The following is a 72,089-nucleotide window of genomic DNA, read 5'->3' on the forward strand; positions in this document are numbered from 1 at the left end:
GGTGTTTGAGTCATAATCTTACCCCAATTGCCTATCTACATTTCTTGAAAATATTCTCTCACCCCAATTCCTGGAATCCTTATCCTGCACCAGGTGTCATATCTGTCTACCATCCTTGTTGTACTTTCCCAAGGACTATCTCAGCCCTTGGCCAAGGACTGGTTTCAATGATATGACTTCATTCTTTGTGATCGGTACCTTTAAAAATCCTTAGATGCCTGCAATAAACTGTATTTTGTCTGCCACCAGTGGGCAAAAACCCTTCCAACCTCACACTGTGTCTGTTATTTTTTTTATTCTTATCTTTTCCCTTGCCCTTACAGACAAGTTCTCTATAATTTCTACCTTTGTTATTCCTTTATTATCCTGGAATCCTTATCCTGCACCAGGTGTCATATCTGTCTACCATCCTTGTTGTACTTTCCCAAGGACTATCTCAGCCCTTGGCCAAGGACTGGTTTCAATGATATGACTTCATTCTTTGTGATCGGTACCTTTAAAAATCCTTAGATGCCTGCAATAAACTGTATTTTGTCTGCCACCAGTGGGCAAAAACCCTTCCAACCTCACACTGTGTCTGTTATTTTTTTTATTCTTATCTTTTCCCTTGCCCTTACAGACAAGTTCTCTATAATTTCTACCTTTGTTATTCCTTTATTATTTTCCTCATTCCTTACCTGCAGAACCCTGGTCTCAGTCCGCCCCCCCCCCCCCAAGGAGCATTAACTCTCTGTCTCTGTCTCTCTCTCTCTGTCTCTGTCTCTCTCTCTGTCTCTCTGTCTCTGTCTCTGTCTCTGTCTCCCATTCCTCCATTTCTCTTTCCCTTCTTCTTCTTCCCCCTTCTTCTCTTTTTATCACTTTCTCTTCTACTTTCCTTTGCCTTTGCCTTTTTCTTCCTCTTCTACCAACTTTAGGGTATACATCCCCCCCCCCCAATATGCAAAGAGAAGGAACTGCCAAATGTGGCCAGAATAGCAAAGAAAGAAAGAAAAGATGCTTTTTGTCCACATACCGATGCCACTAGAAAGTATATGTACCTGGAGATCAAGGATATATAAGCGCTTTTAAAGAATCTTTGTTGGATGTAGTAAGGACCGTAAAAATCTGTGCCAGTCAATTTAAGAATGACTAAATAATGGTATATGAATGTAGCAGAGCATTGTGGCTTCATAACATATGGTGGATGTGATGAATTCAGAGAAACAAGGAGACATGAAATGATACAGAGTGAAACAAATAGAAACAGGAGAACAATTTATGCTCCGACAATAACAATAATATGAAGAGAAAGAAAGACCTCAGAACTGTGATTGAGAAGGCAAATAATGACCTTAAAAGAGTGATAATGAAATTTATTTCTCACTTCATGAAAGTGAGTTAGTTGATTTAAGATGTAGGAGGAGACACGTATTTTCCAGTAGGGTCAGTGTATTGATATGTTTTGTTTTTATTTTTAAGTCTTAGAATTAATACTAAATATTGGTTCTAAGGCAGAAGAGCAGTTAGGGCTGTGTGTCCGGGATTAAATGATTTGCAGAGGGTCACAAAGCTAGGAAATGTCTGAGATCAGACTTGAACCCAGGACTTCCCATCTCTAGGCCTGATTTTCTATCCACTGATGCCCTTCACCTGTCCCTTTGCATTAATTCAGACCATACATATTTCCTAAATGAAAGGCCTTCTTTTTAGGGAGGAGTAAGGGTGGTAGATTGGTAGATAACAATCGATATGCAAAAAAGTGTATTGATAAACTTTTCAAATACACAAAAGAAAAAGTGCAAATGGGGTCACAAATTAAAAGAGCTTACCTAGTACCCTATTAAATTATATATGTGTGTATATGTATTGGTGTGTGCTTTTTTAAATGGTTATACAACAGAAGTTTGTGGTTAACATAAACCTCTTGATTATTCTTTTTTGCATATTAAAATATTTGTATTTTTGATCATTGAGTTCACAATAAAAAAGAAAATTAAAGAAAAAAGGAGTCAAGAATGATCCTGAAGTGGCAGCTCTGGGCTGACGAAAGAATGGTGGTGTTTTTGACAGAAATAATAAAGTTCAGAAGAAGAATGAATTTAGAGGAAAAGATAATGAGTTCTATTGTGACGATATGGAACTTGAGATGCTTTGAGAAGCTTGAAATATTCAAACTTGACACTTTCCGCATCCTACAACAATCTCCCAGAACAACAAAGTATTATTTATTCTACATTTTTCAACCCACTCAGATGGACCACCTGCCACAAAGTAATCAGTCTATTATTTCAAAAAAATACTTTGTGAAACAAGAAACATCTGCATTGAATGTCTTTTCTCCTGCTTGTAGCAAATGTAGTTTCATAATGACAGTTTAAGAGGAGCAAAAGAAAAAAAACTAAATCTGGAAAAGGAGCAGAAACTGCCAAAGCCCCAAATCAAAAAGCTGGACAATAGTAGAAAATAGAGTAAGGCTCAAAGGCTGAGAGCTAACGTGAACATCATAAAAGTGTCTTCCTTAGGAGAGGGCTTCAAGTTGATGCAACTGAATCGAGTAATCAAAAAAGCGTTACGAAGTCTTCTATGGGCAGATACTAGTATGGAAATAGACATAGATTAATGTCAAGGTGGAGGAATTGGGAAAGGCCTCCTTTAAGGAAGTGATGCTTGAACTGAGCTTTAAAGGAAGTGAGGGATATTGTAGAGGCTAAAAATGAGGAGAAAGGGGGCAGCTGGGTAGCTCAGTGGATTGAGAGCTAGCCCTAGCGACAGGAGGTCCTAGGTTCAAATCTGGCCTCAGACACTTCCCAGCTGTGTGACCCTGGGCAAGTCACTTGACCCCCATTGCCTAGCCCTTACCACTCTTCTGCCTTGGAGCCAATATACAGTATTGACTCCAAGACAGAAGGTAAGGGTTTAAAAAAAATGAGGAGAAAGTGAATTCCAGGAAGGAGGATCGGATGGGAAGTAGAATACTGGGCATGAGAAATAGGAAGTGGACTAGTTTTGAAGGATTGTAGTGTGTGGAGAAGCAATGTATAGTAAGCCTAGAAAGGAATTATAGGCATCATAGTAAATTGAGCAAATGTACTGAAATTAGGGGCATTAATTCTAGTGTTAGTGCTGGGAAAGGAGATGTCCAGATAGTAAAAGGCTTCAGGTGCTAAAGGAGTGGGACACAGACATGTGGCGTGTGTTTTAAGAACACCATTTGGGCAGTTGTGCAGAGGAAAGATTAGAAAAAGTAGAGCGATAAGCCAGGAAGACCACTTTGGAGGGTCCCTCACTAGTCCCGCTGAAAACTGGTGTTCACAGTGAATGTCTGAGTGAATAGAAAGAGACAGATGCAAGAGATAGAAATGGCAAGATTCGATAATGGACTGGACATGTGGAGTGAGGGAGAATGAACACCAAGGCTGAGAATCCAGGGGACTGGAAAGGTTAGCAGAAATTGGGAGTTTAGGAAATACGGCATGTCGTCAGGAGAAGATAATGAGGACTGTTGTTTTGGGATGTCTATAGGATATCTATTTGGAAATGCACAAAAAGCACAGGATTGAAACGGAGAAGGGAGAGTAGGAGAGGAGAGACATAAGAAAGAAAAACGAAAACCACTGGAGTTAATGGGATCACTGAGGGAGAGAAGAGGAGGAGGAGGGAAGAGGACTCAGAAAACTGCCTTGGGGGTACATTTATGGTGAAGTGGTGAACTGTGGTTGATGACCCAGCAAAGGAAATGAAGAAATGTAATTAGATTCTAAATCTGCCTCATATTCCTCGTTATTGACATTTGACTTTTAAATTGTTTCTGGCTGATGGATTCACAAATGAATTCTACCAAATATTCAAAGAATAATTAATTCCAATATTACATAAATTATTTGGAAAAATAGCTGAAGAAGGTGTCCCACCCAATTCTTTTTTTTTAAATACACAACCATGATACTGATACCTAAACAAAGAAAAAGGAAACTATAACCAATTTTCCTAACAAATGTTGCTGCAAAAAATTTAAATAAATCACTATAAAGGAGATTATAGCAACATATCACAAGGATTATACACTGTGACCAGGTGCAGTTTTAACTAAGGAATGTAAGCCTTGTTCAACACATTAGGAAAACTATCAGCATTGTTGACCATATCAATAACAAAATCAACAAGAATAATATGATTATCTTAATAGATGCAAAAAAGCTTTTGACAAAATACAATTTATTCTTATTAAAATGCTAGAGAAAATTAAAATGTGTTTGTACAAAAAATCAATGTAAGTAAGATGAGAGGGGAAACAAGGCAAAATTTTATAACAAATTTCTCTAATAAAGATCTCATTTCTCAAATATATATAGAGAACAAATTTATAAGAAAGAAGCCATTCCTCAGTGGTCAAAGGATATGAGCAAGCAGGTTTCAGATGAAGACATCAAAGCTATCAATAATCAAATTTAAAAAAATGTTCTAAATCACTCCTGGTTAGAGAAATGCAAATTAAAACAATACTATGGTTCTACCTCACACCTATCAGATTGGCTGATATGACAACAAAGGAAAGTGAACAATGTTGGAAGGGATGTGGCAAAATTGGAACACTAATGCATTGTTGGTGGAGTTGTGTACTGATCCAACCATTCCAGGGGGTAATTTGGAAGTATGCCCAAAGGACTATAAAACTATGCATATCCTTTGATCCAGTAATATCACTATTAGGTCTGTATCTCAATGAGATTTTAAAAAGGTGGGGAGGACGTATTCATACAAAAATATTTATAACAACTCTTTTTGTGTTGGCAAAAATTTGGAAACTGAGGGGATGCCCATCAATTGGGAAATGGCTGAACAAATTGTGATATATGTTTTTGATGAAATACTACTGTGCTACAAGAAATGATAAGCAGGATGATTTCAGAAAAATTTGGAAAGATCTATATGAAGTGATGCAGAGTGAAATCAGTAGAACTGGGAGAACACTGTATACAGTAACAGCAATATTGCATGATGATCAACTGAACCATGAAAGACTTAGCTACTCTTAGCAGTACAATGATCTGGGATAATCCTGAAGGACAAAGTATGCTATCCACCTCCAGGGAGAAAAATTTTGGGAGTCAGATGCAGATCAAAGCATATTGTCTTCCACATTCATTTATTTGTGGCTTTATTTGTGGGTTTTGTTTTTATGTGAGTGTTCTCTTACAACAATGAACAAAATGGAAATATGTTTAACATGATGATACATCAACTGGAGAATGACTAAACAAGTTGTCACATATAATTATGAGGGAATTCTACTGCACTGTAAGAAATGACAGATAGATTAATTTTGGAAAAACATTGAAAGATCTACCTGAAAGATTTGAACTGATGCAAAGTGAAGGGAGCAGAACCAAGAGAACATTGGACCTAGTAACAGCAATATTATATGATGGTCAATTCTGAATAACAGATATTCTCAGCAATACATGATCCAAGAGTTCCAAAGAACTAATGACTAAAAATGCTATCCACCCCAAAAGAAAGAGCTAATGTAGTCTGAATGCAGATCAAAGCATACTATTTTTCACTTCACTTTCTTCATTTTTTAATATGAATTTTTTTTCAACATAACCAATGTGAAATTATGTTTTGCATGATTTCATAAGTATAACCTATATTAAATTGTTTACTGTCTAATAGAGGTGAAAGAAAAGGGGAAAAGGAGAGAGGAAGAGAATTTGGAACTCAACACTTTAGAAATAAATGTAAAATTAATTTTTACATGTAATTGGGAAAATAATTAAATTTATTTGAAGAAAAATATTGTTTCTGGCCTATAAAGTGGGGAATGAGAAGAGCACTTTGATCTCTCTTTCTCTCCATTTCCCACCAGCAGGTAGTACCATGAGATCTTCATCCTACCTCAGGTGAATTGCCCTAATTTTTTCACTTGTTCTTTCTAGCTCTGACATCATGTTTCCCCCATTTGCTTCTGGAGTAGTACCTCTAAAGGTGTGGTAAGATCTACTATTCATTTATTTTTTTGGTTGGAGAAGCCATTTAGCTCTATTCTGCTTTGCGCTCACCAATACCTTGTGGTAGATACATCATTCCAGAAGAAAGGGCATTCCTTGCCACACCATTATATTCATGATCAAAATCTCTTGAGCAAAACTCTGAAGTCACTGTATAGTTGACTACAGTAGAAAGCTCTCTAGCCCCACAAACTGAATGTCATTCATTAGAGTGAAGTCTCAATCCTCTGTTAAAATACAAGGTATCCCAGAAAGGACAAGTTGTATATCTCAGTGTTTAAATGAATTAATGTATAATGGATTTTCTAGATCTCTTTGTTGAAAGCAGGTTAGGTGGGGGCAAAAGTAGAGAGATGTGAATAGAAGACAGACTGCCTAATTGCAAAGCTGTGTGAGTGGATTTGCACTAACAAATACCCAGAAATAGTTTAGGTTGTCTTGTAACTGAAATAAGGAGTCTTCCAACTGGGCGTCCCTAAATGGAATATTGACCCAAATACACTCAATTAACTCTCTGAAAGAAAAAAAAGGCATTGGGGCTAACACTGAATCGAACTTTCTTTCTATTTTTATAGTAGTCGTCTGAGTGCATTAATAATCACTTGAGTATTCATATGCATGTAAAATTTCGTAATATTGAAAATGACTGTGCCAGGCAGTATTAGCGATAGTTAATAGAGGACTACCCTCTCCCCAAAGAGTCTTTAGCATAAATGTCTCAAGTTTAAGAGGCTCTTTGGGTCCAGAGCCACTCAAAACAAGAGCTCCATCCATTTCTGCCTTTTTCTAGGAAACCAAATAACACAACTGAAAAGAGGATGAAAAGAGGATATTGCCCCAATCGTCCTAGGACACCCTCCCCAAATAAACACAGCACTACTGGAGAGCAGTTCATTATTAGTAATTAATGTAATTCTTAATTACCCACGAAAGAACCCTATGTGGGGACTATATGTGGAGAGGAAGTTTATGCCTCCAATATCGCCAACTCTCCAATATCTTCTAGTGATGTCTCTGTCTGGTTTTTTGCCAGGCATGGCTTCGCTGCTGGGCTTCTCTGGATTCACTGAACCTTTTCTATCCTGGAAATGGCCTCTCTGCTGGTCACTGCTGGGTGCTGCTTGGCTGTACTGCCATAATATTTGTTTCAAAAAATGTGAATCTATTTAGTTGATATGTTAGAGGACATTTTGAGTATAATGAGAATTTTTAGTTTGTTTCTGCAACATTTCTTCCATGAGAAATAGCAAGAATGCAAAAAACGACAACACTTCACAATAATTCACCTTCCAGCTCCCACTTCCACAGGCAAACTGTAGGGCTTTTTCAAGGTAAAGTGCCCCGTTTATTGTATATCTTCTGGTGCAGTGGGAGCTGTCAATTGGGAAGGGCTAGTCTGCACCATCAGGCCCTCAGCCCTGTCTGCCGTGGCCCCATGGCAGCGTGCCCAACTTGTTGGTGCCCTCACCACAGGCTTAGCAGAATCCCAGGGTCAAGGACGAGGCCACTTTTGATTGCGGTATTTATGCATTTATCCATGTAACATTGGGGCAATATTTAATAATCGTGTGTTATATTAGTATATTATAATATTAGTATAAAACCGTGCTGCTCTTTTCATTGGGTTCCCATCTTTTCCCCCTATGTGTCACTGATTAAGTTTCAGTGTCGTGTCCCAACCCCATGTCCCCCATATGCTCTGTGATGCTTAATTGCTTAATTTTGCAGAGGGCTCTTTGGGAATGCACGGATCCCATTACAGGAGAGCGGACTAGCTTCTGCTGCCTCCAGCTTCTGGTTCAGTGAGAAACGTTTCCCCAGGACCAAGAGACAAGCACAAAGCTTCCCTAGTACTATTCCACTGTTCCCTCCGTCTCATTGGTCTTCAGAAGAGCAGATTCTAAGGCGTAGGCAGCAAACCCAGCAAGTGAATGCCCTTGGCTTTGGCCCTTCTCTGGATAGTCAGCCCTTCCTGGAGCTAGACCGGGTTCCCTCAGTCAGAGACCCCATCCTTGCTTATGATGAAGTCCGAATTGTTCACTTCCCAATTGCTCATCTCTGAATAATAGCCTATAAGCCAGATAATGGGGTTTGGCGCCTGATGATTACAGAATAGCTCTACGATTTGTCATTCTCCAGTTTAAAAAAAGTCTCTCCTATTTGCCTATGTAAGAGAGTAGGCAGAGAAAATAGATGGAAGCAATCGATGTACACGGGCAAGTTAATTGTCTCTGAAATGACTTCTCCTACGCAAATGTCTTCAAAAGATGAAGGCTGTGACATCATTTCTTCTCCTTTGCTTTCTTGAATACGCAGGAAGTGTAGCATTTTTATGTGGAGCAGGGGACTGGCCACTGACCCCAGTCTTTATGAGCAGGCAGAGCGGCACTGATGCACTTTTCCACACGAAAAAGGCTGGGGAGCCACAATGAGAGACCACGTGAGAGCCTGGAAGAAACTTTGAAGTGGAATTAACATAGCTATGATCTCCTAAAGATGTGGGGAGAAGAGGCCTCCTGACCAACGCTGGCTGAATGGCAGAATGGGCAAGGGGAACATTCACACTTGTGATACAAGTCGGTCCAGTCTGTCTCTGGTTTCACTCAATAGTAGGGAGAGAGAGAGAGAGAGAGAGAGAGAGAGAGAGAGAGAGAGAGAGAGAGAGAGAGAGAGAGAGAGAGAAACAGACAGACAGACAGACAGACAGACAGACAGACAGACAGAGACAGAGAGACAGAGAAAGAGAGACAGAGAGAGACACAGAGACACAGAGAGAGAGACAGAGAGACAGAGGCAGAGAGGCAGAGAGAGACACAGAGAGAGAGAGGAGAAAGGGAGAGACAGAGACAGAGAGAGACAGAGACAGAGAAAGGGAGAGAGAGACAGAGAGTCAGAGAGAGTGAGGAGAGAGACACAGAGACACAGAGAGAGAGACAGAGAGGCATAGAGAGACACAGAGAGAGACAGAGAGAGGAGAAAGGGAGAGACAGAGAGACAGAGACAGAGAGAGATCGAGAAAGAGAGAGAGACAGAGAGACAGAGACAGAGAAACAGAGAGAGACAGAGAGAGATGGGAGGGAGACAGAGAGACAGAGAGAGAGAGGAGAGAGAGAGAGAGAGAGACAGAGACAGAGACAGAGACAGAGACAGAGAGAGAGAGAAGAGAAAGGGAGAGACAGACAGAGACAGAGAGACAAAGAGAGAGACAGAGAGAGACAGAAAGAGAGAGAAAGAGAGACAGAGACAGACAGAGACAGAGAAAGCTCAGGCCCTCCTCCCATAAGTCCATAATTTGGTCTTGTGAGTATAATTTTTGGTTCTTTATCTCAGTGTTTGTTCTTTCATTTTAGATAAAGGAAGTTGGAGTCTCCAGCTTTGTGAGTTTGAAAAGGTCAAGAGAGTGAGCCATCAAAGTGTAGAAGTTTTGGAAATAAAGTTCATGCCAGGGTTTGCTAACATGCTGTGATAATTTGCTATGATAATAAAAATAATAACAACAGCAACAATTATGATATTGATAGCACCTGATATATCGGCTTTAAAGTTTGCAAAAACACTGTGTATGTGTGATCTTATTTGATCCTCACAGCAACCTGGTGAGGGAAGTTCTAATGTTGTCCCCATTTTACAAAGGAGGAAACAAGTCTGAAAGAGGTTAAATTACTTGCTTGGTATAATACTGCTAGTGATGTAAGCCTGGGTTTTATCTCAGAACATCCCAACTCCACATCTGTTGCTCCTGCCCATTGTGCCCTACATTCAGCTTGAGCCCACTCTCCCAAGGAATCATTGTGGTATAGAGGAGAGTATGCCTCTGAGGTATTCTGGGAGGGGAAATATGTGTACTTCTTGCCATATATTCAAAGTAATTATGCCTTTATAAAAGCCAATTGATATAATTTGGTTAAATGGAAATAGAATGCTAAGCTATTTACATTTTGAGAGTAATATTGTTTGGATACGTGGAGAGTCACTACAGAGTATGTCAGGCCACTTCATTATAACAGTGGAAGCTCCAAAGGGGAGTCCAGATGGCAGAGAAGTGGGAATCAATACAGTGAGCTCCCCACAAAAGCTCCTCTAAAATATTTAGAAGCATCAGACCAATCTTGATAGGAAAATCCAAGAAAAAGTCACTGGGTCATTTTTCCTGGTTAAGTCAGCATTGAGAGAGACTGAGAGATCTCTGGGCATTTAGGGCCAAGGTCTGGCTAGAAGCCTTTCACTTATAGAGCACTCAGCCCAAAAGGAAAGGCAAAAGGATGTCCTAGGCCCAAATTGGGATACCCTCAGACATATACCAGGGTACCAAGATAAGAAGAACAGGTTCTAACTGGCAGGTTTGTTGCCTACTACCTTGTTCCAGAGTAAACTGAGAAGAGGTGCACCCAGGGGTGGCTTTCCATGGTAGGAAGCAGTAGAAAGCACTCAGTAGAGAAGGAGAGAGTTGAGAAGCAAGCATCCATGGTGTGACTCCTACCCAAGGAGCAAGTGGAATGGGGTCTTAGTTACAACTAGCTCATTCTGAAGCCTACAGAGGAATGACCAGCTCTAAACCAGCAAAACTCTCCATCTGGCTGATGGGGACTGAGTACAGTAACAGACTATTTTTTTTATTTTTTATTTTTTAATATATTTTATTTGATCATTTCCAAGCATTATTCATTAAAGACATAGATCATTTTCTTTTCCTCCCCCCCACCCCCCATAGCCGACGCGTAAGTCCACTGGGCATTAGATGTTTTCTTGATTTGAACCCATTGCTTTGTTGATAGTATTTGCATTAGAGTGTTCATTTAGAGTCTATCCTCTATCATGTCCCCTCAACCTCTGTATTCAGGCAGTTGCTTTTTCTCGGTGTTTCCACTCCCATAGTTTATCCTTTGCTTATGAATGGTGTTAGTAACAGACTATTATAATTATTCAGACCCAGATCCAAGTAGTAACTTGCAGTGCTCAGACCAAAGGAGTAGCTATCAATTTTGCCTTGCTCATACCACTTTAGGAGCATAGAAAACTGGCAGATTCTCAGCCTGAGCTGTCCCTGAGAGCTCAAAATAACACAACTCAAAGCCCCAGGAAAGTAAGATTAGTCCAGGCTTTGCCTCCAAAAGTATAGTCTAGCCCTGTAATTCAAGTCTGCAGTGAGGGTAGAATGAGCAAACAAAAAAATACCACCATAAAAAATTATTATGGCGATAGACAGGAGCTTAGAAGAGGAAGAAGATAACAATGACTCTAAAACACATGCAAACAAATTGTAAAACAAACAAACAAAAAACCACAATTTAGGTGCGAATTCAACTAGAATTCCTGGAAGAGGTGAAGTAAGAGTTTAAAAAATTATCATTGAAATAAGAAATTTGGGGTGGGGGGAGGGAATTGGAAAATGAATAAAAGTTATGGAGGAAAGAATTGAAAAGAAAATCAACAACTTGATATTAAAAGCATAAAACCTTGTCCAACCTTGAAAAGTACAATCAATCAAATAAAAACCACACAAGGCAATAAGAGTATTAAAACAATGTCAAAAGTTTGATGGGGAAATAGAAGAAAATGTGAGGTATCTCATAGCAAAAACAATTGACATGTAAAACAGATTGAAGAGGAAAAAAATTAAGAATTATTGAATGCTATGACAAAAATTAAAGTCTTTTAAAGAAATATTCAAAGAAAACTGCCCAGATCTCTTAGAACCAGAGGACAAAGTAGAAATAGAAGCCACCATTCACTTCCTGAAAGAAATCCCTGAATGAAAATTCCCAGGAACTTTATAGTCAAAATCTAGAACTTCTGGGTCAAGTAATAAGCAATGTAAACAGTCATATAGAAAGACTTCAAATACTAAGGAGTCATAGTCAGAAGTAATACAATTTAGCATCTACCATTATAAGAGAATGGAGATCTTGGAATGTGAAATTCCATAAAAATGAAGGAAAGAAGTTTACAGCCAAGAATAACTTACCAAGAAAAATTGAGTATAATCCTGCAGGGGAAAAATGGATCTTTAATGAAATAGAGGACTTCTGAATATTCTTGATGAAAAGACCAGAAATTCAAAGATAGGAGTTCAAAAACATAAAAAGATAAATAGGAAAGAAAAATCCTAGGGAACTAAACAAGGACAACTATAAAAAATAAGGACTTCCAATGAGTATAATGACTAGCCATAAATCCAAAGGACTAATGATGATGTAAACTCCTGAAAGAGAGGTGAATGACTGAATAGAGAAGGTCATTTTTCCTGACATATCTATATAATATAAATTTAATATACATTAAATATGTAATACATAAAACATGATATAATTTAATAATAATATATGTAACATTTAAAATGAATAATAGGAGAAGGCATATATAGAAGACAGAGTTTGCACATTGGAGAAAAGCCACTCCAATCCTTAAAAAATAAATCCTTAGTAACCTAAGGGAAAGATATTCAGCCTCATTCAGGGAAGAGAAAGACCAGAGAATACTTGGTGAATATAATTTGTTTGCTAAAATATGACATCTTCTCCATCTCATTCCATAGTGACCCATTACTATACAAGCTAGATGGTGGAGTGAAGAGCATATTAGTCATCTTCCTGAGTTCAAATCTGGCATCAGAACTTAACCCACATGACTCTGGGCAAGTCACTTAACCCTGTTTGATCAAGTTTCCTCATCTGTAAAATGAGCTGGACAAGGAAATGGCAAATCATTTCAGTATCCTTGCCAAGAAAACCCCAAAGTGGAGCACAAAGAGTCAGAAGCAACTGAAAATGCAAACTATGCAAAGCAAAAAGCTGACAGAAGTTAGAATATAGTCAAAACTCTATTAAGAGTCAATCCACCTACTCTATGAATGTTGCTTGTCATATATTGCATAATGTGATGCTTGCAATTATCTTCAGAAGATTGCTTCACACATAAACTAGCATCCACAGGATATAGGGATTTTAAGCATTTAATCTCACCCTTAATCTTTTTTGTTGCCCCTTTGGAGTTCTTATTATAGCTGACCCTAATCCAGTCCAATTTCCTAGCAATTTAGGTTCAATATTAGAAAAATAGACACTTGCAAATCATTTAGCAGTTAATGAAAGGAGATTTACTTAGTAATATCAGGGAAAGTCTTTTCAACAAAGAGAGCCATAGAGTTTACCTTGAGTTAATTCAGCTGAGCAAAGCACCCAGTGATCCCCCAGCCAAGCCTCTGAGCTCCCCTCCAGGTCCTCATCCAGCATTCTGAGTCCCTAAGCTAATCAGATCTCAAGGGAGGTCTCAGCATCTTATCTTTTAAGGAAAAAAGAGTTGCACTTGCATGGTGGTAGAGATTAGGATATTGCTCCTACCATGCTCAATCTGAAAACCAAACTGACTCAGTTCAGAGATGCACATTACCAGGCAATTGTCTATCTGGTGATGAATGTCTTTTTGTTTTTCTTTGGTTTTACCACTGTTCTTAATGAGGGATCATCTACTAAGTTTAGTAACTTAGGTGGTCAAGGAATGCTCATTGTGATGAAATTACAAGTCTTCTGAAATACCATGGCATGAAAGACAAAGCATGACAACCCTTTGGAGACGGTCACAAACCTCACTGATACTTACTAATGTTCATTATGTGATGCCTAGCAACTACAGATGTTTACAGTGACTAATAAGAAACTACAACCTATATCTTTGCACAAATGCACATCTCCAAAAGAACTGGTGTCTAGAGATTTGTGTTTGTTTTTGTTTATAATTTTAACATCTTTCAGCCCCAAACTGGAAAACAGATATTTTTACAGCATTTGGGCTTTATGTTAAATGAGTTCTTTCAACATATTGCCTCTCTGCAATTGTAGTTAAAGCAAGTAAGTGGAATTTACATAATTTAAACATTTATCCTTCCAATATAGGCCCACAGCTGCTCCAATCTTTTATCTCTAAGTGATGCCTCCAACACTGCATTTCTAATAACTCTTCTGTATTACACCTGGTGTCAACTCTGGGTCTTTGTAATTGCATATATCTTTTCAGCAAAATGTAGAGATGTGAAGAATGCCCAATCCAGACTTTCTTTCCTAGCTTCTGGATTTTTCTCCCTTCTACTTTAAATGTGCTCTAAATTCCAAATGTCTACAGCATGCAATACCAAAGAGAGTAGTTAAGCATGGTATGACTCAGACAGGCAAGCATTATTGGGTCTGTCATTACTATTTCAGGTAAATTAAGTGCACATCAAGAAGAACCTTATTTAGTAAATTCCTTAATTGTGCCTGTCTGGAATCCTATAAATATAGCCTTTTTAAAACATGGGCAAAAAGGAGGAGCAGGGAGAGGAAGAAAAATAGAGACAAAACAGAAATGGTGGCCAGGATAAGCTACAAATCAACAGCCTTCCCTTCCTGAGTAGGAAAACCTCCTGATTGGCTAATGACACCATAGAAATCAGCCTTTGAGGTCTCTGCTTGGTGATCCATTCCCATAATCTAATCTTAACAGATGCTAAAAAGGCTCATGAGAAGTCGACAAATTACCAGCCTGGCACCCTAAATAGTCAGTTCAGGTGAGATGTCACAGCATCTAAGGCAGTTCTGCTTCTCTTCTGAGTTATCATTAGTAAGCTCATTACTCATACCACTGTCCACACAGAGGAACTATATATTTCTAAAGACTGTAGACATTTGGAATTTAGAGAATATTAAAAGTAGAAGAAAGAAAAATTTGGAAGAGAAGAAAAAATGTCTGGATTGGGCACTCTCATTTTACATATACATGTATGTATAAATATATATTTGCCATGCATATGTATGTATCCATATCCATATCCATAGAGAGAATCAGTGCGGAAAGTACAGTAATATATAGATACATTTATACAAACACACACACACACACACACACACGATATACAAGCATAAAGTTGGACCATACATTCTAGTTACAATATATCTATCTAAATACACACACATATATACAGTTGGACTTATATCTTATATCTAACTATGCTGGACAACAGTCAACGTTCTTTAACACAAAACCTAGGACATAAGTGGAAGTTAATGTTAATTATCCTAGCAAGCTCTTACGTGTAGAGATAACAATACTAGCTAATAATGTGGTAACCATTTCAAAAGAAAGACCACTCATTACCCTGACCAGGATGGGGAAAAGGCTATTCAGTGGATCCTCCCTTATTCAGAAAGTGATTCTATATTCTGTACTGTTATATGATCAGAGCGAGTTTAAACGTTTTTTATACAAATAGTATTTTCATTCAACAAATGTTTCGATTCAACAAATCAGTTTCCTATTATCTGCAAAAGACGAGGTACCAGTGCTGCTGGGTATGTGAAGATGAATAGGGTGATATGTCTCAAGTAGCTTTTACTCTAGTTGGTGGTAGTGATGGGGGTGTTAGGAGTAAGACAAGTGCACAAAAGTAACTACAAGTGCCATTAGCAATTGTAGAAAGATTTAGGAAGATCATGCTACAGCTCCCACTAAAACCCAATTCCTTTCATAGATTTAAACTAAAAGTTGTTTTAAGGGCAGCTGGCATAGTAAGAACTTACTACTATCATGGAAACAAGAAAATATGGAAGAATATGGAAGAAAGCAGGAAAATATGGAAGAAACAGGTTTATAAAATAAGGTAAGAGAGAGAGAATCCAGAAGCATAAAGACCCAAGTCAATCAAATCCTCCTTTGGCAATTGTCCTAGCATTCTAGGGTTGAGGAGAGAGAACAGAATTGAGAATTCAACTATATACAGAAAATTAATTTGGAGTCTTGTGGTGGAAGAGCCAGTTTTTCCAAATGTGGGTTTTAAAATTAATAACCAATAACTAAATATTATATTTTACAAAGTTTTATTAATAATAACTAAAACAAAAGAAATGTCTGACTTCAGCTCGGTCACAGGTCCAAGAGAGAGGAAGAGGGAGGAGTTACTGCCACTCAAATACAATCATGCAAATGCAGGGACATAGAAAAAGAGAATTTTGGTAAATACTAAGGGACTTCTGGGGGATGAAGTCCAAAAGCTCAAAATCTCCATTTATACGGATCCTCCCCATGATCCTATTGGGAAACCAGTTTCCCCAAAAGGATCATGAAAACATAATCAACTTAAAAATTGCAATAATTTGTGGATAAGAGGAAAAGAGAACAAAACCAATGATTACTAGGTTGACAAAAAGCCAATTTGGGGGCAGTACCCTTTGGCATAAACAAAAAACAAAAAACAAAACAAAAGCATTTCACCCCCCCCCCAAGTTCAATTCACACCCCAAAGTTCACTCTGGATCTTCTGGTGCAGCATGTGGTCTCTGCAGGCATCTATCTTCATGGCTCATTCTGGATTCTGGGAGGTAACAAGTTTCTTATACTAAAATTGCTCAAATTTATATCAAAGTTCACAACAATAACTTGGCCCTTCTGAGGTGAATAATAACAAAGACAGGGATCACTCAGAGATGCATGGCTGAGTTATGAGGTATATGAATCAATTTACAAAAGAAAATAAAAAACATGAAAAAATCCAAATAAAAGAGAAAAATAACTTGTGGATGAAATACAAAATGTAAAAGTCTTCTGGCTAAAAAAATCTAAGTAAAGGAAAAACAAATCTATAACAAGTCCTTGAATCAGGGCCCAATTAAAATGATTTAAGCAATTATACATTTACCCAATCAGTAGCCAGGACTACAGAAAGTTTGCCACATTATGAAAGATAGAAAAGGGATTAGATTATGGGAGCCAGGTAGGAGTCAAATTTGAGATACTTGGTAGAATGTGGAACAAGGAAGATCTGCCTTTAACACATGTTAAGCAGCTGCAACTTCGAACCCCAAACAAGTTCAAGTCCTCTTGTCTTGGCTCAAAATTTTCATCAATCCCATCAAGATTGGTTGGTCTCTTTGACCTTGTGCTCAACTGGCACTATGCAGTTTAGCTTTCTGCTTCTTTGACACTGGGCAATGGCTCTTTTTGAATTCTCTTTTCCTGGAATCAGACAGAATCATTAAGCAAAGTCCCATACATTTTAAAAAAAATAATCAATGGCATCATTTTTATAGTCTAAAGTTTTTGGGGTTAATTATTATTAGCATTAATATTAGAACAAATGTATTTAAAATTTATATTACTGCAAAATTAAAAAAATGAAAGAAAAATCTTCTCAATACTGCTAACATGTGCTTCAAATACAAAAAAGCAAGAAAAATAAAACTCAGATACTATATTGCACATGCAAGGAAAAACAATAATAAAAAAGTTTTAAAAATCAAAAATATATAGCTTAAAATCAGTGACACACTGTGTCAGCCATGGGTGAGTACAAGTGATTTTCAGAATAAAACAGTAACACAGTAGATAATGCACATTCAAAGAAGTACCAAAGTCCCCCAAATTCACAATAGCCCAGGAGCAAACATATTTCATATTTCACATAAGTTGCTGTATGAAATTAAAAAAAACCCTATGAACTGATGGATATTTGCCACAATTTTTACAGATGTAGCAAATATTTCAACCTTATCAAACATATTTTTAAACAAAGTAAAACTTATTTGGGTCTAGAACATCATCAAGAAGTCTAGATTGTTGTGGTGGAAGTAAATTAAAATGAAGAGTTTTTCAGGAGCTCTTTTTTTCGGCTTCCTGATTCAAAGAACACCTTGGTAGGAACATTTCTTTGTTTCTCTACCTTTAATACAACATTCTTTATAATATATATGTGTGTGTGTGTGTGTGTGTGTGTATGTGTACATATATATATATATATCATCCATTTATAAACTACTAGTTACTAAAATTATTTCTGAAGACCCCTTAAAATTACAATTAAATTCTTAGCTATTTAAATTTTCTAAAGGTTGTATATAGCTTTTGATGAAGCCCATCCATCATCATCTATGTGACAATACATAAAGGTAACAAGTGATCTTCAATGGATCTAGTGACAAGGGTTATTAGGCAAGATGTTCATGGGCTTATACAGTGATATTTTGTTCTTAAGCAGAGGTAAAGGTACAAATTAAAGACCAATATAGGCAAAACATAGTAGCTTAAAATGTTTTAGTATAACAGAAATATATTGATTAAATTAAAACAGATAAATTTAAAAAGATGTAAACCTTAAAGCAATCAGTAAATACAATAATATAAACCAATGAGAAGGTGCAGACAGGCAGTGCAGTCAAAATCCTTTTCACCAATCCCAATAGACTTGTTCACTATTATAGGAGGAGAATAAACTCAAAATAGTTTTCAAGAAACTTCCAGATCTATTTAAAGTTTCCTTCCCCTCCCCCCATATTTATTATTCATTTAGATTTCATTTGTCAGAGGTCTGAATTTCTTCATAGAAGCACAGGGCAGAATCTCCACTCTGTATGTTGAGAGCAGTTAGGACTTTTAGAACTTTGTCGAAATATTTCAGGTTGGTTTATAGCATAAGCAGCCTAGCTTGTGGCATATTCTTGAGGAGAAGGAAATAAAGCGGGAAAGCTCCAAAGAAAATAAAAAGTCCCAGTATAAGAATTAAGCAGATCCAAACTGCACTTTTTAGCTCTGCCAACTCAAACTGTTGTTTCAGAGTTTCAAGCATGCTTTGCAATAGCATTTTTCCTGAAAGATGCTGAATGGGGTTTGTTTAAAGAGTAAACAGGAAGAAGCAATTTAAGGGAAAACAATAGCATATTTGCACATGAGAGAAAAAATACTTCTCCTTAGTGTTTTGGGTCAAGAGAAAGAAGGAAAAAAAGACAGGTTTATTGCCCAAAACTGACTTTAAATCTACTGATTTGGAACTAACTGCCCTCCCTGTGAAAGACCTTTAGTATCAGCCTTCTAAACTAGGAGTCCAGGATCCACTTGAAAAAAAAAATCTTCTTGAAAATTAGAAGGTGTGGGGTTCTTTTTTCCATGCTGAAAAATGGCTATGGCAGGCTAGAAACACACACGTGAAGTGTGGAAAGGAATTGGGGCAGAAAGATTTTTATACATCACCCTCTGCAGAAAAAAATGGCTGGGATTGGCAGGTTCTTCTGGTGGGTGTGGTCTTGGCAAGAGGAGGCTCCAAGCTGGGTGAAGAGTGGTGAGGAATGCTGGCCAAGCAGATGGACAGGAGAAATAGCAGGCAGCAGCAGGTGGCAGGGCAGGGCAAGAGCGCAGGCACACCCTACCACCAGACCCTTGTGGTGGGCAGCAACCAGGCAAACTTGCTATCTTTACTGTAAGGCTATCTGCTCAAAAATTTTTGAGAATTCATAATCACCTCATGGTTGCCAAAATGTGGGTTTTAAAATCAATAATAACTAAATATTATATTTTTATAAAGTTTTATTAATAATAACAAAAGAACTGCCTGACTTCAGCCCGATCATGGGTCCAAGAAAGAGGTAGAGGGAGGAGTTACTGCCACTTAAATGAAATCATGCAAATGTGGAGATGTGGGAAAAGAGAATTTGAGGAAATACTAAGGGACTTCTGGGGGATGAAGTCCAAAGGCTCAAAATCTCCATTTATACACATATCACCTTCTCCCAGCCCCAGATAGCAGTGAAAAGATAGGGACAAGAACAGGAAAATTTCTAAAGGAGTGATATGTGGCTCCAAAAGATGAGCAAATTATATGGATTAAGAAATCACTCCTCGCAAAAAGAAAGGAAACTACTCTTTCTCCTTGCCTGCCCACTACATTGTCACCCTAAAGAAATCTCCACCCCAAAGCCCCACATTGTTGACTCTTCCCCAAAGACCTTCATTTTAGAAAGGATCTCATCTTCGATATGCTTCACCTCATTCATACCTGGACTCTCTCCCTCAGACTCATCTTCCTCTTTGCCAGTTGTATTTTCTGTAGGAAAGATGAAGACCATGCCTCTCCACCCCTGCCTCTGCTTTCCCAATTCTCCCTGTGTTGTCTTCCCACATTAAAATGGAAACACCTTGACAGTAGAGTTCTCTTATTTGCTTGTATTTGTACCCTCAAAATAAGAAAACCAGACCAACACACGGTTCCTGGCACATAAAAATGCTCACTTTCTCCATCTATCTACCTACCTACCTACCTACCTACCTACCTACCTATCTATCTATCTATCTATCTATCTATCTATCTATCTATCTGTCTGTCTGTCTGTCTGTGTCTGTCTATCTATCTATCTGTCTGTCTGTCTGTCTGTCTGTCTGTCTGCTTATCTATCTATCTATCTATCACAACATCTAATTTTGAGGTACAAGCAATCAAAAAGAGAGGAATTATAGCTCTTCTAACCAGGAAAATTCCCTTATCTCATGTGAGCTGCTATTATCAAGACCTAAAATGAACCTGTCTGGTAGAGATACAGAGGTATAGAGAAAATGTTGACTTTATCTACTATTAGGTTTGATTTTTTAATTGTGCTTGGTTCCTTTATGTTTTCATAATTTTTAATAAATTTACTAACAATCATCTAAAGCCTTCTAACTAATCTCCCTGCCTTAAATGTCTCCTTACTCTAAGCCAGTAATGGCAAACTTATGGCACAGGTGCCAAAGATGGTGCACAGAGCTCTCTCTGTGGGCACATGGCAACCCCTCCCAGTTTGTTACTAGAAAGGCAGAGAGACTTGGGTGGAGCTGCTCCCCTTCCCCTCTCCACTGCACCTGATGACATTTTTTCACATTACCCACCTCTCTGCCCAGTAGCCCACAGCCTCTGCTCCACAACAACAACAATAATCTCAATACTTCAGAGAGCACAGAGGGTAAGTTGGGCAGCTCACAGGTAGCAGACCTAGAGGGGAGCAGAGTGCTCAAGCCACTTCCCCTACCCCTCTATACACTTGCTGAGAATATTCCTCACTTCACCCTCTGTCCAGCACCCAAATGGGAACACTTTCTCCCTCCCTTGTGAGGGGTAAGGGGGTATGTGGCACATGATCTTTAGAGGGGGTGGGCATGGCACTTGGTCTGTGGGGTGGAGTGGGGGTGAGGCCCAGCATTCCATCTGTAAAATGTTTGCCATTACTGCTCTAAGCCATCCTTCTAGCTGTAAAAATTAAATTAGTATCTAGTAATAATAAAAATATTATATTTGTGAGGTTTATTAAGGATTATTAGAAATCAAGGATACAAAATAAAAACCATGTGCCCATGGCTGATTAGCCCATTCAGAATCCCTGCACTTAGCTTACTTACTACCTCATTGCAATGGAATGGTAGACAGCATGGGAGGCATTACTGCCAGTTAAATACCAATTGTGATCTCGCCAACCTGGGGACTCAGGTGAGATTATAGGGAATTCTGGAAAACACCAAGGACTTCTGGGGATTGAAGTCTGGTGTTCAAAATCTCCATTTATACATACTCCCCTGTGATCCTATTGGGAAACCAGTTTCCCCAAAAGGATCATGGAAACATAATCAACTTAAAGATTGCAATAATTTGTGGATAAGAGGAAAAGAGAACAAAACCAATGATTGCTAGGCACATTGACAAAAAGCCACTTAAGGGGCAGCCCCCTTTGACATGAGTATACATACAAAACAAATGCATCCAAATCCCACATAGTTCAAATTACCACATCCCAAAATTCACTCTGAATCTTCTGGTGCGGCATGTGGTCTATGGAGCCATCTTCATGGTGTCTTCTCCAAACAGTTCACTTTCTGGATTTGGAGAGGTAGCATGTTTCTTAACCTAAAATTACCTCAAAAGGAATTTAAACTCTGCAATTTAAAATAATAATATTTTATACATAACCCTCCTAAAGAGGGTGATTGAAAAAACACAGGGATCACTTAGGGATGCATGGCTGAGTTATGAGGTATATGAATCAATTAAAAAATCCAAATAAAAAAGATAATTTCTGGATGAAATATAGACTATCAAAGTCTTACATGTAAAAATTCCAAGTAAAGGAAAAATAAATCTATAATAGGTCCTTGAATCAGGGCCCAATTAAAATGACATAAGCATTTATACATTTACCCAATCAGTAGACAGGGCTACAGAAAGTTGCCACATTATGAAAGACAGAAAAGGGACTAGATTATAGGAGCCAGGTAGAAGCCAAATTTGAGATACTTGGTAGAATGTGGAACAAGGAAGATCTGCCTTTAACACATGTTAAAAACCCGCAACCTTGAACCCCAAACATGTTCAAGTCCTCTTTTTATGGCTCAAAATTTTAATCAACCCCACCAGGATTGGTTGGTCTCTTTGACCTTGTGCTCGATTGGCACTATGCAGTTCAGCTTTGTGCTTTTTTGGCACTGTGCAATGGCTCTTTTTGAATTCTCTTGTCCTGGAATCAGACAGAATCATTAAGCAAAGTCCCATAATTTTTTAAACAATCAATGGCATCATTTTTATAGTCTTAAGCTTTTGGGGTATGTATTGACATTATAGCAAATGTATTTTAAACTTCTATTACTGCAAAATCAAAAAAGTTAAAGAAAATATTAACACTGGTGACATGTACTTCATATATAACAAGGAGAGAAAAAAAACCTGAAATATTATATTTCACATGCAAGAAAAATATAATAATAAAAGAGTTTAAAAATAAAAAATATAGCTTATAGTAATTGACACACTGTGTCAGCTAAGGAAATGTAGAATACAAGGTTTCTCACCAAAAATGAGATCCATTTCCTCTTCAAACCTGGGCATGACAAGCAAATGATTTTCACAAGGTAACTGTTTTTTTTTTAATAAAGAACAGTAGTACAACAGGTAATGCACATTCAAAAAGTCTCAAAATCCCTAAAATTCACAATAGCCCAGTTAATTACAATAGAAAAAAAACTATCATATTTCACACAAGTTATTGTATGACATAAAAAAAAATGGATACTTGTCACAAGTTTTTCAGGTGTAGCAATGTTTCAACCTTGGCTGAGATATTTAAAAACAAAGTAAAACTTATTTGGGTCTAGAGCATCATCAAGAAATCTAGGTATAATTCTGGTGAAATGGTAAAGTGAGCTGAAAAGTTATAAATGAGAGATGCTCCTCTTTTGGGAGCCATCCAGGGGTACCATGCCCTGGGATTAACTTCCCAGCTCCTTTGGTATGAGATTGTGATATCCCATCCATTCACATTTTTATAAATGTGGGAGGTGGAGATTATAATTGTATTTCATGTCAGCTACTAAAATGGACCTCACTTCCTGTTAGAGGCAGGAAAAATGATCAGAGTTGTTGAAAAAAAATCTAAAAATCATATTTGAAGACCCCTTAAAATCAATTTGAGATATTTAGCTTATTAAATTTTCCAAAGATTTTTATACAATTGTAAACAGTTTTTATGAAGTCCATCCATCCTCTATGTGACAATTTACAAAGTCGAAATGGAAAAAAAAGGCTGTTTTTTTTTATGGGCTTATACAATAATGTTTGTTCAGTATAGTTTTAGGGGGAAAGCAACAGAATATAACAGCAGTTAAAACCTAGTACATTAAAATGAGTCAGTGTAACAGAATAGCATTGAATACATTAATATATTAACTTAAAACAACAAAATTAAATCTTAAACAAAACAATCAGCAGAATTCAATAAAATACAGAGCTGTTTATAAAACATTGGAGTCTGAAAAGTCTTAAAAATATAACCTCCAGTCTCTTTAAAGTTCATTTGTTTTTTTTTTTTTTAATCCATTGAGATACCTTTTGTCAGTACTGACAAATATCCCACAGCAAGGGTGAACATGGGTTTTAGGAATCTCAAATTGGACAGGTCCAAATGGCAAAGAGTTGCAGGGAGATGAATTTCTCTCCTGAATCTCAGGTGAGATAAATAAAAGGATCAATGCACTCAAAAAATATCCTTTGAAATAGGAAATGAACTGCTCTCCCATAGAATACGCTGTACCTGTAATCAACTTCCTGTTTGGAAAAGTCTCTTCCTTCTCCTCTTTCACCCTCCTGAGGTCCCCTGCCATGTGGAGGCTAATTGTTGCCAAAGGAAAGAACACCCCAGTTTTTACCAGTTGGTTTGTGATTTTGAAGACACAGAGGCAGCTACCAGCAGCCTGGGTCCTGGAGCTGGCCTGGGGTGATCTGGCTTGGAGGCAGGAGAGTTGCTGGGGCCTGTGCCAGGCTGGGAGAGTGATCTGGGTCAAGCAGGTCTGGAGTAGATGATTGGAGGCAGGAGCAGATGGCTGGAGTGAGCTGAATCACATTCAACTTTGCTGAAAAGCCTTGGCAGGAGAAACATGGCTTAAAAAAAATTATCTAGGCTATCTTTAAAAAAACCCTGAGAAGTTCTTGTCCAATCTTGTGGTTGCCATTAACTGTAAAAATTACATTTTATGTCTCTAATAACAAAATATTATATTTTGTGAGGTTTATTAAGGATTATTAGAAATCAAGGAATAAAGAAGAAACAAAATAATAACCATGTGCCCATGGCTGATTAGCCCATTCTGAATCCCTGCTCTTAACTTCCTGACTACATCATTGCAATGGAATGGAAGACAGCATTACTGCCAGTTAAATACCAATTGTGATCTCTCCAACCTGGGGATTCAGGTGAGATTATAGGGAATTCTGGGAAATACCAAGGTCTTCTGGGGATTGAAGTCTGGGGTTCAAAATCTCCATTTATACATAGCTGCCAAGGCAATTTTTCAAAAAAGTAAGCCTGACCATGTTATCTTCCTGCTCAAGGAGCACTAGTGGCTACCATTATTTTCAAGAATAAATATAAATACTTGTTTGGCATTTAAACCTTTTCATAACTTGGTTCCTTCCCATTTTCCCAATCTTCTAAGATTTCACCCTCTTCCACAACATTGGCCTATTTGCGATCCCTTGAACATGATACTCCATTTCCAATGTCTGTGCCTTCATACTAGCTGTCCCCTATGACAAGAATGCTCTTTCCCTCTTACCTCTGCATCTTAAGTTTCCTGACTTCTTTCAACACTCAGCTCAAATTCTATCTATTCCAGGAGGCATCACCCCAACCACAGCTGATAATGCCTTCACTTCTTTTCATATATTAGCTATATATCTCGAATCCGTCTGGGTGTTAAATATTGTCATACATTAGAATGTGAGCTTCCTAGGGGCCAAACTATGTTTTTACATTTCTTTGTGTTCCTCGCATGGAGCACAGTGCCTAGAACATTATTATATAATTATTATATAAATTATTATATATTATTATATAAATCTTCTTGACTTCACTTCCTCTAAGATCCATCTCAGATACTTTGTGACCATGAAATAGCAGTTATTTCCCCCCTTTTAATTTCTCATAGCATTTAGTATCTCTCATAGTATGTTTTCTGTTATGGTAGTCGGGGCTGGCCTGCTTCTGTCCACTCTCCTGGTAGTTTAAATTTAGTGTCAGAAAAAAATGACCCACCAAGATCATTTAACAGTTAAGAGAAAACTTCCTTAGTCATAGCAGGAGAAAGCGATGCCTCTGGTTGATTCTACTAAACAAAGCTCCTTTGCCTGGACTCTTGGTGGTTATTTGTATTCAGGTGACGAAGAGTGATGTCCATCCCCTGAGCCTTTAGTCTTCCGAGTCCACTAAGATTCAAGGAGGGTCTTAATCTTTTTAAAGTAAAAATTAGCCTAACTTATTTGGGAGGAAGGGTTGAGATTTTGCTCTTTTCTTACCACTTAAAGTTCATCTGCACATTTTAAATCCTTTTTATCAAATGATAAACTACTTCAGGGAAGTGATAACATTTTTTCTTCACTAGCACTCAGTGGATACTTGCACATTTGATAAACATTGAATTGAATCGAAATCATGTATTCAGATGTCATTTCTTAGATTCAATCATCTATTCAACACACTATTTAATCATGAAATGCAGTGATCTGGGCACTCGGAGAAAAGGTACAATTTATGCCCTCCAGGAGCTCAGCAACTAGTTGGAGATACAGATATAAATATTTGAAAATATGTATATAAAATATAAAATATCCATATAATAAAAATCATAATGTCATAAGTGCTTAGGAAAGATACTAATGACAGATAAAAGGATATTCCTTCATTAAGCTAAGTCCCACTCAGAAGGGAAATAAATTGATAATAAAGAAGCCAAGTGATATCTGAAACATGATCAGGTTTTGTGGTTCCTCCATATGAAACACTGCATTCTGCTGACAAATGAATTACACAGGGGAAACTGCTTAATCTCATGACTGGTCTTGTCCAGTCATTAGCCTGTTTTTCATGTGTCCAGGAGGTGGCACTGCTTGATACGGTTTGCTAAATAGGTAAACTAATAGCCTTTAACTTTGAAATATGGGGGTTTGGCCACTCATCTCTAACCACACCTTCCTCTTCCCAAAAGGTAGATAAAAGCTATGATAGTCCCTATGTCCATAATTCTATTTCTCCTTATTCAGGAGGCCAGAAACTTCATGGAACTGTCAAAAACTTCCTCATGACTTAATAGCCCAGGCATAAATGGACCCAAATCACACAGTTCTTTTATCTTTTATCTTTAGGAATGAATAAGAGTTATTGAGTATAAAGACCAAAAACAACCAAAAAAACAAACCTGTCATAATTCCCACTCATAATTACATTACAAAGCCAGGAGAAAACTCTAGTTATTTTAGACTACGGTTAAAACCTCTATCCTGTTTAGTTCTGTAAAATCCAAGTTATTTGCTGGCTTCCTCCATTGCAAATCCTTCTATACAGAATTAATGAATGCATCATGAAACATTCATGCTTTTACAAGAGGCAAAACTAGGAGTTAGAAGCAGCTTAAAGATTGTGGGAAGATGGTGAAGTAGGGTATGAAGCCTTCTTACCCAGCTAATATCCTTCACAAACAACCAAAAAACAACTCCACAGAATCAGTGCTGATAGCAGCAAAAACAGGCAGGAATCAGAAATGAAGATGAACAGCCTGGGACTATGAGGGAGGGAGGTTTCTGATTTCCCTGGCTTCAGTCCCACTCCCATAGGACCTGGGGGCAGGATCAGAGCAGACAAGTAGAATCAACAAAGTAACCCTGGGGCCAGGATTGGCAACCTCCCCTTATTTACTGAGTCTGAGAGTTTGTATACCTGAGGAAACCACTGGAATCCTCAGGCACAGGACCCTGGGAGTGTGATTACTGAGGGATTAGGATCTCTTTAGCTGTGGTCACTCCCAGGAGAGTGGTAGCTGGTTGCTGAAACTGTGGAGGTGGATTGGCTGTTTAGAGTACCAATGGCAGAACTGCCCACTGGCTCTGGCTTGAACACCTGAGGTCAATCACAGACTGAGGTTTGAGCACGGGCCTGGTAGTACATCCAACCCTGGATAACAAAAACGGAAATAACTAAATAAAATCCAGAAAAAAACAAAACAAAACAAAACCTCAGGTAACATAGCCCAATACTTTAGGAACCTTTTCTAAATAAATAAATGATTGAATAAGAACAGAAAATAAGAAAGAACCCAACTATTGATAGCTACTATGGGGCAAGAGAAGACCTCAGAGTTCAAACTCAGAGGACAGTGAAGTAAAAACGTTTATTTCAAAAACAAAAAAGAAATGCAATAAATGGCCACAATCTTAAAAAGGTCCTTTCAGAAGAGCTTTAAAAAGACCTCAAAAGCTAAATGAGAGAGGTGGAGGAAAAGTAAGAAAAAAAATAAGAGCAATGCAAGAAAATTACAAAAGAAAGATCACTCAAATAGAAAAAAGAGATCCAGAAACTCATGGATCCAGAAAACAATGGATTAAACTAGAATTGGAGAAGGGAGAGCTAATGATCACATAAGACAACAACAACAAAAAAACATAGGCAAAATCAAAAGAATGAAATAATAGAAGAGAATATGAAAACATCTAATCATAGAAACAACTGACCTAGAAATAGATTGAGGAAAGAAATATAAAAACAGTCCCAGAAAGTTAGTTTAAAAAAGAATTTAGACACCATACTCCAAGAAATCATCAAGGAAAAATGCCCAGAAATTCTAGAATTAGAGAGTAAAATAGAAATTGAAAGAATCCACCAATAACTACCTCAAAGAGATCTGAAGATGAAAATGCACAGAAACATTATTTCTAAGTTCCATAGTCCCCAGGTTAAGGAGAAAATATTACAAGCAACAAGAAAAAAGAAATTCAAATACTGTGAAGCTACAGTCAGAAATAACACAAGACTTATTAGCCACAACATTAAAAGAATGAAGGACATGGAACACAGCATTTCACAGAGCAAAAGAACTAGGCTTACAACCATTTTTTTAAAGTCTTCAATGGTTTATTAGAAAGAATGCTGACATTAAAAACCCCATGTTGATTATACATGTAAAACCCACTGGAATTGTGGAGACTCTTTGGAGACTGTATATTGGCTATGGGAGGGAGGTGGGGGAAAGGGACAGAAAGAACAAGAATCTTGTAACCATGGAAAAATATTCTAAATTAATTAATTAAATGAACATCCCCCTAAATAAATAAAAATAAAAACCCCATGCTGTTATGAAAGCAAATTGAGGTTCTTTTTTTCAGTCTTATAATAAGCTGAGTAAAAAAAAATACCCATAATGTATTAAACATCTTGTCATTCATTTTCCATATTGACAGTGCAAATACATATCCAGCAAAAATGAACATAATTATATGAGGTAAAAAAATGGACATTTAATGAACCAAAGGAATTTCAACTATTCCTGGGAAAGACCCAGGACTTAGCAGAGCATACAAAGATAATAAAAGACTAATAATAAGCAATACAAAATATTTTATTCTGGTATAGGAAAATGGCATCTCAGGCCCCTGAAACTTGCATCATTGTCTGGGTAATTTGAAGGGGCATGTATAGATGGAAGACTCAAGGTTGAGGTGGGTATAATGGAATGAGCTGAAATGGTAATAAAATAGACCAGAAGGTGGCAGGGTGGAATGGCTATTCCATATGGAGGAGGAGTAAGTAGAGGAACAGCCATGGAGAAAGGAAGGAGGGAATGGCTGTCTGGTAGTACTAGAACACTACTTTTATCAGACCCGGGGTAAAGAGAGAACAACATATACAATTCATTAAAAGGGTAAAAATATTCTTAATGTTTAGAGAAATAAGAGGGAAGCAGGATAGGATAAGAAAGGGACTGGGGAGACTGAGGGAATAAAAGAAGGAAGGGTGGGTTAAGAGAAAGGAGCAAAGGAGATAAGAAAAGGGAGAGAAGGGAAGGATAGCTAGAGGGCAGTACATAGCAAGAGGTAGGGGGGTAAGGGAATCAAGAAGTAGGGCACAGTTTGGGGGATAAGGAAGGGATTTTGGGAAAGGTATATAGAATAAGACTTAAAAGGTAAGGTGGAAGAGATAAGGGAATGCCCTTTGGAGAGAGAGGCCAATTTGAAACTAGAAGGGCAAAGAGAGAGGATTAGAGAGGACTTGGGGGAAGAGGTATTGAATTGGAGAGGTCAAAAGAAATTGGGCAGTTGAAGAGGAATACAGAAGAAAGAAAAGAAGAGGGGGGCAAACAGTGGTGAGGAATGGAACAGATGGAAATGCATAGCTAGCAATTTGACACTGAGTGTAAATGGGATGAATTTACCCATGGGAAGAAAATGAATAACAGAAAGGATAAAAAAAAAAACAAAACAAAACAGAAGACCTGACAAATGTGTTGTTTATAGGAAGCATACTGAAAATGAGAGATGCACATAGAGTAAAAGTCAGGGGCTGGAGCAGAATATATCATGCCTCAGCTGATACAAAGAAGGCAGGGTAGCACTCACAATTTCTGACAAATTTGAGGCTAAAATGGTTATAACTGGAAGGGATAAATAGGTATTATGATTAAAACTCTTTGGAGACTGTATATTAAGTTATAATTATTTATTGGTAAAAGTTAGAGAGAGAGAGAAAAAACACGTGACAATCTGACTGCTCTTAATTAATCTGTTTGTCATACTACCCCACTTTGTTCACAGATCTCTAGACAAAAAAAGACTGAGTGCTTCTTCCATCTCCTTTCTTATAAGCCCAATGACATCCCTCCTTCTGTGTCTCTCTGGTTGGACAGACAGAGCCAAGTCTTCCAGATGGCAGGAGTCTCATGGGTTTTGGGGTCAGATTCTTCTGAGAGCCCAGGAGCCACAAGACCTCTCGCATCCTCCCATAATATGTGTGTGTGCCCATTGAAAGGGTGGGGCTGATACTAATCAAAATGGTTTTCAAATAGAATAAGGGGGTACAATTTATAATAAATTTACACACAGTGCAACTATATTATATTGGTAGGGTATTGTTATGGATAATGAAATATTATCAATGTTGGACCTGTCTGCACCAAGTATTATAGCATCTAGATTTTTAAGGGCAAAACTCAATGAAACATGGAAATAGGCAACAAAATAATAATAGTGGGGGCGTTAGTTTTCTCCTCTCAGAACTAAATAAATCTAACCAAAAAATAAATAAGAAAGAAGTTAAGGAGAATATTAAAACCTTAGATAAGTTAAATATGTCAGATATCTGCATTAGGTTAGTAGGAGATCTAAGCTTGAGCACACACATAATCCTGAGTTTCTGATGGGACAACAATGGCTTAGAGAACATAAATATCCTGCGAGTCTTACTTTAATACTCATTATACTATGGAAGTAATCTTGCATTCCTGAGAGGCTGTGACACTGGAAAAAAATGTCCCATTTCATATGACCAAACTCAAAAGACTTGGTTTGGGAGAAAGTATGGTCCTTGCAATAGATGGTACCTTCTGCCTAAGGACCAATCTAGCTAAACATGATCCTGGTAATGCATGTTAACTGAGATCAAGATGGACTAAAGTGATCAAATTAAATGCTGATAGGAACATGGAGAAACAGACCTAATATTAGATTGCTAGAACAGCTGAGAAATTTTTTTTAGTAAGCAAGATGGATATATACATTAAGAGCTGTTAAGCTGTTCGTGCTCATTGACCTAGGTCGCATTACTAGGATTAGGAAGGGCATTATTGAGAGGGTAAAAAATCCAGTATTTATAAAAATATTCATGGAAGCTTTGTTTGTAATGACAAAATAACTGGAAACACCACCAATGCAATAACTGGGGGAAGTGGTTGAATAGATTGTAATATCTGAATGTAATGAATTATAAATTTTGGAAACATAAAGAAAAAAGGAAGTAAATAAAGAGATGAAACGAAATGAAAAAAGAATAAGAATACTATGATTACATTAAAAATAACAGTCACAAAATCAAGAGAATAAAGTATAAAAGTAAAACAAATCTAAAGGGAACTTGGTATACATATATAATTTAAATATTTTAAACAAATTGTCAAAAATCTGAAGTTTGTGGTTTTGAACATAATTTTTAAAATACATTTATTTATTTAATTTTTTGCTGGTGATGTTGGTTACTAAATATATAATTTTAAAAAGTGGGAAAAAAAGGGAAAGAGAAAAATTGTGGTAATCCTCTCACAGGTTCAAGTGAAGAGGAAGATTTATTTGCTTTCTGCTAATCTCAAGGAGAGAAAGTGCCCAATAGCTTTAGTCTATTCTAATCTCACTCAGAAGAATGGCTGTGTCTTTTTCTTTTAATAAGTGGAGGTCATGCTCTACTGGAACCAACCCTGCAATGCCCAGACTCCAATCTTTGAATTTGATTTGCAAAACACTTACAAGAGATTCTCCCCTTTTCTCTCTTTAAGGGGCATTTTCCTGTCACATTTGAATCTGAACTGAGTTTTGAACTCAGATGATGTAGTTCAGCATACCCAATGTGGGGTATCATGAGTCTTTCAGCTTCGGATGGAGGAGAGTATCATGAATTTTAAACTGAAATGTCCTTTCCATTTAGGTCAAGCACCACAATTTTATTTGAAAGAAAACTCACATCGTTTGATGAAGTTGTCTTTATAGTATGGAATTTCATTGACATTTTTAATAATTAACTCAAAATAATTAACTGGTTTGGGATAAAAGAATTTCCAACTCTGCTTTAAGATTGCCATTTAATTAGCCTAACATGACTCCTTTCTGCCATTTTTGAAATGGGAATCTTACAAGCCTGTTTGGCAACCACATTCTAATTATATCTTCATTCTTTCTTTCTTTTTTGGATATATCTCAAAACTATATAAGCCTTAGGAAATATTTGTCTAGCATTCAGAGGTAAAAGTTTGACTTAGGGTCTATGCGGAGCATAATAAAGACCCATTCTTAAAATGCTTCTCCATTATAATAACTATGATTGACAGTAACATCTATCAATGAAACCTTATGAAAAGGGAAATTCATTCCATCAGAATTAAGTTTCCAGGGCACCTAGGTGGATCAGTTGATAGAAACAAGGCCAGCAGTCTGGAGAAGTTGGGTTCAAATCTGTCCTCAAACACTTTCTAGCTGTGTGACCCTGGGCAAGTCACTTAACCTCAATTGCCTAACTTTTACCACTCTTCTCTCTTGGAACCAATACTTATACTGATTCTAAGACAAAAGGTAAATGTTAAAAAAAAAAAAAGAATTAAGTTACGTATGAATTCATGCCATCAGGTGTCAGAACCTTTCCATGCTTTCAGGGGAAATCTGAATACCTTCTTACACATGAAATATTGCACCTAAGAAGTAAATATGAGTCACACAAATTATGGTACATCAACTGCTAGAGATCAGGGCTTCGAAAAAGCACAATACATTGGCTATAGAAAACTCACACATACATACTCACACACACACACATACACAAGTTATTACAAGTATATAGCAGAAACTATAAAATCAGGCCATGAACAAATGTTTGATGAAAATAGGGGAAATTGTTTTGTTTAACTATATATTTTGGTCAGCGTTTTCTTTTTCTTTTTTGGTAGGGTAAATTAGGAGTGAGAAAAAATGTATGCATTTTAATCAAAAATAAGATCTACACTACAGGTTCAGAACTTGTGGAAATCCATATCCCTGGATATCATATTACTATGTTTTAAATGTTTTTCATTTTCCTTTTCTTTCATATTAGCCAATCCGATAGATGTGAGATAGTACCTCAGAGCTGTTTTAATTTACCTTTCTCTAATCAATAATGATTTAGAGCATTTTTTCATATGACTATAGATAACTTTGATTGTTTTGCCCCCAAAACTGCCTGTTCATATTCTTTGACCATTTTTAAACTGGGGAACAACTCATATTTTTATAAATTTGACTCAGTTCTCTATATATTTGAGTCATCTTTTCATCAAGAATGCTTGAAAGTATTTTATTTCATTGAATATTCATTGAAGGATTATAATCAGTTTTTTTTTCTGGGTAGGTGATTCTTCTTTGTTATCCTAGCTCCTTTGCCCTCCAGAATATCATATTCTAAACTCTTTAATCCTTTATGTAAAAGTTGCTAAATCTTGTGTTATCTTGACTATGGCCCAACAATTTTTGAATTGTTTCTTTCTGACTACTTGCAATATTTTCTCTTTGACTTCTGAGCATTGGAATTTGATTATAATATTCCTGGGAGTTTTCATTTTGGGTTCTCTTTCAGGAGGTGGCTGGTGGATACATTCATCTTAGAATCAATACTGTGTATTAGTTCCAAGGCAAAAGAGTGGTAAAGGCTAAGTAATGAGGGTTAAGTGAGTTACCCAGGTTCATACAACTAGAAAGTGTCTGTGGCTAAATTTGAAACCAGGACATCCCATTTTGAGGCTCTTAGTCCACTGAGTCACCTACCTACTTCCTGGTAGATTCTTTAAATTTCTACTTTGCCCATTATTAAGAAAACAACAGGGTAATTTTCCTTGACAAGTTCTTGAAAGATGATGTCTAGGCTCTTTTTAAAAAAATCATGGCCTTAAGGTAGTCCAATAATTCTTAAATTAGCTCTCCTGGACCTATTTTACAGATGTTGGTTTTCCAATGAGATATTTTAGATTTTTTTCTTTTGTTCATTCTTTTTATTTGATTTTATTGTTTCTTGGTGTCTCATGGAATCATTAGTTTCTACTTGCCCAACTCTAATTTTTAAAAAAAATTCTTTTCTTAAGTAAGCTTTTATATATTTTCCATTTGTCCAACTTTGCTTTTTAGAAGGTTCTTTACTTTAATGAATTTTTGTACATCTTTTCCTATGTGTCCAATTCTGCTTTTTAAGTTCTTCTCTTCAGTGAATTATTATCTATCTTTTCCCTTTTGTCTAATTCTGATTTTTAAGTAGCATTTCTTCATCTATGGATTTTTGTGCCTCTTTTACCATTTGACCAGTAGTATTTTTTCATGGTTCCTTTACCAACCTGTTGAATATTTTTTCATAATTTTCTTGCATCACTCTCATTTCTTTCCCCATTTTTCCTCTACTTCTTACTTGATTTTTAAAATCCTTATTGAACTTTTTCAGGAATTCTTTTGGAATCCGAGACACGTTTTTCTTTGAGGTTTTGGATGTAGCAGTTCTGACTTTCTTGGCTTCTTCTGAGTTTGTGTTTTGATCTTTCCTGTTACCATAGTAAACATATATGATGGTTAAGTTCTTTTTATTGCTGTTTGCTCATTTTCCTAGCCTTTCTCTTTTCTCTCTTCCTCTCTCTTTACTAATAAATGCTAATAAATCTAGTAGTAAGCCTCAGATTAATTTTTATTTATAACAGGTGTGCTTGCTATGAGTAACTACAACCACTCTTCTATCCTGGAACTGTGACCAGGGTCTCTATTCTTCTGTGGCCACAAACTCTGGTGAACTTTTGCTCCTCCTTGCCTTGGAAATGCAACCCAGAACTGTGACTCAGACATGACTATGGGCAAAGAAATAGAGTCTGTCTCCCAGTGCCAGCAAAGGGATATTGTCCACCCCCCTTACTCTCTGTGGACTCAGAGCTCCAGAAACTGCTATTATCATTGATTCAAGCCTGCCACTGGCTTCCCCAAGTGTTGCCTGTATTAGACTAGGTTCTATTCTCACTCTGGAGTGATAGACCTTTCCTGCTGGCTTTCTCGGTTGGTTTTAGGGTAGAACATTGTTTTACTCCATCCTTTTTTGAGTTCTTCCACTCCAGAATTCACTTTGAGGGGTTATTTTAAGGTTATTTGGAGGGAATTTGGGGAGAGCTAAGGCAAGACTGTGCCTTTTCTCTGCCATCTTGGCTGTGCCCCATGTCCCAAAAATTGTAACTAATGAATGTGTTTTTATAAATCACTTTCCATCCTTACAGTTTGAGAGGAACTGGGATGGTATCCTTACCCTTTAGTATAATTTTAAAATGTTAGTAATTAAAAAAAACAATTTAAACTCCTTTTTAGGACTTTTCAGTGAATTCTTATAGTTCTTAGCCATGAAAACATGGTGGCATTGATATATCTCTCTGAAAATAAAAAAGCTAATTTGGAGGGAGGGTCTGCTTTAAAAATATGGTCAACATGTCATTTATTTGGTACTAGAACAATAGTAATTATGTGCTGAGAATTATAAATTATAAACTCTAGGTGCTTTACTTCTTTAAGTATAATTAACAGTTGAAAGAATTAAAACATTTCTTTAAAAATGTATAGCAATTTGTTGTTATAGCAATTATACTTGACAAAAAGAAACACTAAAGTTTTAGCCAAGAGTAATTAGAATTCTGGTGCTTACTAATGTTTACACATTTTATTTCATTTAGTTGAAATTATCATATACAAGAAATTTTTAAAAATCACTTTGAACTCTAACTAAACTGCATACTCTAAGAACACAAGTTTTATAATATAAAAATGTCTGCACACAGTAGTTAGTTGAGAAAAGTTGTTCAGTCATCTCTTGGCATTTTCCAGAATAAATGATTGACAACCTTTAAGTTATTATAACAAGTTATCTTGCTTTCCCCTTGCAATTTTTCCTCCCTTGCTTGAGTCATAAAGTCAGTAATGTTTTTACCCAGATCATCAATGAATTTGCTCTTGTCATCAATTCAGTCAATTACCTAATCTGTCATGTTCTGAAACTTGTCCTATATCTTCTGGGAAAGTGTCTGAAGCATGGCAGTCTGGTCTTATACAATTTTATAATCAGTCTCCATCAGCTACAGCTCCTGAATTCAATTGGTGTCCCAATTTGTCTCCAAGTTCTCCAGATGTATCATTATATGATGCAAGAAAAATTCATAGACAATTTACAAGTCAAATTAGATTTTTTTGTTTGGTTAACCTATTTCACATTTGCTAAGCTATGAAATAGGAAACAAATTAGGGTGCATACTGCCTTGTCCAACCAGGAAAAGAAAAATTTCCAATTTAGGTTCCTAGGGAAAACATCAAATAGTACGGATTAAACCCACAGAAGTGAATGGTTTATTTATCCAAATAAATATCTCTTGGTACAAATGCTTAACCTGTTGTTTATTTTAAATGAGTTGTTGACCATAGAATTGTCCACAAACAAACAATTCAAATGTGATTCGTAATCTGCATCTAAGAGATTATTTAATGGTGTACTAGAGTTTTGACAAACAGATCTCTGAAAATGTACAACACACTTTTAAGTTTAACCTAAATTATTAGCATTTTCTAAATCACCTTTCGAAGTCCAGAAACCATCAAAACAATACTCCAAATCCTGGTTTATAGTGTTTGCTGATTTCTGGGGTTTAAAATCTTGCACAAAAATCAACTCTCATAATCTGGTACAAGCTAGCTCTGGCATATTCCTAAAACTTTCGGATTTGTGCAAAAACAACGCAGATGCTCAAAACCAGAAATATAACATTGTTTTTTCTCCAGTGCCTGGAGTCTGGAGTGGACTCATCCACACAAACAGGAACAATTTAAGGTTCATATTCTGAGCAAGATTCCATATATCTTCAGTTTTAAAAGATAAAGAGTTGGGGGAGCCATCCAGTGGCCTATGCTGGATCAAGGATGTGCCATGTGAATGACCAGATTCAAGGACACCTGATGAAATCCAGACAGGAGACAATGCCAGGAAATGAATTTGTAATCCTTCCTTAGTGGAGTGCTGTAAAAGAACTTCAGCAATATTGACTACGAGGGATTAAAGAGATCCATGTAAACATATAATACATGTGTGTATTCATATATGTTCGTATACACATATATGACACCAGCAGGAGGATGAGGGTCAAGGGTGGCAAGTCAAGTTCTATTGAACTACTAACAAAGGTCCTTTCCTGCCCTTTTTTTCTTCTTCCTCTCTTCTCTGGCAGAGCTCTATTGCAGCACAGAGCACTGGCATGTGGTTATTGTAGGCTGAGCAAAGCGTTGCCATTTAGATGTCTGTGACCCTGGGAAGGGTGAATGTGGTACAGAATTAAGTGAGGTTGGGGCTGCTTTTGTGGTCCTGCTGCCAGGCTCCTGTTAGGGCAGTGGGGAAGGGGGTACTCGGTGAGCACATGAAGAGTTAAGGATTATTGTTGTACACTTTTTACCTTCTTTGGGTTTTTGGTGCTCTAGACCATGGAAACAACTAAAGTGACTTCATCTCTAATAGGTAGTTTTAGAGAGGTTTGAGAGATCATGGCTAGTCCTCCATCTCTAGGTACATGATCAGGAATGTTCTCATGCTGTCATAATATTGATCCATGATACTAAAAGTTATCAGCATCAAAGAGCAAGTAACAATTTGGTCAAGCTCCAAGTAAAACAAGAACAGCTCTTACTAGTACATCAAAAGGAATATTATAGAATAGTATTCACTTTAACATCACGAAATAAGCATTTGTATATGGTAAAGGAGAGTCTTACTTCAGAGGAAAGGAACCTGATTGACAAATAACAATTGAGAAGCTGTTAAATTAATAATAAAAAATAAATGACATAATTAATTAAATAAAATTATTATCTATAACAATAAATTAATAATAAAATAGAATATAACAATAAAATAAATAAGATTATTATATATTATAATATTAACAATAAAGCAAAATAAAGGGAATCTATAAAGTATAATTAAAAACAAAAGACAATTCAAATGATAATTTCAATGAGACAAACAAAAAATAGAAAAGTATAAGAAGGAAAAATGTACTTCAAAAGGATATTACATATCAATATTGAAGAAAAAAATCCAGCATATTTCAAAATTAATTCAAAATTAAATAATGATTCAAAATTAACATAATTCAAAATTAAAATTAAAAGAAACTTCAGACAATTGTTAGAGATTAAGGTTTTGAAGTATCCCCAAAAACACTAAAGATGGAAAAATTAAAAAGAGATAAAGCAGATAGACCCCATCAGCATTTTTTGGGAACAGACCTGGCTTTGCTCCCCCAGGAGGTAAAGCTGTTTATGCAGATAACAAACTAGTCTCTACTCAGCTTGGGGGGGGGGCAGGAGACAAAAAGGAATTTCAGGAATATCAAAGGGTCAGCAAACTAACATTTGGCTAAGTGAAGATAAATACTCCTTAGATAAATCTAAAGGATGGTCTCCTCATCTCCGACCCCCAGATTTCTGTATTAAGGTTTGTTTTATTGTCAGATAAGAACCTGTAAAGTATATAAGCTATCCTGTAATGTCAGTCTGATGCAGTCTTCCCTTAGGGAATTCTGTCCCAGCTGGTAGATTCTTTATTTCTCCCTTTTATTAATAAATTAAGGTTCCAATAATTGAAATTCTAGGTGTTTGAACTCATTTGTGAAGTGTACCATTTCAGTTTCTTTTAATTTTAATTTTGAATTATATTAATTTTGAATTATATTATTTAATTTTTAATATCTAACAATCGTCTTTAATGTCTACTGTTAGAGACAATTGTTAGATATTGGGGTTTATTTTAATTTTAAATTATATTATTTAATTTTAACATCTAACAATTGTCTTTAATGGCTACTGTTAGAGACAATTGTTAGAGATTGAGGTTTCTTTTAATTTTAATTTTGAATTGTGCTAATTATGAATCATATTATTCAATTTTGAATTAATTTTGAAATATGCTGGATTTTTTTCTTTGATATTGATATGTAATTTCCTTTTGAAAGGAAAATAACAGGTTTAAGTTCAATTTTAAACTATGGTTATAAAATTAAGAATGAATTAATATAAAATGTTCAAAATGAAAATTCTGAACATCTTCAAAAGAAGATTCCTGTGGTACAGGTATACTGAATACACGTACCAAGAATGAAGGAAATTTTGCTTTTAAGGAAGTAAAGGGAAGAAATGAAAAGGTACCTGAACCACTCACAGGTTCTCCTCACTCCCACCCTCCAAAAGATCCCAAGACGAGATTCCCATGAATAACCAGCAGATGTCACTGTGAACAAAGTCGCCTGGCGGGCAGTCTCTAGCTGGTTCCTCCCAGCTGAAACCTCTTCCCACTGGATAGTACCTTCCCTTACACTATTAAAATTCTCCTTCCCTTCTTTCATCCGTGAGGTTGGAGGTCTCACCTGTAGCCCCGTGATCTGTTCAGCCACATTTTGCCCAACTAGCTCACTTTAGCCTGGAGGCAAAAATCCCCATTCGCAAGTCCCTTTCTTCTATTTTAGGGAACATAGCCTTATAAAACAAAAACAATCCATCATAAAAAATCATCTTAAAAATCACCGTCCCGAGTAAAAATGAATATCCTGGTTATCTGGCCGGAGGAGTCCCATGTCTAATTAATTCTCTCTATAACTAATAACTAGTGGTGTCTCCTCATTTAGACTCTACTCCTAGATAACTTTATTAGAGAGGCCAGCTTTGAATTATTATTTAAATAACAAATAATATAAAATAACTGCATTTGCTTATCTGTCATTTGGGATCCAAAAGAGGGGCAGAAAGTGGGGGGAGGGGTGGGAAGGGGGAGAAAAGAGAACACTGCACTAGCCATCTGGATTCCGGAGTAGAATGACGTGTGCCCTGCCTGCTCTATTTCCAGCTGCTCCAGCTGACTCTTGTGGACACTGAGCACGTTGTGGGAGGACAGGTGCTCTGAACATTGCTCTCCCTTCTGGGTCACCCACCTGTCTACGCAGTTGTCTGTCCCTTCTTTTCCTCCCTATCTTTGTGGTTCGGTGACTTCACCATTCTACTGTGGCAGAAGCTCCTTTGTCCATCACAATCCTCAGTGGAGAGCCTTCGTTTCTCCCAACGCTTCAGTTTCCATGACCTTTAGTTAGACGGCGGATCCCTCCTCTCTTCCCAAAGATCCCTGGGCTCTAGAAGCACTGATCTCAAAGAACCTGCCCGGCTTCATCAAAAACTCAGCACACCGACAACTTGGCCAAATGGCATTTCTCGTTTTCTCTTTACCCAGGATTCATTCCATTTTCAAAGGAAATAAACTCTGTGGATTTCTTCATCATGGTTACATTTACTCAGTACGTTTACCATCTCCTGTGCGTTTCCAACAAAAGTATTTGTTTGGCGTGTTTTGCCCATATCAGTTATGTGTGTCTACAGGGGTCTGCCTAGTTTCCAGCATCTCCTCTCCCTAACAGAGACTCCTGTCAGGAGGGGAAACGGGAGGTTGTGACCAAGGACTGGGTTCTCAGCTCTCCTTGGAGAAAGGGAGCACCAGTCTAGAACTGCACCTCTTTTAGATTTGATTCCTATTCCTGATTACTATAACTTAACGGAAAAATAGTGCCAAGAAGTATATATGTGTGTATGAGTATATATATATATATATATGTATACATATATATATATGTATACATATATATATATATATATATAAAATCTTAACTCCTTTTCTATCAAATGACAGCTCCACAATGAGCACATATAATGAATAGCAAGCAAATTCGTTTATCTAAACTGGGAACAAATAGAAATCAGAGAAAGTGTACACAGGAGAACCGATATCAGACAAAACAGGGAGTCACTGAATATTCCCCTGGAGAGCAAGATTGCTCAGCTCAACCAAAAGAGTCTTAGATTGCAGCTAAAGGAAAAGTCCCCCAAGTTTCCAGTGTTGTCCATTAGGAGTCAGGATATTTGGCTTTTCAATACTAGACTTTTCCCCAGCCTTCCCTCCCTTCAAGGACTTGAGGAGTTTAGGACCACTGGAGGTGGGCATCAGAAGAACCACGATATCTCTGCTCTTTGGCTTTCATCGACTCTGCTGTTCAGCATGCATGGATCATGAGGTAATCAGGCACTGATGGGAACAGTCTTAACCAAACAGACCTTTGAGCTCAAAAAGGTCATTTATTCTTCAGTATCAGAAGATGATCATAATACACATTTTGCCATGTCTCTCTGAATCATTTTGTTGTTAAAAAAGGATGTTCTTTCTCCTGGAAGATTTTTAATAAATATAATTATAAACCAATTCACATGAAGGCATTTGCTTTATCTATACCATAAGTATGTAGATTATTTCCAACAAAACCCAGCAGGGAGAGCTAGAAAGAAAAAATTCACACATATACATACATACACATAAACACATCTAATACTGATGATTTATCTTGGATCATTTTATATTCCTCAAATTTGCTGAAATGATTATTTAATAAAATTACATTCATATAGCACTTACTGTGTGCCAGGCACATTACAAATTATCTCAGTTGTTCCTTACAACAGCCCTGCAAAGTAGGTGCTATTATTATAGCATTTTACAATTGACTTTTTCATAGTCACCCAGCTAGTTACATACATGAGGCCATATTTGAACTAAGGTGTCATTTACTCCAGGTTGAAGGCTCTATCTACCACATCTATCTACCTGCTTCTGATTTATATTATTATATTATTTTAAATTAATTTTAATTGACTAAATTTTTTTAAGTTCTCTAGGTTCTCTAAGAACCCAACCATAGCATCTTCAAAAAGGGATAATTTTATTTTCTCTCTCCCTATATTTATTTGCTTGATTTCTTTTTCTTGTCTTATTGCTATAGTACTATTTCTAGTACTATGTTAAATAGTAATGGTGAAGAGCTTTTGTATTGGTTCAAAGGCAGAATGGTAAGGGCTAGGAAATTGGGGTTAAGTGACTTGCCCAGGGTCACCTAGCTGGGGAATGTCTGAGGCCAAATTTGAACCTAGGACCTCCCAGCTCTAGACCTGACTCTCTATTTACTGAGACACTTAACTGAAAGTTTTACCCTAAGGACTTCTCTGGCTGCATCCCATGAATTTTGGCCTATGGTTTGCTGTAATCTTTTTTTGGTAATAAGCTTTTTATTAATTTTCCCACTTCTTACATCATCATAGTATCCTTTTCTCTATCTCTCCTCAAGAGCCCTCTCATATGACAAATAGTATTTTTTGGAAAGATAAAAAAAAGTGGGCACAACTGTTGAATATATTGAAAAAGCCTGAAAACATGTCATATGTAACATCTGTGAACTGCTCACCTCCATAGAGGAGTAGGTTGGGGTTGCCTTCTCATATATCTTCATTTGAAACCCATTTGATCTTTATAATTTTGTATTATTTATTTACTTTTGATTTTTTGGCATTTCATTTTTTCCATTCATATTGCTATAGTTACCATGCATATTGTTTTTTTGGCTCAGTTCATGTAGCTCTTTCCATGCTGCTCTGTATTCACACATAATTTTTTATACCACAATAATGTTCCCTAATATTCATGTACCACAATTTGTTTAGGTCTTTTCCAGTTGATAGATATCTTGTGTTTCCAATTCTTAGATATCACAAAGATTGTTGCTGTGAATATTTTGTTCTTTTTTCTTAATAATAACTTCCTTAGGATATAAGCTAATGAATGGAGTACCTGGTTCAAAGAGTGTGGATATTTTAGTCACTTTATTTTGTATATTTGCAAATTGCTTTCCAAAATTGTTGTACATTTCACAGCTCCACCAACCTGTAATTCCTATTTTGCTTTTTTTTTTAAATCATTTTTATCAATTGGCAGGATGTGAGGTGAAACCTCAGAATTGTTTTGTTTTGTGATTATTATTAGTGATTTGGAGCAGTTTCTTATACTTCTTTGCAATTCTTTTTGAGAATTATTTATTCAAATACCTTGACTTTTATATATTGTAGAAATACTATTAGTCAAATATTTATTAATTATATTTATACCTTGGATATAAAATCCTTACCAAAGATTTTTTTTGCATTCAACCACTTGGGTTCTTAGAGTAGGTGTATCACTTTTGTCTGCAGAAGCTTTGCAGTTTCAAGTTCCCTCTTCTGTTATAAATTCACTATTTTGTTCCTTTTTTTAAAAAACTGTTCCCAGGGGCTATCTTCCTCTCAGCCCTCATTTCCTCTTCTCTTTTGATATCCCTTTCCCTTTAGAGTTCTGTTTATTAGTTCCTTTCCCCTTCTTGCCTTTTTTCTGGTTTTATATATAATATACATACAGCTTGGGGTGTATGGGGTGCTCAGGGAGGGGTAGTATCTCTGGTATGGAGGGCTTGTCGTGCCCTCGTAGGGCAGCTCTCCAGCCACTGACCCCCACCTGACACCCAGCTCTCCCTTGTGGCTCCCAGTAGCTGCTAGCATGTGGCAGCGGCCATACCCCGGGCAACGGCTTCGACAGGCTGGCTAAACCTTGTGAGGGTAGCCATCGGGTCGTTGACCCCTGGTGAACCAGGGCTTTGCTCACCCAGCATGTGAAGACTGCTTCAGCTGAACAGACAGAAGAAACCAATAAGAAGGTTCAACGGCTGAGAGGGTGACGCAGTGAAGCACTGTGGAGTGCTCAGGGCATGTTGGAGCACAAAGGACAACACGGCCATCCAATGCAGCTGAGGAAGTCTCCAGACGTAACAATTTTTCGTGCCACTGGACCCAGGCTTCCAACGCCGAGAGAGTGGGACTGTCTCTGTGCATCAGCTTTTCCACTTAAATCTCCTTCATGCACAAGTGTCTTTGTGCACACTCATCTATCCTGACCCCGTCCACCCTCTTCAAGACCCGCGGCGATGGGGGAGTGGCGACGCAACAGGTGGAGATGACCACTGGCAGTTGTAGTCACGATCCTGCATGTAGGCGGCCCACAGACCAGTGGTCGCTCAGCCCTGTGGGCAGCAGGGACGTTCGGCAGCATCCTGGGCGACTGAGCAGCCCTCTCTAGGACAGCAGTGCTCACCCTAATCAAGGGAGGGGACTAGAAAAGGTGTCCCAAACATTGCCTGCCCTACAAACACCCAGTCAGCACACTGCGGCTGGCGGGTCATCCCTTTAAGCTGTCGAAATCAAAGAAAAAATACAAAGACACTCCTACTAGGAGCATGGAACATCAGGACATTACTTGACAGAGAGAATACCCCAAGACCTGAGAGAAGAACAGCTCTAATCGGTAAAGAACTGGCGCGATGTAACATCGACATCGCAGCCTTAAGTGAAACACGCTTACCAGAAGAGGGATCACTCGGCGAAGCCACCACTGGATACACCTTCTTCTGGAAAGGTAGAGCCTCAAATGAAGACATAATCCACGGTGTTGGCCTGGCCATCAAGACCAGTTTGCTCAAACAGCTGCCAGACTTGCCTGTGGGCATCAGCGAGAGGCTCATGAAGATCCGTTTGCCTCTCAGCAAAGACAGGTATGCCATAATCATCAGCGCATATGCCCCTACACTGACCAGCACAGAGGAGACCATCGAGCAGTTCTACTCTGACCTGAGTGCCGTCCTGCACTCAGTGCCCACAAATGACAAGCTGATACTACTGGGAGACTTCAACGCCCGCGTTGGCCAGGACCATGAAAGATGGAAAGGAGTGCTCGGCAAACACGGCGTGGGCAAAATGAACAACAAAGGCCTACTGCTACTCAGCAAGTTCTCAGAGTTCGAACTCACCATCATGAACACTGTTCAGAATGGCGAACAAATATAAAAGAACGTGGATGCACCCAAGATCAAAACAGTGGCATCTCATTGACTACATCATGGTACGCCGGCGAGACATCCAGGATGTAAAGATCACCAGAGCCATGAGAGGAGCTGAATGCTGGACAGACCACCGATTGGTTAGAGAGACTCTAGAAATGCGCATTGCGCCTCGCCATCCAAAACACGCCCAGACAGTTTGCACATTTTACAACGTGAGTCGTCTTAGAGATCCATCTTATTTGCAAACATTCCAGTCCTGCCTGGACGACAAGCTGTCTGCCAAGGTACCACTCACTGGAAGCTCAACCGAGAAATGGAACCAGTTCAGAGACGCGGTGAAGGAAATATCAAAGGCAGTCCTAGGCCCTAAACAACGAAACCACCAGGACTGGTTCGACGAGAACAACACTGCTATTGAAGACCTATTGAGCAAAAATAACAAAGCCTTTATGGAGTGGCAAAATAACCCAAACTCTGCTCCTAAAAAGGACAGATTCAAGTCTCTCCAAGCCATGGCGCAGCATGAGATCAGGAAGATGCAAGACCGATGGTGGGAAAAAAAGGCAGAAGAAATCCAGTGCTTTGCTGATATGAAAAACTACAAACAATTTTTCAGTGCCCTCAAGACTGTCTATGGGCCATTAAAACCCACCACCACTCCCTTGCTATCCTCTGATGGTGACACTCTCATAAAAGATAAAAAAGGCATCAGCAACAGGTGGAAAGAACACTTCAGTCAGTTTCTCAACCGACCTTCTTCAGTCGACCAAAGCGCCCTTGACCAGATCCCCCAAAACCACACCAATGAACAACTTGATGCCCCTCCTTCAAAAGAGGAAGTCCAAAAAGACATTAAACAAATGAGTACAGGAAAGGCACTTGGTAAAGACGGGATCCTAACCGAGATGTACAAGGCCTTAAAGGGAAAGGTGCTTCAGGCATTCCACATAGTGCTGACCAGCATATAGGAAGAGGAAGACATACCCCCAGAACTCAGAGATGCCTCCATTGTAGTCCTATACAAGAACAAAGGCGCACAAGCAGCCTGTGACAACTACAGAGGCATCTCACTACGCTCCACTGCTGGAAAGATCCTTGCCCGTGTTATACTCAACAGACTCCTGTCATCTGTTTCAGAGCAGAACCTGCCTGAATCACAGTGTGGCTTCCAACCAGATCGCAGTACCATCGACATGGTCTTCACGGTGAGGCAAATGCAGGAAAAATGCCTTGAGCAGAACCCAAGTCTCTACATTGTCTTCATAGACCTGATGAAGGCTTTCGACACAGTGAACAGGGACACATTGTGGGTGATCCTTAGCAAGCTCAGCTGCCCAGCAAAATTTGTCAAACTGATCCAGCTCTTTCATGTCGACATGACAGGGGAAGTCCTATCTGGTGGAGAAACTTCTGGTCTCTTCAACATCTCCAATGGCGTGAAACAAGGCTGTGTCCTCGCTCTGGTACTATTCAACCTATTTTTCACCCAAGTATTACGACATGCTGTGATGGATCTAGACCTGGGTGTCTACATCAAATACTGACTGGATGGCTCACTATTTGACCTTCGCTGCCTGACTGCAAAAACAAAGACAACAGAGAGACTCATCCTGGAAGCTCTCTTCGCAGATGACTGTGCTCTCATGGCCCACCAAGAAAATCATCTTCAAACCATTGTGGACAGGTTCTCCACCTCAACAAAACTGTTTGGCCTGCCTATCAGCCTCAGCAAAACAGAGGTGCTGTTCCAACCTGCACCAGGGAGGCCAACGAACCAGTCGTGCATTACAATCGACGGCACGCAGCTGTCTAAGGTCAACACATTCAAGTACCTGGGCAGCACCATCGCCAACGACGGGTCCCTAGACCACGAGATCAATGCCAGGATCCAAAAGGCCAGCCAGGCACTCGGGCGGCTGCACTGCAAAGTCCTCCAACATAGAGGTGTAAGCACTGCGACGAAGCTCAAAGTATACAACGCAGTGGTCCTCAGCTCGCTCCTGTACAGTGTGAGACATGGACACTGTACCGGAAGCACATGAAGCAGCTGGAGCAATTCCACCAATGCTCCCTCCGGTCAATCATGAGGATCCGATGGCAGGACCGAATCACCAACCAGGAAGTCCTCGTCAGAGCCAACTCCACCAGCATCGAAGTCCTGGTCCTCAAAAGCCCAGCTACAATGGTCTGGACACGTCATCCGCATGGACCCACAGCGAATACCAAGACAGGTATTCTTTGGTGAACTGTCAGCTGGACTCAGGAAACAAGGCTGACCAAATAAAAGATTCAAGGATCAGCTAAAGTCCAACTTGAAGTGGGCTGGCATGACACCAAAGCAACTAGAACTCGCTGCCTCTGACAGAAGCAGCTGGCGAACCTACATTCACCATGCCGCCACCACCTTTGAAGATGAGCGACGTCGACGTCTTGCCGCTGCGCGTGAACACCGACACCAGCCACAACCGCACCTCCCGTAACAACTGGCGTCCCATGCCCCATGTGCCACAAACTTTGCACCTCAGCCTTTGGACTTCAAAGCCACATGAGGGTACACCATAGATGAAACTGCACAAAGACAATTGTCATTCTTGGACACTGAGAGACTACTACTACTACTATACTATACATACATATAAAATTTTCCCCTTTTCCCCTCTATCAGTCAAATAGATTCCACTTTATCTCCTTGCCTTCAACTGGTCCTATTTCCTAGTTGTTAGAGATCTCTTTTTTGTACTCCTTTCCAAAAATTATTTATTTCATTCTCTTCATTATTCATCTCCTTGTTTACTCTGGACCTCCATTGTCTACTAAATGATCTCTGTAATTTATCTGATCTCTCTTTTTTTCCTCTATATTCTTTACACAATCAAAGTTTCCTGCCATTGTCTTGTAAGGCTTACCCAATGGATTCTTCTTTTTCATTGTACCCCACTTCCAGATTAATACAAGTATCAGAGAAGACACTACCCTATGGTATAGTCCCTCCCCACCATTATGCAACCCTACTTATTCAGCCTACCATTGATTTATACCCTCTCCTTATCTTTCTCCCCCCTATATCACTTAGAAATCTCCCTATGTTGATGCTTTCTCACTCCTACAAGTTTCAGTTGCCCCCAGTAATTCCAATTCACCTCCTCCCAGGCCAAGCCAACTTTTCAGGCCCATAATTCCTAAGGTCTCAACCATTTTCATCACCCATGGGAGTGGAATTTTCTCTCATCTTCAAGCCAGGTCTCCTCTCTTTTCCCTCCTCTTCAATCACCTCTTTCCCTCCCCATTTCCCTGGGGCTTTTATCTAAGACTATAGAGGCCATCTTCCTTTTATTGCTAACCCTTTATTTGACTCTAGGGTATTCCTGGGGGCACTCCACTAATACCCTGCTCCCCTCTCCCCCTTTGCATACCCTTGTTAAATGGTGTGAAGATGGGATTAACTCTCCCCTAAACACTTTTAGATTTAATCACCAATTTTCTTAATAATTTCCTTAAGTGTGGGGAGGTCCTCAACCCACAACTAGAGTGGGTGACAATTTAGAAATGACTGACTGCTCCCTGGGCAGTCCTAAGAAAATTCAAAAACTGCAATTGGTCCCATAAAGTAGAAGGAAGGCACAGGAAGTAACACAAAGAAGGGTCTTTAAAAGTAGTTGCAACTTCCTATGACCAGCTTTCTCCTTCAAACTTGGCCTTGGAGAAGCTCCAGCTTGAGACCTCAGACTGCTTCTGGTAAGATTGCTCTTGGATCTTCTCTTTGGACTACCATGTGGATGAATGAAAAGACAGACTCCTTTCCTGGCTCCTGAAGGGACTAGATTCCAGAGAGGACCCCTGTCTTTGAGGAGGTCTCATGGCTGGAACCCTTGCTTTATTCACCACTGGCCCCTCTGACCCATGGTCCTCAGGTAGAGAGATAATGAGCACTGCCTGGTTCTAACCAGGCCAAAGTAATTATCTAGTATGATAAGATAGATACCTTCTCTACCCTCTTTCTCATTTCTCTACTTTCACTCTCCCTCTATTTTATAAATAAATAGTTAAAAAGTAATTTGACTTGAGATATATTAATTTTGGTGACCACATTTCTCTTATATTTAGTTCAACCTTAATTTTTACCCCTTACAATGGGGTTTGAGAAAAGATCTTCTTTTTAATTTTTCTTTCTCCCTTAAGTATAATTTTTTAAAACTTCCATTTATGGAATTATAACTGATATTTGGAACTTAAGAACCAGTTTCTGATGTCTAACAGCTCTGACAACATGGCATACCTTATAGCTTATACCTGCCATTGGTGATGAAATCTTACAGAAATATAACTGATGTTTGTAAAAATTAAGTTAGTCTTTAGTAATAAAAGTATTATATTTTATGAAGTTTATTAAGGATCATTAGAAATCAAGGAATAAAGAAAATACAAAATAAGAAAACCATGTGCCTAGGGTTGATTAACCCATTCAAAGCTTACTTACTACATCTTGCACATGGTTGAGCAGAGAGAGCGAGAGCATAGAAGAGAGAGAGGTAGGCATTACTGCCAGTTAAATACTCATTGTGATCTCACCCCAGTGGAAAGTCAGGGGAGATTATAGGGAATTCTGGGAGATACCAAGGACTTCTGGGGATTGAAGTCTAGGGTTCAAATCTCCATTTTACATTCTGAATCTGACTCCATGAACACTGCAAAGGGACTGCTAACAAGTCACTTATTAGTGCTGATAAGCAGATGATCATGGATGTCAGCAACACAGGTGGGGGTGATAAATGCCAGTGTCAAAGTAGGGAGAGCTGGTTCAAGAGAGAATAGTAGAAATGGCTGTTCAGCAAAGATCTGAGGTTGTCTGTATCTGCTTTAGCCTATATAAGACATGAGAATATCCCTGTTGGGCTCCAGCTCTGCCTTGCTATCCCTATGATGGAGTAGAAATCAGACTAGTGAACCACATTCCCCTGTTGGATTGTGTTGTGTTTGGGGCTCTTGTTAGTGCAGCGTAGTTGCTATGGGTTATTGGGGAGGGGTGCTGAGTGAGTTCAAACTCAGTGAGAATTCTAGGCTTGGATTTTATTTTTTACCCTCTAAAGACTCTGAGAACATAAATAGCTGACATTGCTTTATTTTTGCTATACAAATTTCTGTTCTGGAAAGGTTGAGCCAGGCCATGGAGAAAAGAGAAAATTCCTCGCTGCCATCTTTTTGCTCATTGACCCAGAAGATCCTTCTCTTGTCATCTTTAGTTAAATTACTGATTATTTCTATTACTTGTTCTTTGATCCACCTATTATTTTGGACTTTGTTGAAGTTTTTAATTGATTTTTAACCGTTTCATCAGTGAACCATTCATTACTCCCAAAGGGCTGGGATCTGAAGCAAAATGGAATCTACTAATATGAGCTCAAGTAAGCTCTCCATCTGGGTTTGGCTACGGGATTACCACAGGTTGGAAATTCTCGTGAATTTTTGCTGGACTCAGCTACTATGAGTCCACAGAAAATGACAGAATTACTGGGATTCCCTCCCTTGTTATTTCACTGAAGACTTCAAACTAAAATGGTGGCTAGAGTTGCGACTTAGCTGAGTTTCTGGGTTCAAAGCCATATAGCCACTGTTTGGCTCTGACCTTGTTTCTAGCTCAATACATAGCCATCAATAAACATTTATTAAATGCCTATGATGAATCAAACATGGTGTTAAGTGCTGAGGGTACAAGGAAAGGAAAACAGTTCTTGCTGTCAAAGAGCTCCCTGTTTGATCGAAGGAAACAGTATGCAAACAACTAAGTTCAAACAAGTCCTATTTTAGGAAAAATTGGAAATAATCAACAGAGGAGAGGTGCCAGAATTGGGAAATAAAGGCTTCCTAATGAAAGCGATTAACCAGGAGGCAGAGATGAGGAGCAAGAAAATTCTGAGCATGTGAGATAGTTTTTGCAAAGTTCAGAGTTGAAAGATGGAGTGTCTCATGTGAGCAAGAGCAAGGAAGTCAACGTCACTGGATCACAGAATATGTTGGACGCAGTGAGGGGAAGACTAAAAGACTTTGGAAAAGGGAAAGTACAGGTTATGGATAGCTTTTAATATGAAATAGAGGATTTTATACTTTATCCTGGAAATAACAGGGAGCCAGGAGAGTTTCTTGGGGGCTGGCTCTTCATTCCGCCCTTGATCCATGGTGAAGAACTGGCTAGTCAATAGTCAATGAACACTTATTAAGCACCTACAATGGACTGCAGTATTGAGGAAGAGCTTACAATCTAATTGGGGAATATAATATACAAAGGAAAGCTGAAAAGTGGGGGTATCTGGCATAGGGACATAGTGAAGAAGTAAATGTACAAAATGAGTGCAGCCAGGTAGTAAACAAGATGTCTGGGGTAGTGAATGGCAGAGCTACCAACTGGCATCTGTAACTACATCCTGAACAAAGTCAGTCCTCCTTTTGGGGTCTGAAATCTTTTCTTGTCCTTGGTCCTCTTTTAGTTTCTGCATGCTGGAATATCCTGTGCCCATATATTCCTCGCAAACCTCATCCTCAATGTTCACAGATTCTCTGCCTCTCTCCCTATTCTTATCTGGGCTAGAAAAATGTGATCCCCCCCCCCTTGGATTTCCCAATTAGGACTCACTCTGTTGCATTTTCTAGTTCTTTGTAGAGGAGTTTTGTTGTAGTGCGAAGCTGTACTGCTTCCTGTTACTCTACCATCTTTATTCCACCACAAAGATAGTGTAGAGTTGAATTGGTTCTCCAAGGAGTCAAGACAAGGAAAGGAGAGAAGTGTATCCAGTCCAGGGGTGATGGTCTGGAAAAGATGACCTGAAGGGTGGAAGAATTAGAGCTCATGGTGTCAGTGAACAATAAGGTTAAGAGTTATAAAGCCAAGGGAAAGATGGAATGATTGAAAAATTTCATAAACCTAGAACTAGAACACTACTGGGTAATGCCAACATCAACACTATGACAATCTCTATATGTAGCTAAAATAGAATTAAGCATGAATAATTCACAGGAAATAAGTAAATTGAGTGCTTGGGAAGCTAGTTTCCCAATTTATTCATTTCTAATAAATTATTCTTCAGTCCCAAAATTTGTGCTTAGTTTTTGTTTGACTAATAGATAGGAATGGATAGGAAATCAGCTTCAGAGTCAGAAAGGCATAAATAGCATACTTCCCCAATTTTCAGACAACACAAAACTGAGAGGGATAGTGAATGCACTGGAAAATAGCCAACCAAGGGCCAGCCCCTACCCCCAAAGAGTATCTCAATAGACTAGAACTTTGAGTCAAGTATATAAGATGAAATTTAATAGGGGAATGTAAAGTCTTACACTGGGATTTTAAAAAATCACTTTCACAAGTACAAGATGAAGAAGAGGGAGCTAAATAGCAGGTCATGGGCAAAAGCATCCGTGGCTTTTAGTGAGCTAACAGTGTGATAGGACAGGCAAAAAAATCCAGATTCTAGGGAAGTGTTCATTTGTAATAATTTTAGGAGAAACATTAATAAATTAAAAACCACTCAAAGGAAGGAAACCAGCCTTGAGGCTCTCTTACATGAAAGACTAGTAAAGTCAATGGAGGTGTTTAATCTGGAGGGGAAAAAAAAGACTTGGGGGGTGGAGTTGGGGAGGGTTAGAAGGCAAAGAAAACTTAGGACATTCCTGGGCACTACTGGGTTCTCACGTCATTATATCTCCAGATATTCATATATTTCCAAGTGTCTCACAGATCTGATGAGAGATGAGGTTGAGGAGCCATTGAAGCTCACAAAAGAACATTTACATGCTCTGTCCACTTTAAAACAAGCTATCCTAACAGCTCTAGCCCTTGGCATTCCAAATTATGACAAAGATTTTCATTTATATGTCCATGAGGCTAAGGGTATAACTTCTGGAGTGCTAGCCCAATATCTAGGATTGACTTTGATACCTATTGCATATTACAGTGCAATTTTGGACCCAGTGGCAAAAGGCTTGGTGCATTGTCTGTGCAGCATAGCTGCTGCTGGCCTCCTGGTTAAAAAAGCTAATAAATTAGTGCTGGGATGCAAGCTCCATGTTTACTCTGCACACCAGCTAGAAAAATTGCTAAAATCCCAGAGTAGGCATGTATTTACATCTGCAAGGCTATCTCGGTATGAAATCATTTTTCTGGTAAATGACAATCTATTTTTAGATAGATGTGCACCATTGAATCCAGCCATATTAATCCCTGACCTACCACTGGAAGAAAAGCCCCTATATGATTGCACACAGACTGTAGAAACAGTACAAAGAACCAGAGAAGATTTGAAGGACACACCACTCAGTGATTCAGACCTTCAGAAACATTTGGATGGTTCTTCATATATTTCTGAATGCAAAAGAATCACAGGGGCTGCAGTTGTGATGGGGGACAGGACCCTCTGGCATGCATCATTACTGAGTCATGTCAGTGCTCAAGGAGCTGAGCTCAGAGCCCTCATAGAAGTGCTGGTGCAATCCAAAGGCAAAAGGGTGAATATATATACTGATTCAGCTTATGCCTTTGGCATTTTATTTGCCACAGGACAAACTTGGAAGAATAGGGGATTTGTCACAACATCTGGAAAAAGGATAGCATATGAAAACCTCATAAACAAACTCTTAGAAGCAGTGAATTTTGCCAAAGGAAGTGGCAGTGATCCATTGCAAGGCTCACTCCTCTGGCAAGGATGAGGTATCCCTAGGAAATCACAGGGCAGATATAACGGCAAGATTTGTGGCAAGATTTGGTCCTATCCATGTTCTGAATTTCTCTCTGGTAGATAAGCACAATCTCAAAGAAGCATACTGCCAAGAGGAGATTCAGTCATGGCAAGAACATCTAGGAGCCAGATTAGTCAGAGGAATCTGGTTATCACAAGGAGGGAAACCCATCTTGCCCAAAAGGCTGTACCAATATCTATGCAATGTGATTCACTCCAGAGGTCATTACGGAGTGTAATCCATGCTGGATGAGGTCCACCATTTTTGGGAAGCTCCAGGGATATCAACAACTGCTATAAGAGTGTGTCAGACATGTGACATCTGTAGAATGTTTAATCAGGGTCATTTCAAATGCAAGGCATTGGGAGGACAATCCTTAGCTTATATACATTTTCAGTGTCTACAGATCGATTTTTATTAACATTGCTTGGGGATCGAGGATATAAATATGTTTTGGTTATAGTGGACAGACTCACTCAATGGACAGAAGCATATCCATCAAAGAAAAACAACACTGGCATGGTAGTGAAAACATTGCTTAAAGAAATAGTTCCTAGATACGGCATTCCAAAAACCATAGACTCAGAAAGGGTAAGTCACTTTACATCTAGCATTTTACAACAAGTGTATAAGTCTCTGGGAATAAAGGGTAATTTCCATGATGCACATAGACCAGAAAGTTCAGGACAGGTGGAAAGAATGAATAAGGAATTAAAAACCACGATAGCCAAACTCTGTGCCCAAACTCATCTTAAATGGTCAGAGGTTCTTCTACTTGCACTGTTCTATCTGATGACGAAACCCAGAGGAGACTTACATATTTCCCCATATGAGATGTTGTGTGGACAGCCAGTATGGATAGGAATGACTGCTAAACCATCTTATCTTTCCATGCTGGGAGGGGAATGCCAGTTACACACCTATCTGACACAGAAACAAAATAGGCTGGAGGAACTGAGAAGGCTGGGACTACTAGTGCAAAGGGTCCCACTAGATTTCTCATTACATACCATAAGACCAGGGGACAAAGTATAAGTAAAAAACTTTGCCAAAGACAAACCCACAGAGCCCAGATAGATTGGTCCATATAATGTGATTCTCACCACTCCTACATCGATCAAAGTAGTAGGAAAAGATTCTTGGCTTCACACATCTCACGTTAAACATCACTATGCCCATGATAAAACATTGAAAGACAACTTAATGGGAGCCCAAGAATCCATTCAAACACAGATGCCCCAAGAACAGCCCTTAATAAATATAGAGCCCATGAATGCAACAAAACCACACAAGAAGAAACAGAGACACTGAACAGAGACAGTGAAACTGAAATAGAATAATGGCTAAGACAGATAGTATAAATTTGGGTTAGTTGGATCAGGGAGGATTAGCGTAGCCTGTGAAACACAGGAGAAGCGGTTCCTTGCGGAACCTGGGAGTTTATTTGGGTGGATTTAGAATCCCTTAGAATTATTAAACCTATATATGAATTTCAATCTCAAGCCTAGACTAAAATATCATTAACCTCTATAATCGACCACATAAGGAATAGAATAATTGCCTTACAATCACACATTAAGAAAGATACCTACATTCATTAGATAAAAAAAAAATCTCACTTGCACTCATGAGGATGGCGTAAACATCCTATATAAAGATTCACTCACATATACTAGCTATCTTCACGTTGCATCATATACAGTTGGAAAGAAAGCATAGTATAGTGGAATCAATTCTAGCTTTGATGACCTGTTTTTTATCCCAGGCACCACTATTTACTACCTATATGATGTTTTGTAAGTTGCTTAACCTCACTGTACCAGTTTTCTTATCTATAAAATTGAGGGGGTTGGATTAGATAATCTCTAAGTTTTCTTCTACTTCTTAGCCTCAATGAAAGGCTTTCATAGGGCAGGTTTGTTGTCGTTTAGTTGTGTTTGATTATTTGTGAGCTCATTCTTGGCAGAGATTTTTGCATTTTCTTTCACCAGTTTATTTATTCATTCACTTATTTATTCATTTTTTAAAACCTTTACCTTCTGTCTTAGAAGCAATACTTTGTATTGGTTCCAAGACAGAAGAGTGGTAAGGGCTAGGCAATGGGGGTTAAGTGACTTGTCCAGGGTCACACAGCTGGGAAGTGTCTGAGGCCACATTGGAACCCAGGACTTCCCATCTCTGGGCCTGGCTCTCAATCCACTGAGCTACCCAGCTTCCACCTCACCTATTTATTTTATAGATGAGGAACTAAGGCAAACAGGGTTGTGACTTACCCAGAGTCACATAGCTAGTAAGTGTGAGGCTGGATTTGAACTGCAATCTGAATCTTCCTGATTCCAATATCTCTATCTGCTGCACTGCTTAGCTGCTCAGAAGAATTTTTAAAGAAGTTGCTATTTGAGTTAGGGGAGGTTAAGTGTCATTTCGGGGTGTCATTGTCAAGAATAGCCCGTCAAGCATCCCTCACTCCCCTCTTTAAACAGGAAAGGGGAAACAGAATGCCTTTACCTCCCCTATAAGGCCAGCTGAGCCGAGATGTTCACTTCTAGTCTCCCCTCACTCCTCCTTCAGGGGAAAGAGAGAAGAGTTTAGCCCAACATTAGGACTAGCATTCACTTTCTTAGCGGGATTGCTTACTCCGAGGAGCTTGTTCTTCTAAAGGAGCTCACATTGTAAAGCTCTGCCCTTCGGACACTTGGAGAATCCTTTAGGAAAATAAGCTGGAGCTCAGTAAAGCCCGAGGGCAATCTTGCACCCGAACCCCACCAAGGACTGTAATAAATATGAATACCGCTGGGGGAGCACTAGCGAGAAGTAATGCCAGGCATTGTTGGGGTGCAGAGGTGAACCCCTGGGGTACAAGAAGAATTCATGCAAGAATCCGAAACTTGGCTTAAAATAAAGAGAAATGTATTAATTTGTAAAGTAAGGTTGAATCTGACCAGGAGGCAGCATGGGTGGAAGCCTGCCTCCTAGGTAGAACAGCATGGGTGGGAGAGTCACTCCTCAGGAGGACAGCAAGACCACATGAGTGGAGCAACCTGGAGGGTTGCTCCCAGAATACCTCAGTTCTGGAGTTTTTATATTCTTTTACAGCAGTGAGGATGTGACTCTGGAGCCAGGGGTTGGGGGGAGGTTTTCCCGAAGGCATGGGGTGGTTCTTGGGATTTGGAGGACAGATGGATGAGGTGTGACTTTGTCCATCTCAAATCAATGGGACAATCAAAGGAGGAGAATCCTCTCTAGGTCAGTTGGAAGTCCAAGGGTGTGTGTGAGGGAGCAAAGGAATTTCCCTGATAACAGTTTGCCCAAGTTTCTGTGGGTGCAGTGCCCAGGCCAGTATAAGATTTCACCATATGCAATATTGGGAATAATGCTATTATTCACCATTAATTATAATGAATAAGAATGAGATGCTAAATCCTTGGGGTCATTCCCGTCTCTCTCTCATTCCCATACCCCATTGAAAGCAAGGCAGAAGGATCCACAGACAATGGGAACACACATAAAGGGGAACAAGATTTAGAATCCACATCAGCAGTCAGAGAATGGGGGAGGCCAGGAAAGGAGGAAACAAAGGAGTTTTGTGTTAGGTAAAAGGAAGAGGAAATGGAACAGAATAAGAGAGTGTTATAGCCAGACACTCATTCCCAGGCCAACAAATGTTTATCAAGCTTGGAACTTACCTATCAGTCTAATCTTTGATGCTGTTGCTTCATCTTTGGTCGGTAAACTTCTGGTCATGGAGCTTATTGATCAGCATTTTCCATCTGTCACAGACCTCTCCAAGTGGCTTTCTTTGAACTTTCCTCTACTCAAGTGCCTTCCCCAGGAGATGAGAGTGAGCTCCCCATGCTGCAAGACATAGTATCCTCATTTTAAACCTTACAGTTTTTCATCTGTCTTCTCCTGGGCTACCTTAGTAGCCTTAGAAGGAAAAATTACTCCAAAAAATCTTGCCATTATTTACAATATTTGGTCTAAGAGTCTTTAGTACTATTTTCCAACCACCACCCCATCCCTCTTACTTAAAAACAACTTCCTAATAGCACTAACTTAAAAAAAAAAAAGACTAGGCTGCCTCAGAAGGAAGAGGCTCTACCTTACTGTATGTCTGGAAGCATGGGCTTGTAAAATTGAGATTTGAACTCTGGACTCCATTCCCCAGGAGTCCTTGCTAATTCCCAGAATGCCCTCTAATCTCACTGAATTCTCACGTGGGCCGAGATCGAGAAGGTATTTGACCTGATTGCAAAGGCTTTTGCACTCTGTCTTTTGGACTTCCGTTTTGGAGCAGACGTGGCTCTTCCATGATGTGAGATTATCTTGTCTAGACCTCTCTGGCCTAGGCACGTGTTTCTTATCCTGTATTTTCTTTAATCCTTAATCTTTAATAAACCTCATAAAAATATAATACTCCTTACAGAGAGAAACTAATTTCTACCTGCCTCAGTCTCCCCTAAATTTTAATCTTTACAGTTTTGGTGACCTAATGGGAGAAAAAACTCTCAATCTTCTGATTCTTTTCTGACCTTAAGTTCAGCTTTTAATAGCTAGTGCCTAGAAATTTTTTGAGCCACATTTCTCTGGTCAAGGTTTTTTTTTTTACCCTTGCAAAGCTGCTGCTCGTTCCAGCCATTAGATAGATCACAGGCTCGCTCCGGACCTGTTGCATTTGCCGCCCACCCCACCTGGCTCAGCCGCTTCTGCCTGTGTGCGTTCAGATTGCAGCTCACCTGCCCACCCCAGCTGCCCACTCTGGTTCCCGGCCCTGCCTGTGTTCCTGTCATTCCTGGTCTACCCCGGTGCACTCGATCCCTGTTTAACCCAGATCTCAACCACCTGGTGACCTGCCTGCCCAACAAACCCAGATCCTTGGAGCAGATCGCTCAGGACTCATTTCTACCAGCTGGTAACAAAACGGGGGTATTGGCTCCACGTGGGCGGCCTGGGCTCTGGGTGGACTGGGGCAGGAGGAGGTATCAGAGGAGGGGAGAGAGAAAAAAAAGGGGGGGGGATAGGAGAAGAAACAGACTTTTCAAACAGGAACTTAAAAAGCAATGGGCTATTTAAAAGGATACCTTTTGACTGTTCTGGTAATAGCATTGATTTCACCTGTGTGCAACTTTAACTTCGAAGATCAAATGGGTGGCTCAGGGAACTGAGAGCCAGGCCTAAAGACATGTCCTGGGTTAAAATCTGGCCTCATATACTCCCCAGATGTGGGGCTCTGGATGGGTCCCTTAACCTCCATTGCCTATCCCTTACCACTCTGCCTTCTGACAATAGGCATCTAAATGGATAATTAAAAACAACAAACAACAACAACAAAAAACCAACCCCAAAGAACTTTGAAGAGACTAGAGGCTATATTCTAAGGCATTTCGGACTCCAATGGTTTATACACATCTCTGTATTCTATTGCATTTTTCCTGATTGTTTTGTTTAAGGTTTAACTTTGTGATTTTAAGTTCATATATTACTGGATTCAATATTATTCTATTATACTGTTCATTTAATGTACTGAGTTTTAAAATTCTGTTGTTTCCCCCCTATAACTGTGCTGAACAAATATTATTGTAATTTAGCCCATATTAAAAAAAAAAACAGCCTTTCTATTTTGACTTTGTAAATTGTCACATAGATGGACTTCAGGACTGGTTATAATTGTATAACAACCTTTGGAAAATTTAATGTGCTAAATACCTCAAATGATTTTAAGGGTTTTTAAAATATGATTTTTATAATTTTTTTAAAACAATCTCTGGTCATTTTTGCCTGTCCCTACCACGAGGTAAGGCCAATTCTAGCTGAAGTAAAATACATTTTATAACCCCCCAATCTTCCCACATTTCTAAATATGTGAATGGGAGTTGGGGCAGTTAATCTCAGGGCATTTGTACCCCTAAAAAGCCTCCAAAAAAGGAACATCCCTTTATTTAAACTCTTCAGCTCACTATTTTACTTCCACCAGAACGATATGTAGATTTCTTGATTATGTTCTAAACCCAAAATGAGTTTTACTTTGTTTAAAAATATGTTTATTACCAAAGTTGAAAGATTTGCTATGATTGTAAAAATTTGTGACAAATATCCATCAATTCATAGGTTTTTTAAAATGCCATACAACAACTTATGTGAAATATGAAAGTGTGTTTGTTTGCTATTGTAACTAATTGGGCTATTGAGAATTTTGGGGTTATTGATATCTACATATTTGTACTATTGTTCAATTAATTTGCCTTCTACTCACAGTGGAGCATCACCAGATATGAAGAGGAAATGGATCTCATTTTTGGTGAGAAAGCCTTGTATTTTATATTTTTCTTAGCTAACACAGAGTGTCAATGAATATAAGCTACATTTTTGAATTATATTTTTCTTGCATGTGCAATATACTATTAGTTTTTTTAAATTTTTTCTCTCCTTTTTTATATTTGAAGCACATGTCACCAGTATGAAGATTTTCTTTAACCTTTTGACTTTTCAGTACTATAAGTTTGAAATACATTTGTCAGAGCATGCCCAAAAAGGCTTGTGACTATAAAAATGATGCCACTAATTATTTTAAAAATTATGGGACTTTGCTTAATGATTCTGTCTGATTCCAGGACAAGATCTACACACAAGAGCCATTTCACGGGGCCAAAGAAAAACCAATCCAGGATGGATTGATACACTTCTGGGCCAATACAAAGGTCTTGAACCTAGTGTGAAGACTCGAGGTTACTGTGTTTATCATTGCTAGACATAGGCTTTCCTTGTGTCCACACTCACTCTGAAGATACTCACAGACAAGCATCCCCGAAACTTTGGCTCATATAATCTGATCCCCTTTTCTGCCTCTCATAGTGTGGCAACGTTCTGTAGTCCTGGATACTGACTGGGTAAATGCATCTTTGCTTAGATCATTTTGATTGGGCCCTGATTGAAGGACCTGGTATAGATTTATTTTTCTTTTTACTTGGAATTTTTACACATAAGACTTTGCTAGTCTATATTTTCATACAGTAGTTTTTTTTTTATTTGGATTTTTCTGATATCTTTTTAATATATCTTGCCAATTGATTCATATCCTCATGCCTCAGCCATGCATCCCTAAGTGATCCTGTTTTTTTAATCACCCTCTTAATGGGGGGAATGTAAAAAATATCATTATTTAAATTGCAAAGTTTAAATTCTTTTTGAGAAGAATTTTAGGTAAAGAAAGATGATATCTCTCTGAATCCAGAACTGAACTGTTGGAGAAGCCACCACGAAGAAGCCTCCAGACCACAAGCTGCATAAGAATGAACTTTGGGTGTGGTTGATTGAACATTTATTTGTATCTATACTTTCATGCCAAAGGGGGCTGCCCCCTAACTGGCTTTTTGTCAATGCATCCAGCAGTTATTGGTTTTATTTTTTTTTTCTCTCTCTTATCCTCAAATTACTGTAATCTTTAAATTGATTATGTTTTCATGATCCTTTGGGGAAAAAAAAATTTTTTTTAAAAGATCATATGGAGGACTGTAAAAATAGACTCGAATTCAGGACTCCAATCCCCAGAATCCTTTGCTCCACTTCCCCGAGTGCTTTGTAACCACACTGAATTCTCGCCTGGGCGAGAACACAAATGATTATTTAAAGGAGTTCTCCGCCTACTGAGGGGTCTTTTGGACTTCCGGACTTCCGTTTTGGAGCAGAGGCGTCTCTTCCATGATGTGAGATTATCTTGTCTAGACCTCTCTGGCCTAGGCACATGTTTCTTATCCTGTATTTTCTTTAATCCTTAATCTTTAATAAACCTCATAAAAATATAATACTCCTTACAGAGAGAAACTAATTTCTACCTGCCTCAGTCTCCCCTAAATTTTAATCTTTACAGGCTAGAAGTTAGAATCTTTTTATTCAGGTGTGGACTGATTGTAGATAGTGCCTAAAGTCCTCTGAAAATCTGAAATTCTCAGGGCTGGATTTGGAGTCAAAGAAATAGTCCTGCTGGGCATGGGAGCCAGGGTTTCCCTCTGGATGCCCCAAACTCCAGAAGTGTCCCAGGTCAAAAAGGACAGGAAATGCCTTTCTGAACCTGGAGAGGAATATTCTCCTTGGACTTTCCTCTAGATTTTCAATGAACATAGTTTGGTACCTCCCAGTTCCACCCTGATAAGCACTGAGTGGTACCTAATCCAATCATCCCTTGAATTCCACAGATCATCCCTTATGCCCCCCAACCTCATCCCTGATTCACCCCATCCCCCCCCCACACATCCTGTAACCCTTGTTGTCAAAGGATTATAAAAACCCCAGACACCATCTTCTTGGGGAGTGTGAACAAGGAAGTAGCCCCAAACAAGGGAAACCTGCAATTTGAAGAAAATGTTTCTGGAGGGACTTGCAAGGGATGGGAGAGTTTCATGAAGATTCAAAAGGAAAACTGTTGACCAGAGAGAGATTTCTAGTCAGTCTTCTTATCTAAGACTGTGGGAAAGATTTCTAGTCAGTCTTCTTATCTAAGACTGTGGGAAAGAGCTACAGGAGAGCTACTCTTCTTTCTCAGCCCTTTTGCTTGACTGAGCTGAAGACAACCTTGAAGGATCATTTTCCCTTAGGAGAACCTTGAAGAGTTTTTGATCCAACCATCAAAAGTTGCCCTAGGAAATAGTTAGCAGGGATGTCCTTATTTTCCCTCTCCCCTCTCCCTTCCTTTCAAGAAAATAAACCAGATAACTTCAGATTTCGACAGAACTGACTCAGAGTCTATGTAATAGGAGGGGGGACTTTCAATTCATCCAAAGAAGAAAGCTGTGAGGGGTAACCTTACTCTCTGGTCTGGACGGACTGACTCCATTATAGCTGCCCAGCTTAGTGGAGGAAAAGGAAGATGTCACACAGAACTCAGGCCTGAAAATCAGCTGTTCTCTGGTCCCTTCATCGTTCAAGTCCCCCCCTCACCATTGCAGGGGCCAGTGTTTCACCTGGACACTGTCTCCCAGCTATTCAACATTGCTTCCAGATTAATACATTTATTTGTATTTTTAAGCTAATTTTTGGAGTCTTGCATTCTTGCAAAAGGGTGCTTGTCTCAAGCCTAGGGTTTCACCTTAAAGCTCTCCCTTAACACTACCAAATTCTTTTTATGGCACAACATGGTATTGACTCCTAAACCAGAAGAGCAAAAACAGAGAAATAAAATAATAGACCAATTTCCCTAATGAACATTGACATAAGGATTTTAAGTAAAGTAGGTTACAGTAATTTATCACAAAGGTCATACACTTTGATGAGGTGGGATTTATACTAGGAATACAGGTTGGCTCATTATTAGGAAGAATATCAGCATAATTGACCATGCTAGTAGCATCAACAAAAAATCATATCATTATATTAATAGATACAAAAAAAAGCTTTCAGCAAAATACAGCACTTATTCCAATTAAAAATACTGCAAAGCACAAGAATAAATGGAACTTTCCTTAAAATGATTACTACTATCTATCTAAAACCATCAAGCGTTATCTGAAATGAGCCAGAAAGGCTGATAGCATACAAATTAGGAGAACATGGAATATTTTACATGTCACATTTGTAGATAAGGAAGAATGTATGAACACATGAGATAGCATTGTGCAATATAGAATGGATAATTTTTATCCCATCAATTTTTAAAGGTTTTGCACAAACAAAATCAATGTAACTATGATTAGAAGGAAAACAGTAAAGTGGGAAAATATTTTTATGGCAAGTTGATCTGATAAAAGTCTCATTTCTCAAATATACAGAAAAGTCAGTATATTCCCCAGTTGATAAACATGAACATGCTGTTTTCAGAAGAAAAGATAAAAGCTATCTATAGTTATATGAAAAAAATGTTCTAAATCTCAATTGATTAGAGAAATGTGAATTAAAACAATTCTGAGGTACCATGCCATCCCTATCAGATTAGCTAATGTGACAGAAAAGGAAAACAACCAACCTTGTTGGGTATGTGGAAAAATAGGGACACTCATGTACTAATTGTGAAGTTGGGAACTGATGCAACCATTCTGGAGAACAATTTGAAGCTATACCCAAAGGGCTATAAAATTGGGCAATAAATACCTTTTGACCCAGAAACATCACTAGTAGGTCTATATCCCCAACAAGATGAAAGGAAAAGGAAAAGGACCTATATGTACAACATATTTATAGCAGCTCTTTTAGTAGTGATCAAGAACTGGAAATTGAAGGGATGCCTGTCAATTGAGGAATGGCCAAACAAGTTGTGGCATATGATTGAAATAGAATACTATTGTGTTATAAGAAACGATGAGCGGGATGCTTTAAAAAAATCTGGGAAGACATGTGAACAGATACAAAGTGAAATTAGGAGAACAAGGAGAATATTGTATACACTAAAAGAAAAACTGTATGATGATCAGTGGTGAATGACAGCTATTCTCAGCAATACAGTGATCCAAAACAATTCTGAAGGACTCATGTTAAATGCTATCCACCGTCAGAGAAAGAATTGACAGAGTCTAAATATAGATGGAAGCAGTTTTGGTTTTGGTTTCTCTACTGTTATTTTGTTTGGTCAATGTTTTATTTTGCAACATGGCGAATACAAAAATGTTTTGCATGACTACACATGTATACTCTTTATCAAATATTGCTCGTCACATCAAGAAGCTAGGGAGGAAAAGAAGAGAGGAGAGCATTTGGAACAATTAAAAAAAACAAATGTTAAAAATTTTTATATACAAATAATCGAGGGGAAAAAGAAAAATGAAATATAGAAACGACAGCAACAAAAGACTGAAGATGAATCATGGCTTGCATCTCTTGATAGAGTAGTGATGAATGTATAATACAGGAGATACATACATTTTTAGACACAGCCAAGATGGAAATTTATTTGGGACCAACATGGGAATTTATTTTGCTGGATTTGTACTTTGTGTATTTGCGTATATTTGTAATATAATGTGTATTATAATGTAATCTAATCTAAAATAGAAAATATGATGTGTATATTTGCAATGATGGTTTTCTTTTTTAAATTGCGATGTGAGGGAGATAGCAGGGACAAATTATAATTATTTTTAATATTTGAAAAAGGAAAGTGGGTAGAACAAAGATTAAGGTCTCAGGAAGGAGTTTAGGGCAGAGACCAAATTTCACTTTTCTAGATAACATCATTGCCTCTTTCCCCTTCGGCCTCCCACCACTGGTGACTGGCACCATGATCCCTCTGAGGATATTGTCCTCTTTTCAAGGATTAAGATATTGATCACAGGAAGGAAATCCTTTTAGTCTTTGTAGGAGGTGGTCAAAGAAGGAATTAAGTAGCATCTGTTCTGGAATGTAAACCCAACTTGCATTTTAATGATCAAAATCTTTTCCATGTTCAAGATTCCCATAAATCTGAAATTGTTTTGGAGTAGAGACATCCAAGGGCACAGCTGTATTTTGCAAGTTTGGATATTTCTCTCTCTGAGCTAAAAATGACTTGAAGACTGACTGGATAAAAACAGTGAATTAAATAAAATTGTCTAAAATACAGAGCACCTTACAACATTTCCCTAACAATTCTAAACATCTTTTGCTGACCACAGTGCAAAAAGATTATATTAATAAAGTCACTGGAAAAACAATGAGAAATTAATTGGAGACTAAATAATAACCCTAAAGACAGCTACATGGTACAGTGGTTAAAGGTCTGAAGTCAGGAAGAACTGAGTTCAAATTTGACCTCAGATACTTACTAGCTGTATGCTACTGGACAAGTCACTTAACCTCTGTTTGCCTCAGTTTCTTTAAAATAGATTAATAATATGACTTACTTTGCAGTGTTGTTGTGAGGATTAAATGAAAAGCACTAGCACAATGCTTATCTTTTGCAGTCACTATATAAATGCTTGTTCCCTTCTTGCTTATTCTCCCTAAAGAATCAGTGGATCAAAGAATAAATCACATAAACAAAAGAAAATTTTTCAAAGAAAACAATAACAAATAATAACTACCAAAATTTACGTGATACAGCTAAATCTGTCCTTAGGGGAGAAAATATCTCTGAATGTTTGTTTTTTATCAACAAGAGAATGAATAAATCATAACTCATGCAACCAAAAGAATTAGAAAGAAAGAAAAAACCAACTTAATGCCAAATAGAAATCCTAAAAATTTTAATTAAAAAAAATTTTAACTGCACGAAGAAAGGACACTAGAAGCTTTTATTTTGGTGGGGAGAGTAATAAAACAGAGATTTTGATAATATACTTTTCTAAAAAGAGAAAACCAAATTGTTCATATCAAAAATGGAAAAGGAGATTTCACAACAAATGAAGAGGAAATAAAGGGAATTATCAGAAGCTGCTTTGTCTAGTTTTATGCAAACAAAACATAACATAGATGAAGTGTATGAAGATTTATAAAATTTATATTTTATATATATTATTTATATATTATATATTTATATATATTATTTATTTTTATAAAATTTATATATATGAAGATTTATAAAAATAGAAAAGGCATAGATTAACAGAGTATATACATATATATGCATATATATATGCATCTATATATAACCTAATATAAGAAAAAGTAGTTGAATATATTCCAAAAGGAAAAAAATTATATAATTACAAATAAATTCATTCCATTCAAAGAAAAATTAAGTATAATATTACATTTTTTTAATTAGAAAAAAGAACCTTCTAAATGTTTTCTAGAATTCAAATATGATACTTAAAGAAGGGATCAGAGACAAAGCAGGGCAAGAAAACTATAGATCAGCATCCCTAATGACTTTTGACACAAAAATTAAATTAGCAAATAAGCTACAAGTACATACATATTCATACATTATGAAATACAAAACGTAATATGATAGGTACACAAAATGTAAGACAATGGCGAGTTTCTTCATTATGATCAGCTTGGATATTTATCAGGAATGCAAGTATTCAAGAAAAGAGAACTATAAATAATAGACTGTATTAATCACAAAAATAAATTTTAAATCCTATCTAACAGTTTTAAAAGATTTAATTACTCATAACAGGGGAAAGATATTCAGAATAAAGAAGGGATATTCACTGTGATGACAGAGTTGTTTCAGTCCATCACAAAGTCCCTGGTTTTGCTGGTCTCTCCCCTAAATTATTTTTCCTTTTTTTTTTAATCGTTACATTAAGGACCCAAGCTTGAGTTCCATAGGTCAGCTAAAATTTGAGGATAGTTTAGTTTCAAAACTTTTTCAGGAAAAACTAGCTTAACATGGGTGTTTCAGAAGGTCACTTTCGACCACCCCTTCTGAAAGAACATGAAACCAGATCAATCCTCATCCAAAAATTCCGAGTTAAAAACATTATTTCAAACCACTCCATAACATCCTAAAACATCCGCCACAACTTGACAGCGACCACTGATCACAGAAGAACTGGTCATGAAAATATAAAGAGCAAAGCTGTAAAAAACAAGACATAATAAGCTTGTGTTTGTGGAGCATTACCGGGTGCCGAGTACTTCCATCAAGTATACCTTGTAAGGACTATCCAGTGTAGTTAAAGAATAGCAGACACAGAGGAAGCAGTAAAGTTAGAAACTCCCAAACCACACACATTAACCCAGCCTCCATATTGTAATCAAGTTTTGACTGGATTTACGACTTCAACCTTGGTTAAAAATGAACTGACATTTTCTTATAGTGCTGCAACTCCCACAGCCCTCTTCTTACAGGAAATGCTACAAATGACTTTGCACGTCTATGCTGTCTGCACAGTATATAGGATAAAGACTTCATAGGACTAGCTATCTTTGATCTCAATGGTTTCTTCCAGCATGGAGAATGCGTAAGGGAATCGAGGAAATAAGGAGAGCACGTGGTTCATTGGGGGAAGTGAGTGAGCTAAAATAATTCAATTTTGGGACTTCATTCTGGAGCTTGTTTCGTTTCCTTTCTATTCACTTATGGGCTTGGTCCAAATTCTATCCTATGAGAAAACTTTATTCACGTGTGGAAACTAGGAGAAAACTTGATTGCTTTGTTTGAATCTAGTCCTGCGTGGCTGGGAACTTGGCACCATTTGTCCCAGCGGTAGGTTACGATGACCAGAGATACCGTCAATTCCTACGATCAATGTAAGGAGTTTTCTCGTAATTGTACATCTCAAACAACCTATAGATAGATGTGTTATCTGAAAACTGACCTCACGTTGATCCATCGGCTATTGTTTCCAAGTTTCTTGGATAGTTTACATACAGGTACTTGGGACCACTTTTCCTGAATTCAAGGAATTGTACCTGTTCGCTCTCCCTTCCCATCTTTCAAAGTCTGTCATCTTTCAAATCAATTAGAAATCAGATAACCTAATATTGTTTTCCTTTTCATTTATTGATCTTGTTGATTGTTTTTGATGTATAAAAAAAATCCGTTACCCCCTATATTTGGGATCCAGCCCTAAAGAGGAAGGGACTTGGTCCTGATTTGTTGGCCAATTGGCATGTATTGCCTAATAAATTGATATGCTCAGAAGATCAAACTTTTGTTTATTATCATTTCATCTTTTGCGGCTTATAAATGCTTACAAAAATAAAGAAGTAGATGCTTCAAGTAGTGGTTTATTAAGGTATCTTTGAGGTTATGTGATCTGATTTAGCTTTCCTGTCAAAGGAAAACCTCACATCTTATTCAATCAACATGAAACAACGAATGAAACACACTGACCAATCCTAACTTTATCAGTTTTCTTCTATGAATGGAGGAAAGTGCTAATAAGACTAGCTCACTAAACATTTGATTAGCTTTCTGTAACAGAAGCCCTTTTCTAGAAGACTGCAGATCTACTCCAGGCATTGCCATATCTGGTTCACACTAAAGTATATTACTAGATAGTTCATTCCTTTAGGGTGAAGGCTAATTTCATCCATATAGACATCTCTGGCACCTAACACAAGGCCTTATGGTTTCTATTTTGATAAATGTTTGCAAATTGATATGTACATGTAGCATTTTGTGATTTATAAAGTTCAGATACCATTAACACCAATTTTTTCACAAGGCACAACCAATAACAATTATTTTGAGTAATATTGAATTTGACAAAAGTTCTTCACAGTAAATAATGCTTCCTATCCCCATTACATTTTTTTTAAAGACTATGACCTGCAGATCCAGTCCACTATTATATGTTCTTGGGACAAATTCAGGGAAAAATGCCTTTTCTTTGAAACTTGAAGCTAATATTATTTCTGTTTATTTTGTACCTATGGTGAAATAGTCTATGCACATCAGGTACTCAGCAAATACTGATGGTCTGGTCAAGTTTTCTCTACTCTGAGAGAAAATGTAAGTCAACAACTTTCAAACTCAAGTTTTAAGTTTAAAACTTTAAAATACTTCCATGGCTATCAGAATGAGCCTTTGATCTTTTGTTCAGGTCTGTTCTACTATCAAATGGTGGCAAGACTATTTTAGAAGTCAATGAACAAGACTTGTTTATGAAGTTACTGTTGTGTTGTTGGTGTTGACGATACGGTACTTTACATGATCTACTGTAAAGTGTTTGAGATCAGCTGTAGCTTTGCTTCCTAAAATATAAGGAGGCTGATAAAGAAGTGACAGTAATAATAACTGATATACACATATAGAGAGTAAGAGCCATTTAAGGTTTGCAAAGCACTATATATTAATGTGTGTATATATAATACCTTTGATTCTCTCTCTCTTTCTCTCCATCTCTCTCTCTCTCTCTCTGTCTCTTTCTCTCTCTCTGTCTCTCTCCCTCCCTCTCTCTTGCTCTCTCTGTCTCTGTCTCTGTCTCTGTCTCTCTCTCTCTCTCTCTCTCTCTCTCTCTCTCTCTCTCTCTCTCACACACACACACACACACATACGTAAAAATATATACACGTGGGTGGATATGTACATACCTACAACCCTATGAGGTAAATATTTGAAGAATCATTGTTTCCACCTTAGAGATCTCAGAAAGAAGTTAAATAGCTTACCTATGATTACAATAATGAGTGTCAGAAGCAGAAGAGGGCTCAAAGGTTACCTAGTCTACACATACCTGAACAAGAATTCCTCTCTGCAAATTTACCTGACAAGTGGCCAAACATCTTTTACTTGATGATTTCTGTGGGATAAGGAAGACATAGCATCTCCTTAGTCTTTTGCTTGGTTATGAATGTGTCTTCTAAATTTAATATGAAAACAGAACAAGTATCTCCTAACTATCATTGTGAGAGATATATGATATGTTTCTCAAATGTTTTCATGGCATGATCTTTAAAATTAATGTCACACATTCTGTACAGTTAATCATGATCATCGGCATTGTTCTAAGTCTAATTTCTTCCAGACTGCTTTCAGTTTACTCAGCATTTTTTAATTTTTAATAATTAATTAATTTGATTTTTTAAATCAAATGAGGAGTAGTTTCCTAGGTCATTTCTGTTTTCCACTTGATCAAACAATGGGTTCCTGAGTTCTATTTTTCTGATTCTCTCATATAGATAGATCCACTGATCTAGCTCTCCATTCTTTGACCAATGCCAGATAGTTCTGATGACTGTTGCTTTATATTTTGGGGGTTTTTTACTCTTTCATTACCTTGATTTTTAACTCTACTTTCTCCAGCAATTTGTTCCATATTTTCCCTTCTGTTTGTCTTTTTAATTAGATGTAGCTAAAACCTAGAGAAAGGTTTTGAAGTCCCTGGTCATTTTGTAATTGTCTACATTAACTAGTAGTTCAGATGTTTTTTTTATGAATTTGGAGTCTAAAGCATTTGCAATATACACATATATTACTGATAATGGTTTGTTATCTATGGTTTCCTTCAGCATTCTTTCTTCCTTTTACTCCAGCTCCTCTCTCCCCTTTGTTATTCAAATTTCCCTTCCTTTAGATTTGAAGGTTTTTCTCCAGATCACCAGCAAAACTTGTTTCTGAAATGCACTATTAAATTTAACCATTATGACCTTTGGAGTTTGCAATCTTGGGTTTTTATGGAAATAGTCTATGGATTCTTTGAATTCTTTCATTTTCTGTGTTCAAAAATTCTGAGTAGTTCTCTTCTACATTTCCATCATAATAGTGTTGTGCCTTCTGGAATGTTCTGAACCCTGGGAGACTACATCTCCCATGGCTCTGTACCTCAACTTCCTCAGTCATATCCCACTTCCTTTGTGGGAGGTAGCTGAGAAAGTATAAAAGAAGCCTGGGTTTTCCTGTCCTTTCCCCAGAGGAGCCTTTTGCCCCCAAGAGCTTTGGTTCCTGCATAGGTGCCCAAGATCAAACTTTCTTTAGCTAACCCAAAACCTTTCCTTTTTTAAACCCTAAACAAACCCAGCTAAATGCCCCTGAAATCTAGCCTGATTTTGTTCTGCACCCTAACCTGCCTCTAAAAGGCTCTGTTCAGGTTAATTTCCCTCCCGGGGCTTGGATGACCCAGCTACCTTCCTTTCCCATTCCTTCTCCTTCCTTTCCCTTCCTTTTCTCCTCCTTTCTCCAATCCTCCTTTTTTCACCACAACATTTCCCTGAGGACAATAGTATTAAGATTTTTTTATCCTATCGTGTGCTTCTGGAAAACCCATGATCTTTATGTTGCCTCTGAAGAGATCAAAACTGATGAATCCTGAGATGATAAATATGGTCAAAACTGATGCTGAAGTCAATGATCAAGGGACAGTTAAAGCAGGATATAATTGCAAAGACAATTTTTTTTTTGTTGTGATCACATTAGAATCACAGGACTAATAAGTACTGAAACCTTCAATAAAAGAAATGATTTAGGGTTTAAATGAGGTAGAAAACAAGCTAAATTGAGCTCTCTCAAAAAAGGCACACTTTCACAGTTCCCCATGAAAGGGAATTCTTTATTTTCTTTGTCTATTTTGAGTTAATCAATTTAAGAAACTCCTACTTAACACTTTGCTATCAAGTAAGAGAATTCACAAGTCACTTACTTAGAAAGCTCCACCCTTTTAACCCAATCAATCAGAAACTTGTGAATCCTTTGATCAGAGTTGACACCTCAGAGGATGAGAGGTGGATCCCACAGACACTGCTCTCCCCACCCACCCCCCCACCCCCCCGGGCAGTGCTAAGCAATTTGGAAGCTGTGATAGGCCCCTGTGAAGAGGGGAAGGAGCAGAAAAGAACTATAAAAAGTCCTGAACTTCTTCGGCTGAGGTCCCTGGCTTGAATCTTAGGACCTGGACCTTTGGCTGGTGACCTGCCTCTTGGAGGTGACTTTGGACTTGGACGTTGGTTTTGACTTGGGATATTGGCTCTTGAACTAAATTTCTTGAGTGAGTGAGTAGCTGGCTTTCCTTTCCTGGCTTCTGGAAAGATTAATTCTGGAGAGGCCTTCCCCTCTTGGAGAAGGCCACTAAGCAAAGCACTGCAGCAATATTTAGTGTGATAGGCTAGACATCTTCTCTACCCTCTTTTTGCATTTTTTTTTACTTTCAATTTTTCTACCTCTTTGTAAATAAAAGCTATTAAAAGTCATTTTGACTTTAGCCATAATATTGTAAATGGGCAGAATTCTCACATATTTAGTCAAACGCCTAAATTTAATTCCTTACATCCCAAAATCCACATTGCAAACAATTCTGTTTTCTGGACATCCTTTGAAGCAGGAAAAGGACACTGTAGATAAGATATAGTTAGAGGAAGCTCAGTGAGGTCCCTACAATATTATACTTTCCAGGAAACACCTATGTCTTTTGTGACACATTTCTAGAATCA

Source organism: Monodelphis domestica, chromosome 4, assembly GCF_027887165.1.
Source record: "Monodelphis domestica isolate mMonDom1 chromosome 4, mMonDom1.pri, whole genome shotgun sequence".
In the NCBI taxonomy this organism is placed as follows: domain Eukaryota; kingdom Metazoa; phylum Chordata; class Mammalia; order Didelphimorphia; family Didelphidae; genus Monodelphis; species Monodelphis domestica.